The sequence below is a fragment of the Corapipo altera genome, unplaced genomic scaffold, assembly GCF_003945725.1.
Source record: "Corapipo altera isolate COAL_440 unplaced genomic scaffold, ASM394572v1 54, whole genome shotgun sequence".
Lineage (NCBI taxonomy): Eukaryota > Metazoa > Chordata > Aves > Passeriformes > Pipridae > Corapipo > Corapipo altera.
Window position 1 is genome coordinate 4,526,842 of NW_020884902.1, and position 72,089 is coordinate 4,598,930.

The following is a 72,089-nucleotide window of genomic DNA, read 5'->3' on the forward strand; positions in this document are numbered from 1 at the left end:
AAAACAGGGATCATTTTCCCAGGGAGTTTGGAATTGTTTCTTGAGCCCAGGGGTAAAGTGTACAATGCACTGTGTTTCTGGTACACAGCACAGGAAAACTTGTATATTCTGGCTTTTGGTGAAGGTAATTCTCTTGTACAGTCACAGCAGCAAACTGAGCACACAGACACGCTCAAATATTTGAGAGCAAAATGTAGTAGACTTATACAAATGAGAAGATTTTGACTGTAAATAATTCATTCGTTGCTATTCTTTCCTGAAAGATTAGCTCCCAATTTGGAGGAAATCTCCATCTCTCCAAGCCCCCTCCTCTCTCTGCTTTTGAGAAAATGGGAAAAACAATCATTTAAACTGTGCAGTGGTAATATCTTTGTCAGAAGAATTGCTATGTTCTGAGGATCAGAATGATCTGGGTGTGATTACCTCTGTGAAGATTTACATTTTCAGCATTAGGCAGAAGGTGTTAAATAAATGTTGACTCAGGCTTCTGCATTTTCTGTCTAATTTCCCACATCTTAATTCTTTACTTAGGGCAACTGCTTCTGAAACTTGGAACTAAATCTTCATTTTAATATTCTTTTTTTTTGTGCTTCTTTCACTGCTTCATTCACATCTTTCTGCTTTAATGCTACAACAGTGTGTGGGAGGATTAGTTACACTGATTAAAAAAATAAAAAATAAAGCAAGAATGAATTAATCTACAAGCCAGACACCTTCATTAAGCAAAGTAGGGAGAATAATATATATAATTAGCAAGACTTCTGCTTACTGTATGCTATAATGTAATATATTAGCCATCTCATTATTTTAAAATATTAATTGCCTTGAAATTGTTAGCTACTGTTGGTAATAGCCAATTAGGGCTACTCTTAAAAGGCAGCTATTTACTGCTAATAATTAAATTTTAGAAAATTGGAGTCCTTAGCCACATTTGCTTTTATACTTCTTTTTATTTATTCCTTTTCAGAATCCATAATTCATGTCCCTCTATAAAACAGAAGGACAAAGAGAAACAAACCCATGTTCCATAAAAGGTATTACATTGGTAAAAAATAAGAGCAAAAGATCTTTTTTTTCTCCTCCTTTTTGATAATATGAGTGCACAAATACTCAGTAAAACATGTGGTGGAGTGGAAGCCCATCTGTTTACTGCTCTCTGCAGTGCTCTTTGCATTGTACCTATGCTCCACAGAAACATGATTGATACCAGCACAACCTCTGGCTTATTCCTGGAAGTATTTTTTTAATTTATTGTTAATGTTCTCAGAACAGTGAATTGCAGAGATCACATTCCTGTTTGCTAAGCTCCCGTTCTGCAAGATCTGTCCTCCTGTTTCACTTTTATTTAAAATTTTGCATCCATTTTCTTCCATGTTATTATAAATGAACATATAGTTCATAGCATGGGGGGAGGGAGAAGGGTGGGGAAGGGATAGAAAAGGATAATTTTTTTCTTTGACATTTACTTTTCAATAGAAAAAGGGATATACAGAAATGCCCAACTGTGACTGAAAGCTCTTGCAGCTATGAAGACTGTAGATCATGTGTTCTTTTTCCCTGTCATAGCTGGATGTTTACAGAACTTACAGAGAGGACAGAGGCAAATATTCCTGGAATAACAGAAATATGAGTTGTTCTGTCATTTTGCCCTTGCTGGTGTGCTTGTCCTGAGCAGCAGGATGTGACATCTCCCTGAAACAAGGACATGATGGATATAGGAAATTCAGCACTTCCCTAGTTCTCCATGTCAGTGTGATCCTCATTTAGTATCTCCTATCTATAACTTCATTGGATTGAGATTCCCAGGGAAACTTGGGGAACTGGGGGCTGCTAATGAGCTTCCAACTCTCCTTAGGCCTTTTACAGCACCCTAGATGGCAGTCCCTCTCACACAGTCAGCTGTAGCTCTCAGGGTCCCCATGGCTATGCCTACAGATCTCCAGTGAGCAAATCAGATTCAGCAGAAGCCCATAAGCAGCTGGTACTTCAGCAACCCAGTCTTGTCTCAGCTGAAATGAGCACAATCTGTTAAATAAGCAGAGATGCTTCCACTTACATTTAGACTGTGATCCACTGACTGTTATCTGATTGTGTTGACTAAAATGAAAAGGAAATGAAAACTATTCATACCATGGTTGACTTTGATGGAATGTAACCTGTGCTTTACAAATCCGTCGGAGGTCTTTGAAGAGGTTGACAAGGAAGTGAATAAGGGTGAGATAGTTGCTATACTTGTATTTCTGAAAGACTTTTGATAAAGTCCAGTGCCAAAGACCTTTAAGGGAAACCAAGAAAATACACAATGGATCTCATTGCTGGGGTTCTGCAGAATCTGTGCTGAGGTCTGTCCTGGTAAACGTACCATAAACTCCTGGGACAAGTAGATGAACAGAGGTGAGAAAGTTTGAGGATAATAGGAAGTTGGTTATTCAGGGTAGTAAACGTGAAGATCACCCATGAGGAAGCACAGAAGTACCTCAGGAGACTGTGTAGGCAAATAAAATTTAATATGCGTAGATCTAAACTGATGTGTGTGGGAAAAACGAATCCTAAATTCACATAAAAAATTACAGACTCTGAGCTGACCATTATGACTCAGGATCACAATCCTGGGATTATAATAGTTTGTTCCATGAAAACATTGTCTCAGTGCTGAGAGGCAGCCAAAACGTTAACCAAATGTTAAATGAGAAAAAAAACTAGAGAGCAACTCTGTGAATCAGTGCTCACCCACGTGTTGAAGAGTGTACTTTCATCTCAAATAGAATATAGTACAACTGGGAGATGTTCACAGGAGTCCAAAAAGGGTGGAACTACTTCCACAGCAGGAGCAGTCTGCATACACTCAGACTGCTCAGTTTAAAAGGCAATTGATAGACTTATAAATTGATGAGCAGAATGGGCAAAGTTGGATTTTTGCTGTCTCTCCCAATGAAAAAGCTCAGGACCATTGAATGAAGTTCTTTGTGCAGAAGACACTAGATGTGTAGCTTTTTCCAAAGGGCATGGGGGCTGGTCTAAGTTTACATGAGTTCAAGGGGAGGCTGCACAACTCTATGGATGAGAAATTTAGTAACAATTATTAAATTGCAGAAACTGCAACCACTCAGAAAATAGGTGCAGTTAAAAATAGTTGTTCTGTGAGATGACCTGTGGGGACTGCCATGCATACATGTCTTCTTTCTGCTTTTCCCTGCTCTTAGAAACCCTGCTGGAGACAAATCCTGGGCTCGGTGGACATTTGGTGTGATCAGCTGTGGCTCTCAGTATTCTAACACTCATCATGTGCCTCACTGGTGTCGGGAGAGATTTGGGCTGTGTACTAATGGCTGTGGAGGTGAGACACTTTTCTTTCTTTCCCATTCTTTTATGCAGTGATATGTATCTGTTGATTAGCCACCAGATGATCACCTGGTTCTTAACTGACTAAACCTGCCTTGCCAGAAAAAGCACAATTTTAAACTATGCTCTAAAAAATGAGAAATCTCTGCTGTGTTGGGCAAAGCTGCAGAAAGCAACTGTAATGGTTGACAGATCTGTGAGACCCAGAGTCTTACATATCCCAGAACAAATCAAAAAATCGTTTGTATTGACCATGAGGAAAAGCTATCAGAAATTGTGATAGTATTTCCTTCATTGTGAATTTATTTCTTGTAGCTCCTAGATAGACAGAAGAAGAATAGAAGTCTAGCATCTGCAAAAATGAAGTTACAAATTAGGTTACACAAAGCTGTAGGAAGATCAGCTCTGATTGCTCACCAGTGACTTCCTAATTTATAGCAATATTCTGCTATAGCAGAATGAAAATTGACTTTTTAAAGTACAAATCTGAAGAAAGGACAGCGTGTAAACTGTACTACTGGTGCAGGGGCTGTGCTGGCAGTGATGGAAGCAGCGTTGCTATTGTGGTTCAGAGGAAGCAGCACAGACGTGGCTGTGCAGCTGAGCATTGGCAGCAAATTAAAACTCATTTTCACTAGTTCAGCTGCTTGTACACAAAAGCTCTCTTGCCCTATGAGTGACTGAGTCCTTCCTGGTTGCTCCAGAGAGGAAATACAAGAACAGATACCTTCTTGTGCTCCCAAGTTTCTGATGATCTGGATGGTGGAGGATAAGACTATGCTGCCAAAGCTTGGGTTCTCCTACACTCATAATGTTTTGGACTCATAATATCTCACAATATCATTGTCCCAGTAAAAGAGGATTATTTTATGAGATCTAATGTGGGATTGGTAAACATCAAGCAAACCAATTTTTAAATTTTCTAGCAGAAGGACTTCCAATTATATGCACAAATGTGATGACTACATCCATGTACATTAAATAATTTTATATCATCCTGGAAAGGTTTCACTATAATGTACTGATTTGACATATACAAAAAAAAGATCTAGAGGTTTTCACATCAGTAGATTCAAAATTTATTTTCTGATATTAATTATGATGTGTTAATTTCAAAACTAATTTCAGTATTACCTAATATAGATTTTCTTATATTTTCTATGCTGAAGGGTATTATGAAATTTGAGGTCAAATTATGATTTAGGACGAAAGGAAATTTCAAAACATTGCAATTTTTCCCTAGAAAAGAAATGCAGGAATTTCATCAGCTGTATTTGAGCTGTTGTAGAGCAGATGGATTTATACTTTTTCATGGTTTCTCTGTACAATCTCTTTTCTTATATGTGGCACTTATATACATACACAAATACATATACATGGTTGTCCTTTTTTTGTGTGTGTGTGGAAGAAAACTTCTTTTTATTCTGTATCTTTTACTTTTTTAGTACCATCAATATTATAGTCAAGGAAAACTGCTTCACTTCACCTGAAGAAAGAGAAAATGCATTTTGTATGTGTGTCATGGAGGAATTGCTTTTTAATTAATCCCTTTAGCTTCAAAATTATTCAGACTGAGTTAAACTGAGCAGAATTAAATCTCTTCATATCTTATTTTCCTGCATATGCAGATTTTTTTTCATTATATGTTTTAAGGGTATGAAAAATAAGGATTTGTGGGTTTTTTAATTGATATTTTAGAATCCAGAATGTTAATTGTTTGATGTGAAATAACATGAAAAATATAGCTATTATGTTCCATTTCATTGTTAAATAACTTTAGATATGGGTGTGACCAGGTATACAGAATTTGTATAGTTCTTGTTAATTAATGTTTGTTAATTTCTGCATTTTTAGTGGTTTAAAAGCTCAACTTCAGAAATTTTAGGTATGTTACAAATGTTAAGGGCTATGGATAGAGACATGGAAAGGTTTATGGTAAGAGGTGCTCGTTTCCATGTGGTGAGTTGAGAAATGTTCTGAAAAAAAATTGACACTGGAATCATAAAAACCCACAATCACCAGATAGAATGAATTGATTGTAATTTCTAAGTGTGATTCTTTACATCTTGAACACAGAAATGAAAATGTCTCAAAAACTTACCTAGCTGAAAGAAAAAAACAACCAAAAATAATTAAATTATACAAAATAAATCAAAGTGATTTGACTTATGGCATTCCAGTTGGAAACTGCCTGTCCTAAGGGAAGACCTATCTGCCATGATACAAAATACATTATTAGAGGGGATGTGCTTTAAAAAAAGACAGAGGGAACTTCCATTCGGTTCTGATTGTCATTGATGCGTTAGGAAAATTACAGATTACTGAGATATTTCATTAAAAAGAATTCTACCACTTGAAACATTATGATTTCTTGGCTAGCATAGGATTGCTTGCCTAGCTTTTAAGATCAGAAGAGATGACTATAATCATCAGCTCTGACTCTATGAATAAAATGGGTCCCAGTGATTCAGAAAATTATCCAAGCCACAAGTGGAATGTAGCTTTTGGAAAAGCGCCCAGTCTTGAAAAGTAAAGAGTGTATCAAAACACCAACAAAATAAAATGTCTGGACGATACTTGACACTTATATTCAAGGTGTCAAGGGGAGGCTAAAACATTTTTAAAAGGCCCAATCTATTGTTTTGGGGGTTTGTTGGGTTTTTTATTTGTTTGTTTGTTTTATTTTAATGGTGGTGTCAGTTGGCTGTACTTGATGCCAATAAAGTGTTATCATAAAAGAAAAGTGCAGGGAATATTCCAACCACCTTCCCAAAGATTCCTTAGCCCACCATAAAGTATTACCTGGAGTAGTTGCCTTGGCCCTGACTTTTACCCCTTCTCTGAAATGTGCTCAGGTCCTTTTCTTAAGTGCCAGGACCCACTGGAGAATTAACCTCAGACACCGCATCCCAAGCTTGAAATCAGTTGTAGGGGAAAGCTGGGACTCCTGAAGAGTTCACTTCTGTGTTTAATTCAGAAGTCAAGAATGGATTTGAGTAACTTAATAAACATGTTGTTAAGGAAACCAAAATAGCACAGAGCTCTTATGAAACACTTAAACAAAGGTTTACAAACTTTCTCCATAGAGATAGGACTGAGGCAGGCACTAAAATCTTGTAGGAGTTTTTTTATGCAATGGCTCAAGGAATAAAACTGAAAAAAAAAATTACAAATTCCTTCCACCCATGCCCAAATTTCCATGTGAAATAATTACAGTTCCTTCTTCCTTATAGTGGTATTTATCTTGTCTGTTTTATGATTTCTTCCTTTCCAAAGTTGAATTTGGATATTAGTCTCCGTTACAAAAATAAATCCTGTAGCTGTTGTTATACTACCTCACAGGACAAATATTCATGCAAATAAAGGACAACCATCTTAAATTTCTTTGCTGTACACTGTAGTTTGTACTTTTGAGCAACAGGTAAAGATTTTTCTAGAGTTTGATCCTGTAACGGTCTGTCTCCTGCCTTCCAGGCTTCTAAATTTTAGTATGACATTTAGGCTTTCTTTCTGTATTTCTTTCCCTGCCCTGCTGGGAAACAGGGATATCAGTATTCTAACAAAGTACTTTAAGAAAGGCAGATTTCAAACTAAAAACACCCACATTACCCAAACTACCTGTGTCCAATGAAACCATTCATGTGTTTCAGAATCAGGACAGTGGAAGCCACAAAACATTTCAGTTCCCATTCAGCTTCAGCCCACAAACATGCAGCTTAATTCAAGTCCTTGAGTGAATACAAATTGCTCTCTTTGACTTTTACACATTGGAAAACCTATTCTTAAATACTGAAATGAATAACATTTCCAACTAGATTCACTGATAAGAATCACTGATACTATTTGTATATCCTCCTAGTAGATAGAAATACCTTTTCAGGAATCTACCTGCCTATAATTAGAAAATTACTGGTGCCTAGCTGGAGATAACAAGTAGAATAAAGCAATGTTACATTTTGCTGAACTGAGCCTATGTGACATTGTCATAAGGCACACAAAACCTAAACCATGATGGAGTCACAGAGCTGCCTTCTATGACCTTTGTGTAGAGCAAAGCACTACAACTGGAGAAAGATCACTGTTTGATGGGGTTCCCTCAGATCTGATCTCCTAACTTAAAGTGTTTCCAGGGTGTGTGGTTTCCCCACAGGAACTCACTGACGAGCATGTTTGTATGGTGGTAGATGTACATGTCATTGCTTTGCTTTCCACGTTTGGCAGAGACATGGTACAGCTGGCTGGAATGGGAGTCTCTAACACACACCACCCCCTCAAACTACCCCCGAAAGCCTCACAGCACTAAACCTCCAGATATGTGCTTTTCTGCTGTATTTGTAATATGCAGAGGTGAACAGTACAGTGATTGAGGATCATTATGCATCTTCTTCAGTTTTACCTTAGCAGTGCAAGTCCTCTGAATCTGTGAATCACATGAGAATGGATCTTTTTAGGATACTATAGATATCAGGTAAGTTAACTTGATTTATGCTGAAACAAGTGATTTCTCCTCTTCACAGTATGATGAGTTTGATTTTAATTTGCACTGAGGCAAAAGTCCCTTCAGTAAGTCAGTCTTGCCTAGATGAGAATGTCTTTGCTTTTGAGCTTTTGTCACAAAACTGAATTTGCGGAACCATCATAGGAAAGTAAGGGCTGTTTGTAGGAATTCAGCACTTACAGTCTTTCAGTTAAGAACTGACAGATTTCTCACCCATGTGTGTTTCTGAGTGACTCCAAAGTCTTGTTTTGCTTTGTATTTCCAAGGAAGTCAAAAGAGGGAAATAAAATGAAATTTTTACATGTTATACATCAATAAACATAAACACAGAGAAACATAAGCACTTCAGCCCACCTAAAAGTAAGGAGAACACATGTGGTCCTAGACATGACCTTGTTACACTAACCTTTGTCATTTTTAGGAATAGTTACAGTCAAGTTGTGAGAGCTGTATGTAGGGAGTGGTCATACTTGTGAGTTAGACTTGGGGAATCAAGTGCTGCATTTTTGCAGCAGGCTTCTAGATTTGGTTGGGAAGGAATGGTACAACTTACTGTTTATATTGTCCACCCAAATGTCACTGTGTAGCTAAAGCTGAATATTTATGTGGGTTATATGTATTGTCACTTCACCCTGTGGCAACTGTTGCTACAGTGAGAGGCTGGAAGGCCTTTAATGGGAACTGAGAGATGAACCTCTGCACAGACTGCATCCAAAGAGAGGATGTATTACCTATTTCCAGAGGCATAACCTCTTCTCCTGACACTTAAGATTGGTTAAGTTTATGTCCAAAGTCCACTGTTTATTACCTAAAATGATATTCTACATGGCTTTGAAGCCTGTTACAAGGATCAAAATGACAAATTATCTTCTTGGCATCTAGTGGATTATTACACTGTTTTTATCTGTGAACAAAGCAAACAGGTTTCAAGTTAGCAGCAAAGATGCATGATTTTGAGATACCAAACAGTTTGCTCATGGTCCTGCTGATGCAATGGATCACATTTACCCTGTGGAAAGATTAATATAGATATCATGTGACATCTTCTCTGTGACTCTTTGACCGCTACTAAAGCACAGTACTTTGTTGTGTCATCCCACACCCATTTGTCAACCATACGTAATTAATTAGGCTACTGTAACATTTTTATTCTGCATGTGAAGTTCTCTCCTCAGCAATCTCTCCCTTCCAAAATCTACATTCATCATTAATTACAAAATCAATGGGAGAGATGGTCTGGACATATACAATTGATAGCTTCCCTCTTCAGATTAGCGTAACCTCCCAATTCATTACGTGGAGTGAATAATACAGTTGCTGCCATCATGGAAAGGGGCAGGTCACCTGCTGTAAATTTCTTAACAAAATGTGCTGTCATGTGCCTTTTCACTTGCTGAGTGTTTACTGTGTGTTTGGAGGAGTCCATCTTCTTTCTGAGCCCAGATTTGTCTCCTCTCTTTTGGCAAAGCAACAATCATGATTTTAAACAACTAAATGCTTAAATGTTGAAAGACTGAGAGGTTCCTCTTAAAAGCTGCAGTAATTAAACTGAATACTGCATAGCACTGAGACTGTAACTATGAATAAGATATTAAAAAAAGATGAAAGGATTGAAAAATTTGGTCCCTCTAAACCCAGTGATGTTTCTTGCATGAGAAAGGTGATGGGAATTTAGGCCACAGCATGCATACTTTCCTGCGTTTTAGCATATTAAAACATTGATATCCCCCAGATTTTTTTTCCACTCTGTACTATTTTAGGATTAGAGTCTTCCATTCCTCTTTTCTCAAAGAAAATATGCTTTCAGTCACATTTTCCAAAATAGCCTCTGTGGCCTTTCAGTAGCTACCCACTTATACATTTACAAGTCATGTCAGTTATGAAATAGATGTAACATTTCCTGTAAGAGTCAGAAATGCAGCTGACATTAAATAAGTATTCCTTTAATAGATGGCTAGAAGAATAACATCTTTTTGGTTTTTTTTAAGATGACAATCAAGGATCAGATTCTGATATCACTGTCCATGTTGTACCTTATTCCAGGAGCTTCACTAAAATTAATGGAGATTCACTAAAGTTAATGGGACACCTTAGGGAGTAAGGAAGTGGACAATCAGAGTAATCTTTACACTCTACCTGTCAGTGCAAAGACACTGAAATCTTTATGTTGAATAAAACTTATCACAAATTATATATGAGGAATCTATATCTTAAATTATAAGATAAGAAGGATGATTTAGGCATTTAAATAAAGGGAATATATGCTTGGAATTTCCATAAACATTAATGGAAATTTTATTGGAGTTTTAGGAGGAGTAAAACATCATTCCAAATTAATTAACTGCAAGAAAGCCCTTTACCTCAGCAGGATTTGGACCAGGTTTCAAGTGATTTAGTGACTTTAATGGACTTTATTCTAGGGATTATAAAATCATGCCTTGTAATGTTTAAATTGGAGTTATAAAACTAAAGGTATGAACTGAAGTGAAACATTATTAGAAAATTGTCATCTGTAATAAATAAATTAGGGACAATACCTGAAGCAAGGCTAATACTAGAATTTACAGCAAAATTCAAGCCAGACTGTGAAAAAGAGTATTGATAGTTGTCTTCCTTGTTATTAAATTGTAGTATAATTATCTATGTGTTAGGGGTGAATAGAATATACAGATAGTTACAAACATGCCTTAGACCAAAGATGTCTTCATCTAGTTTGGTATGAAGAGAAATTTATGATCTGATTTTATTAGCACTTCTGGATTGCCCCTTGAGCTAATTCTGCAATATCCCAATGTGATTACCATTCATGGGTTTTATTTAGATCTCAGTGAAGAAAATTACTGCAATCTCTTGCTCTTCATATGTACATTCTGAGTCAGATATTCCCCTCCAGAAAACTTTCCAATAGGATTCACTGGTGAAAATCCAATTGCAAAATCAAAGTCTTTTGTCTATGGAAATGTTGATGTCTTTCAGCACAGAAAATAAGTGCAAAGTGCATTTAATGATTAAAGCTGTACTTTTCGTGGTACTTCTCTGTAAAATATATATTTTATTATTTGCTTCAGTATTGTTTCTCATATTCCAAATCATGGGGTTTTCCCATGTTTGTCAGCTCCTCAGTCATCTGGCAGGATTTCCTAGTTGTTATTTTCCAGTAGTCATAATTCCATGATAATACCACAATCCTTGCCAGAACCCCTTTGTCTCACTTTAAATAACTCTTTCACAGCCTTTTAGTGTGCTCTGCAAACCTCAACCACCATCTATCTCATCTTTCCTGCCTTTCCCAAACTAGATACACAACTCTCATTACAACAGCACAGGAAGAAAGGAAGGTGGATGAACCTGATCTGAGATTTCTGCGTGAATAAGGTTTTCTTAGCTAAATAGAGGCTCTTTTCATGTGAAAAAAACCCAAACTTGCAGACTATTGACCTGTGTAACTAAATTTATGAAGTTTTCTAAAAGCACATTATTGACTTTTTTATCTGTGATTCAGTGTTGCTACATTTTATGATGTAAATGTGTACTTAGGAGCCTTTATAAAATGCAGATTATTGACCCAGTGTTATAAATATTTACTCACAGTTTTAAAACTCCAATGATATGACATATTTGTATGGCTATTCATTTAAAAAAAAAAAATGCCACGGTAGTATATCTGTATTTGAAATTAAGAATAAAATGCTTAGAATTACCTCAAAAAGCTGTTAATAGTACTTTCAGAGCAATTTTAAACTTTACACATTATGTGTTTCTCTTATAGCCTAATGGGTTGCAAAATTTTGTCTTTAAAATGTGATTTGTTTTTTTAATAGTAGGACAAAAAAAAATTAAATATGTTTCACTTCTAGAACTTGTTTTCTAAGTTTCAGCCCAGAGTAAAATTTTTATGGTTGAGTTACAAACCTCTGAAAATAGGGGTTTCTACTGGAAACACTGACACCACTTTAACTATAGCAGCACTGGCAGAGCAGTGTAATATACACTAGAAATAGAAAACAAGATTAGAGATGACATTTAGGACATGAGGCCTTCTCCAGGCTGTGGGAAAAATAACTGTGTTCTATTTTTTTCCACAGGCTGAAAAAGGCCTCCTGGTCTAAGTGTCATCCCTGATCTTATTTCTCATTCATACCATGCATTTAATTAACTCATTTTTTAATTATTATTGACAGCAATTTGTTGCAGTTTTAAGCATCCCTAGCCTAGTGTATGTCAAGGTGGTGGGGAAAGTGCCAAGGAGACCCAGGACTTTGTTAATATTTCTGTGTCAAAGAAACACAGTCCCAGAGCTGGCTGGATCCTGTGGTAACCAGCCGTGCCAGAGGATGGATCAGGCAGGGGAGAACCCCTCACACCCATGCCAGACCAGGAACTGCAGCACTGTACACACATGCAAGCTGCTTTTTCCAAGGGCAGAGTAAAACTTGACAATCAAATACACTTATCCTGGGCTGTCTGGGAGCAGTAACCAGGGTAGTCAGATACTCAGGTGCAATGACTTCCACCACCACTTCTGGAGCACATTTTCCACCACAGTTTAGCCTTGATCCAGGGTCCTGAGAACTGTAAATTGAGAACATTGCTGAACACTAAGAAATAATTTGGTAAGATGTGACTCTGGACTGGACTGCCTTCACCACAAAGCCACGTCAGGAAGATCTCTCCATCAGTGGGGCATTCCACCAAAGGAGAGACTTGGTATCATCTCAGAAAGTTAGCTAAGCTCAAGGGTTAAATTTTACATTTCTCCATGTTGAATTCTTTTTCCTTCCTTAGGCACCTTTCAACTTATAGCTGCTTCAGTTTTGTATTCACTGCACTACATGACAATTCCCTGTATACTTATATGGCCTTTTAATGCCTACTGTGGAGCTACAGCACTGCTTTGCTGTGATCTTGCAAGCTCTGTTCTCAGCGTGGGGTAAAAAGGAGTAATAAGCAAACTACCATTGTAGAACAAGTGCAATTGTAATTACTTCTTGCTCCCACCAGAATGCCACTAGGAGATCCCTATCCTAAGGATGATCAGACAGACAGAATGCATCTGTCCTGTCTATATTGCTGGAACTGTCAAGGTAGAAACTTGTGCTACATTTAAACTGTATTTTCAGTACTCATCTGATCAATTCTTTTTATTGCTGTACTCACAATAGACAGAGATACTGGAAGCTACTGCTCATCCTCCAAAAAACATATTCTGCAAAGTCAGTAATAGAGGCAAATTTATTGCTAAAGCAATTTCCTAGTGAAGATGCTTCACTGTGAATACTGGTATTAATGTAGGGATAAACATGACCTGTTCTGTGTGCACATGTAAGTAGGTGTATAATGCTGTCTATTTTGTTTGTATGCACAGTGTCTTCTTGGCAGGTAGTCTGCAGCCAGAAATTGCCAGCTGCTAAATGTTCAAGGAAGCATTATCTGAATTGCTTTCTACACTGTGGGAGAGTGGCCAGGATATTGCATTTAATATAATCAATGGATTCAGTTCCATAGCAAAGATGTAGGAAAACTTACCTGTAAACATCTTTTGGATTTTAATTTTCAGAAAAAGAGGGAAATAATAATTGTTCACTTTTGCACAAATGATACATCTTAAGCCAGAAAATTTGAAATATGAATTATTTGATAAAGTTGAGCTTTCATGTGCATTTTCCTACAGGATTTTGACATTGTTATTGGCACAATACTTTATCCTACTTCCTGTTCTTTATAGATCCAGGAAAATGTCATATACTTTCTTTAATTTTTACAAAACATAAACATTCTTTTAAAAATGTTCTTTCCTGTGGTTACATCTCTCACTGAACAGTACTTTTTGCATGTGCCAAATGCATGATGTAGTCATTTGACAAAAAGTACCATGAAGATTTGAAATGCCATTAGTTACTGGCACTGCTGTAACAGGCTGGTAACCACAGTACTTGTGCATAGGCAACTGCTGGGAGACAGAATGTTCTTCCAAAAGCACCTTCTTGGTCATACAGGGCTGTGAGTGTGGGACATGAAGAATAGGTGGATCAAAAGTCTATGTTGGGAAAGCAGAAGTCTGCACTTCAGGCTATAGCTGTGCTAATCACTGAACATGGAATGGTGTTGTTCCAGGAGACGTGGTGAACCTACCTAATTAACAGTCATGTCAGAACACTGTGTTACACCAGCCACTGTGTCTCACTTGTGACAGTCTCCAGTCATATTTTTGGCTTAGAGAGCCAGACTAGGAGTTTCTGAGAAAAGATTCTCTAAACATAGAAGCCACAAGGAGTTAATCTGAAAGAACTCTGTTAAAGCAGTGCAATGGAGTGAGTTGGCATTGACGGTAATTTCACCTGATCCAGCCTAATGTGAGCCAGCATAACTCTGGTTTAAATGATTACATGAATTTCCATGCAAAAATTTAACTAAGCACACAATATTGCACCTTCTGTTACCCTGGCACAGCTCTGTGTACAGGCAATTCTATCCCACCCAAACTGAAAAAAATAACCATGGCCTGCTGTTTGGTAGATTGGAGCAATGTATTTACAAAGCAAAGCTCGTGGCTGGTGGGCATGGATCTGCAGTTTGCAAGATCCCACCAGCCATATAGGTCCTTCATCAGGAAAAAATCATGTATTCTCTCTCTAGGCACAGGTAAGTGACCTTGGAAGGACTGTGGCAATAGGTCATATTAAGTCAGCACTAGGTCTTTTTCCTTGTTTGCTTTTGAAACATTTTATGTGATGATTCTGAACGTACATGGTACTACTGTTCCCACTATCAGAGACAGCAGATTGACTGTGTGCTGATAATGTGCAAGGGAAAAGAGGACATGGCAAAATCTGCCTAGGTTCAGCACCAGCTCTGATTTTCCAGCACACAAAAATCTAAAATTCATTGGTGAGAAATCAAGCAAAGCAAACCAGCCTACTTTGGCAGAATTTGCTGAAGCATAGGGAGACTAAAGTTGTGAGCTTCACACAGCTCTAGATCCAGCTTATGCAATTCCAGCAAAACTTCGTGGCTTCATGCTGCATTTCTTCCTCTGAAAGTCAGCGTTACTATTTCCTGGTGGTTTATTTCCTTCTTGTGTACCACAGAGACATGACAGTGGAAGCTCAGTTTCAGTGTGCATGCACAGCAGGTGAGATATCTTCTCCCAACTGTAGGCCTGTTCTGTGTCACATTGTTCATAGGAGGCAATAGGAAGAACATTAAAATGCTAAATTGTGAAGATTTACAGCAACAGGTTTCTGTGATAACCTTACATTTATGCTAATTGGAAGCTATTTGAAATATCATGCTGATATTGTAGTACTACTACACATAATACATTTTCATCTTACAACTTGATGGGCGTGCTGGTGGGAGTTGACTGAACAGATTTTACCAGGTGATGAAGTCAGCTTCCTCTAGACTCACCTTAGTTGCTTCCCCTCCTTGATGAACCTTTTCCTTTAAGTCACCCCGGGAAGCAGCAAGACTCCTCCTGCAAGAGATGATCATTCATGTCATGACACTGCTGAGGATTCACAGTACATCTACACAGGTAATTCTGTCCTTTTTTTTTTCCCATATAGTCTCTTTGGATCAGGCTTTAAAGCTGACCATCAGCTACTCAACTTCTAGGTGCCCTCAGTGCACCAAGGTGCCCCCTCAAGTCTGAAGCTCCTGAGTGACTGGAGTTGGCTCCTCACTACTTTAATTCTCTCTCATTTTCTGTGTCCTAGACACAGGACAGTGTCCTAGCACTGAGGGGAGTGGCATGAGTTACAGCACCAAAACAAAGCCTTCATCCTATTGTGATCACAGGCCCTGAAAAACGTTTAGCTACGGTTTGTTCCTTTGTTTTGGACCTGCCAATCACATTGTGGGGCCGAGATGCTTTGGGACAATGGGGACTTGATCTTACTACAAATTTGTCCTAATGGCCACTGAACAGCAGCTGGTCCCTGCCCTAACCTGGACAGCAGATAAGCTGGTTTGAGTGGACCAGTGGCTGATTAGAAAGGACAAGCTGCAACATCTTCAAGCCCTCATTCAAGAACAACTTTTAGCAGGACATATTTGTGCTTCTACCAGTCCCTGGAATTCCCCAGTGTCTCTGATCCAAAAAAGAAGTGGCAAGTGGCCACTTGCCACTCTGGAACAGGGATTTGAATCACATTTTCCCAGATACCTTAGCCACTACCAAATAGGTTTGCAATGCTTCTTTGTCTGGTTCAGAGTCTGTTTTGCTATTCAGACCATGTCGAAATGCCCTGGCAGGAAGAGAGCCTGGCTCTCAGTCCAGGACTAGCAGTCACCGGGTGCTCAGGGTTCTCTGCTGGTAAGGAAGATCATTCTCTGACTGAGAAGAATCTGCCAATTATTCTGAAATCCTCTCCCGTTGCATCAGACATGTGACTCCATGGAGAAGTTCACATCTGAGAAGACCCTGGGGAAGAAATACGGAGGTGCCTAAAGCCCTGCTCCATCCACTAACATCTCATTTCTTACCTAATCTCTTTGGTACTCTTTTCTAGAAATCTAATTCTCTACACAGGTTCTTGGGGAAACCTTTCTTTAGCAAAGACAGCCAATGATCCAATGTCTGTGATGCTGACCCTAAATATGTTTTTTCAAATGTTGCTGATGAGCTTTCCTATCTTCTTCATGTGCTGCTCATTGCAAATAGGGAGATGTTTCTCTTTGCTTTTAGGAAAATGCCTCTTTGATTTGTGAGTTAAACTACTAAAAAATAAAACTAAAATAAAGCTTGATATGTGTTGTCTGACAAAAGTCCCCAACGACATCAGGATTTTGTAATACTTTGATCAGAAAGAGGTTATAAATTCTTATAGTAAAACTGCTGTTTTACAGACAGAATATTGCCTAAAAAAGACACTTAACTGGTGGCTACTGGGAAATGCCAATTCCTGCAGTCTGGTCTCAGTCTTCCTTTAAACATTTGTTAGGGGAAATATGTAAAACTGATTAATTTCTGAAGTATAATAATAGCAGCAATATTATACTGTGGTGAAGGTTATTTTGCATAACTTTAAAACATTTGCAGAAGGCTCAACATTTGGTGTCTTAATAAGGATATATCTTCCCAGTAACAATTAGCAGTTTGTGGTGCCTGCTGCAGTAACTGCTACAGCAGTGAAGATCCCAGTGCCATGTTTTCCATGCAGAAGGTGCCATGTAGTGCCACCACCCTGGTTGGGGTCAGTCTCAGGGTGCCGACTGAGCAGCTGAGAGCTCATCTGCGACAAGTGGACAAGCAGCGTGACAGTCTCCATGCTAATGTGTCTGCAGGACTTTGCACAGGGGAAACAGGGCAATGGTGAGAGTAGCAGAATAAATCAAAGTGTGAAAGCAACTGTAGTCAAATGTCACACCCGAACAGTCAGGGACTTGGCAGGTTGCTTGGAAACAGGTTAGGTTACCTGTCTACATAGCATTTTCTTTCTGTTGCTAGAGAATAATGTTATCTGAGGATAACACCTAAGGAGCACAGAGGGTTGTTATAGAGACTTGACCCTCTAAACCCTTATTGTAGCAAATTATACCATTGACGCAAATGGGAACACTCCTGTGAAAAAGATCTCTGTTACATTATCTAATTCTTTAATTATTAAAGTTATCTATTAAGTACAGTTTTCTTGCATTTGTGTATGTACATATCTATACATCTTTAATAAAATGACATTATTTGGGGGATCACAGTAATTGTTTAGGACTGTAGGATATAAATTCTCACTTGGAAACATTAATTCTGCACTTTCTAAACAAAGAGATATAAACCCTGATTTGACTTTGGTATTTTCTTTGCTTGGGAACCACCAGCCCAGAGTCCAACAACTGTCTAAAGTCTAATGCTTCCCCTTGTGAAAACATAGATATGGGAGAAATGTAGTTGTGGAGCAAGAAGAGTTTAAACTGTAAACAAGAATAAAAAAGGGAAAACAGATTAAAATTTAGAATCAAGCCTTATTTGTTTTTACCTATTCCAAATTACTTTATGTATTATGATGCAAATCTCAACATTTCTTAAATATTGATTATTTGAATATAAATAATTTTGCAGCTGCTATTTCTGTCGTCAGACAAGCCTCTATACTCTGAAGCTTTCGTGAGCAGGGGGCTGTGCAGTTCATGTTGTCTCCCTTACCCTATGTATTTTCGTAGGAAACAGTCCTGATGGCTTCAGAAACACAGAAACTAAAACAAGGTAAGTTGCCTTCAGATTGGAATCTTGCAGCCAAGAAGTTGACTCAATCACTTAACTTTACAATGTACCTCACTGTGTCACTGCACAGTTTTCCAAAGGCAGCTTTATGTAGCTTTGTTAGAAAACACTTCCCTTCTCACTTCTTTTTGTCTGCTTCACTGCTAGTTTAGAACTGAAGCCAAACTCTTAGAAGTCACTTTTATCTCAAAAAAGATTAACAGAAAATATTGAATCCCTGCCCTCCTTCAGTTTTGAGGAAAAAAAATTAAAGTTCTTTGCACATAAGCCATGCATTTCAGCTCTTAGCCTGACAACTTTCAGTGGTTGTAGTGTTTTGGACCATTATTTAGACCTTCTCATTTAGAGTGTACTCAACTATTTTTATTTTGAGGGTACCTTTTCCCCAGGAAAACCCGCAGTGTTGGAGTTGAAGCTATCCCTGGCTTGGGAGTTTGAGACCCTGGGACACAGGCCCACCTCTAATGTTTAAATCATGCTGGCAATAGTGGACCAGGCAGTGGCAGACTGATTATGCAGAAACATGCTGTGATTTTTAAAAATTGGATTCCCTCTAATTAAAAACACATTATGAATTCTCTGAGAGGAAAAAAAAATCATAGCATGGCTGATTTTTATTATATCTGTCACTGTCTCACCATGGATTCAGCTAGCTGAACCATTTTTTTATGAATAACATTTAATTTTAATTCTGGCATTTTTAATTGAATGAGTATTTTTTCATTACTTTACCAGGGATGGGTTGCAATGAATCTGACCACAATGTTTCTGGCCTATATTTTTTTTAAAACACGGAACCAGTGTGATGACCTGCAAATGTTTTCTTATTTTTGTGCTATTTATTCCAGTATTCTCCTCTGGTAGGAAAATATGTCTTCATTAAAGGCTGAAAGGCTGAAAAGCTTATTAGTACTAGTCCTAGGTTCTCACATGCAAAAGCCATGAAGAAAAAGCATGGAACCATTTTCACAAACAACAGACGAACCGAGAGCTCTTCTTAAAAAACAGTGTAAGGAGACTTCATACATCCGTCCACACTGAAAACAGACTATGCATTTAGTTTTATATTTTTTTCACAAAAACATGTTCGTCTGTGATAGAACAGAGCATTCACCACTGCCCTTTATCTAAATAAGCCAATCCGTAGAAATTTGTCAGTGTGGCTCAATGACTTGTCTGGTGAAGGAGAGGTCCGTGTGTCTAAATGAACAGGCCTAACACCATAAATTTTGAAACAACAGTGCCAATGAAGCACAGTGCAATCTAATTCTGACGTTCATTTCTGAAGCTGTAATTTAATTCAGCCATAAATGAGCTTGGTACAAGAATTAATTTTAAGTTGCTTTTATTTCTCATCTGCTGGCTAAAGCTTGCAAACAATAGGAGAAAGGTCTTGCTATCCTGCTACAAATAAGTAAACAATCTTTTCTGCCAAGAAGACTGCAGTGTAAATGCAGAGTCAGGGAATAATTTTTTGACTAATTTATCCTGCATATGGGTACTTGGAAACTACAGATGCTACACAGCGATCTCTATTTACAAGTATTTCCCAAAGGAAAAGAGAACTTCAGTTGCACCTATTTTATAATAAATCATTGCCATGGACTGCTGCTAGCCCACATTGGAGAAGCACAGTGGACAGGGTGAGGTGTGGGTGAGCAGTCTGTCTCAACCTTAGAAGCACAATCCCCATGTGACAGCAAAGACAAGTTGAGAAGTTGGGAAGAGGACATGAAGAGGATACAGAAGAGATTGAAAGCCTCAGTCTATCAGAAAACAGCTGCAAGAGCTCGTCTATAACTAATTCCCTTCCTTTCCTTCTCTTTTTCTAGCCCATGCTTCTTCCTCCCTCTCATGCTTTGACCTGTTCCTGGGGTTGTTTTCTCTCTCTTCCATTATTCTGTACATGTCACCAGCCCCTAGCCTGGAGACAGGAGTGCAGGAAAAACAGGGCTGTGAAATGAATCTCTCTCTCTCTCTATTTACATTGGTTTCCACCCATGCTATGAACAGGCATATGGTGTTAATCTAAACTGTCCAACACATTAGTGGGAGGGAAGTAGCACCCAGAGGATTATTACATTTTACCTGGCAGATTCCACCATATTCATTGATATGAAAACTCCTCCATCCATATCAGCCACTGCAACCTCCCTCTGTGAAGTTTTCTTGAATTTAGGCATAGTTCTATTAAAATATTTTGTGGAACTTCTGAAGTTTTACTGTGACTAGAGCTGACATTCGTTATTCAGGAAAAGCTATCACTAAAGTCAATAGAATTTTAAAGTAATGAATGATGTGTTTATTGTATTTGGCTGGTTGAACACATATCACATTTTTATGATTAATTTCTGTGGGCTACATATACATATGTATACATATATATGCATAAGTATATGTATGTATACATATTTGTACATTTGTATATATGTACATACGTATTTTTGATCTTCAAGCCTGTGATTTTATATCAAATATCTCTAAAGAGAACACTAAAATCAATTGAGAATGATACCTCAAAATGCTAAAAAGCAGGGCCAAAGAAAAGTATCACTTGAGTTAACTTTCAGATAATCCTGAAATGTGTAATAATGTCAAGCCAAATCTGGAGAGCATTTATAAAATAAGAGAGGATATATTTGAAAAAAAATAATCAAAATTTCCTTATTTGTCTTTTAAAAATAATATTTTCAAAATAGCTTTCCTACAGTTTTAATCAAATAACTAGAGCCAGTATAAATATGAAGAAAAAGGGTGAAAGACAATTTTAAAACCATCCTTTTAAAAGGGCTAATGCTTTCAGTTTGGTTTTACTTTTATGGAGAAAAACTACATTCAATTCCATCAAGCCCTGCATTTTCAAATATTTTGTGGTTCTGGCTTAATTCCACAAGAGAGAAAAAATTCAAAGTTAAGGATCAAGCCTCCAATATGACATAGTTGGGTAAAATTAAGGATGGTAACCTGTTGTGACAGACAGTAGGGAGGGAGTGATCTCTGACCCTGAATTTCCTTCCTTTTGCTTGAATTATAGCAAATCTCAAATACGGATGAATTTCTTTTGGTATTATGATAATATGTCTTTGCTTTTTATTTTGTAAGCAAAGAAATTATAGAATATCTACATACTAGTAGGTAATAAAATATTTCATACCTCTAAGACAGCTACAAAATCTGACTCTCCTTTCCTGGGGACCTGTTCTGTGTTCTTTGTGTCTACAGGCCCTTGCAAACACCCTTTTTCCCCCTTTGGCCAACATGGGAACATGAGCATGATATCCAGTGACATACAGTACAGTAGAATGTTGTTCTGCCTCTCATGGGATTGGTATATGAGAAAAATCAAGGTCCACACATGGAAACATCACTGATAGCGCTTGAGACACTGGGCAACATTTTGGGCTCAGAGCCAACCACCTTCAGTGCAATTTTCTATAGCAAGGCAAGTCAATGAATATGCAGAAAGGACTGGGGGGGGTGGGGCGGGGAAAAAACCACACATCTTATAGGTTAAAATTTTTCCATCTCCATCTGTTCCTTAAAGGGAAAATTGGATTTTGTGAGAATATTTTTTTTTCCACAAAAAATAGTATCTTTCTGTAGAAAATTAGAGCTATTCATCAGAAAGCCAAACACCTGCAAGCCAAATATTTCTGGCTGACAGTACCGGTCCTCTCAGGAGGATGGCAGTTTGGGGCTTCATTTCCATGCTCTTTGTGAGGGGGCTCACAGCAGCCACGCTTTCAATGTCTTGTGTGGCTGAGCTCCAATGGGGACAGGAGGGCCCGTGACAGCAGTGCTGCCTGTGGAACAGAATTTGGATGTGACCTGATTTTTACCCCCACTCCTCCTGCAAGACTAGGATCTGAGTGCAAGCAGACCAGGGCAGTAGGGATGCTCAAGGAGCTGGGGCTGAAAACAAGCTCCAGGATTGGTCTAACCAGACACAGATTCTGATGCAGCACCACAGAGAACAGTCGTATTTTCAAGCACCTAAGCCCACCATTTGCATGGCTAGAGAATTGTTTCTTACTGTGAGTTTTCAGATGGAACCGTTGTTATTTCAGCGTTATAAAAAGAAATCTCTTCAGCTTTTCCAATTAAAAATAGATCAATAAGCTCGAACAGTTTCTGGAAAGTAATGGACCTGGCTCTGCTCCATTAAACTCAGAGACATTAACTGGTCAGTAGATTACCTAGAACAGAAGCTTGGTAATGTGTGAATTTAAATTAGATACAAGGAAGAAGATTTTACAACAAAGGTGGTAAACCACTGGCATGGGTTACCCAGAGAGATGGTATTTGTCCCATCCCTGGTAACATTCAAGGTCAGGTTGGACAGGGCTCTGTCTGAAGAGCCTGGTCTAGTTGAAGAGGTTCCTGCTTGTTGCAGAGGGTTGGACTAGATGGCCTTTAAAAGTCCCTTCTAATCCAAACCATTCTCTGACTCTATAGATTTTTAATCAATGGTTCTATTCAACAACTATTTTTTTTCAGAATTGTATTTTGGTTTTGGTCAAATTGAATTTTGAAAAACTTTTGGCAAAATAAAAAATAATCAAAAAAGTATAATTTTTGTTCAAGCCAAAATATCTAGTTCAGCTTCAAAAGACTGGCTTAATTTTTGGTTTGGGGCTGTTTCATATGTTTAAAACTTAGGACTTCTTTCCTTTTAAAATTTAAAGCAATTTTAAAATGGACAGATTAAAAGCTTGTTTTGAAAGTTTTTGAGGGTGTTTCGGCAGTTCCAGAATGAACCACTCCATTTTGAAAATACTAAAATGAAGTGTTTTGACATTTTTTTTTCTCTGCTTTGTTTCATCTGGGACTATTTGCTAAATTCCATTCAAATTCACGAAGAGTCTCACTCCCTCTGAAATTCATTTGTGTGGTGTATTTATGATTTGTCAGATAGCTGTGGTTCATTAAACTCTGCATCAGTTCAACCTTAAATGATGGAAGAGAATGCTTAATAGGGACTTGTTGGTATACAGCTACGTTTCTTGCTCACCTTATAATTACTGCCCTAATGGAGAGCACCCAGCTGTGCAGAGCCACCTTTACCTTTCTGGGAGAAGAGGTGGCAAGACAGACGTCACCCTGAGCTGCTTCCTTCTCTCCATCAAACAGTCTTCCTCCTCCTTGGGTGCCCATTTCAATCTCACAGCTGGCACCAGCGTTTCTGTAGCCTTTTGCTAAGCTCTGCCTTTCTGGGCCTGCCTCTATTGCTGCTCCTGCCATTGAAAGAAAAATCTTTGCTGGTCATTCAGTATATGTGGCCACTGCACTTCTTATGTTTTATTGCCTTCTTCTCTCCTCTTTACCATTAATGAAGATTGGCTGGTTTACACTCCAACTGGTTTAAATATTTCTAAAGCCATTCACCTGCATTAGAAGTCAACAGCTGGCATGCCAATATTTTTGTGTTTTCTGGCTGCTCCCTAGCTTCAGCAGGGCTATTCACAGCTTGCACTTTGCTAAGGTCGTTGGTATCACCATTACACATTTCCTGTATTACATGAGGATCGGGTTCCAGCAGTTAACAAGTCAAAAAATATTCCTGGGGTGTAGAGGAACTAGGTAGATAAGTGTGTTCCACATGTCCACTTTATTTCTGGAATTGCTGCCTTCATGCATCTGAGAAATAATTGTGATCAAACATAGGTCTGAAACGTGGTACTCCAGATAAGACAGAAATGCTTTTGCAGTCTGTTCTCTGAATGTTCCAGTCCACCTAGGCCAGAGTATGACGGGAGCTCAACTGCGGGCCACTGCTCCGTGCCTGGACTCTATAAATAGTCTCTGGGCCAAAATTTGCACTACTGTAATTGGGAATAGCTCCAATAAAATCAGTATCTCCACATTCATTCTCTTGAAATTCAAAGCCAGGTTTAGCCCACTATGTGGAGAGAGTCCAGCTGGAAACTAGGGGCCAGACTCTGACTTATGGGAGAGGAGATGAGAACTAACTCTACTGCAGTTAGTTGGGCTCAGTGCTCACGTGTCTCACAGATATAACTGTTCTGACCTCAGTGGAATTGATCCTAATTTATGCCACTGTAACTGAGATTGCAGCGTGCATTGTTTAAATTCTGTTGGGTGCGCCTTCTTCCAGATGGAAACTATTTGCAAACTATAACGGCCTCTTTCCTAACATTGAGACTTGCCATATCTGAAATTTTTGGTGGGGCAGGGGTGTGGAGAAAAGGATATAATGCCAACTTTGTGCTTTGACTTTAAGTCCTGCAGTGTTCTGTTAAATTATCAGTGCCTAATTAGAGGACTAGAAGACTCCTAGCCTGTCATCCTAATTACAGAATGTATTCCAAGATCATCCAAAAGAAGGGAGGAGGTAGCTTTAGGAAATTCAAAATGGCAATGTGGTGATTCTGTGCAGGCCTTTTCTCTTATATGGGAGTTCCTGCTAATTGATTTTTCTTGCCTCTGCAGCTTCTGTTTTTTTCAGCTTTACATATTACATTGCTGAAGGTTATGCTGAATGGGATGCTGTGCAGCTCAAAGATCACACATCTCAAATGGCTCACTTGATGTTCTCAGACTGAACTGACTGGCCAAGTTGCAGCTCTCTGAGAAGGGGAATAGTAGCTTTTCTCTCAGAACACTGTCAGTCTTAAATGTAACATAAAGAAGCCTTAATTTAGCAAGATAATATACACACACATGTACAGGAGTGTGTCTGTATATATACACATATATGTGTGTGTATATATATGTATTTTTGGAGTGAAAAGCGACTTTGTCTTCCTTTACTTGCACTGGAAATGTTCAGTTTGTTAGCCTGACTTTTTTCCCCTGTTAGCAATGAAATTTGGCCAAGAGTCCCAGCATGCCATAAGAAATCAAGCCGTGACCACATTAAGCATGAATAGCAGGGCAAGGTTATAGCATGTAACACTATGCTGGGGGACCTGTTGCAGAGTTAGAGGCCAGGAGGTGTGAGGCTGGGTCAGATAACTATTTGCAAGTGAAGCACAAAGTGAAGCTCAAAGCTGTTTTGTCTGTTTACTCTTTCACGAGACATTTAGTGAGTATTTTTTATTTTGAAAGCATATTTAGAAAAACTTCAGCTGCAGGGCTTGTAGCCAACCTTCAGAAATCAAACCACAATATTTCTTAATTTTACCTACAAGTACACTCATGGCATATTCCTACTTATTCTACAGTGATTTGAAAAGCTTTGCTAAAAGCTCATGTACAAAGTGACTGCTGAAAACAGGCTGGCAAAGACAGAGATGTTCAGCTGCAGTGAAATAAAGCACTGTATCACCCAACTAGTAACAGGAGTAGGTTGGTGGATTTCTCCTGTGATCAGCTCTCCAGTGGTTCTACTCAGCAGGAAGTTAGACATTCTCCTAAAGAAGGAAAAAGAGAGATGCCAGGAAATTGTTTGCACCACCTATAAACTTTGTGCCCTAAATTTGTCTCCTGAAATACTGAATTAAATACAGACAGAGAAAAAAAAAAAGACATTTTTGATTTGGGGCCTTTCTTATTAATTTGTCTTTGCCTTTTTTTTTTTTTTTGACTTAGTTTGCTTACTAGACCCTTTAGCCCAAGAGTTACATTTTAATGTAGCTTTGAAGGGAATTTGGCTCAGTGTTGTAGGGCAGGCTAGGGAAGAGCCTGGTCTTAAAATAGACACAAGGCACAGGGCATGAATTGGCTTCTAGGATCCCACTGAAGTGCAGCGTGAACTTCACTTTGTGGACTGGCATACTTGAAGAGTACAAGGAAAATCTTTTGCCAGAATCAGAGCTGCAAAAGATCTGCAGCATCCTCCCTTTTTACAGCAGCAAATAGGTTCTGGTGAAGGTCATTCACCTACACCAGCTTTGCCTCTGTCTAAGGCTGCACATTTTTGTGTGGAATCACTTGTGAGTTATCTTTCTGTGAGGAGAGGGCAATCCAGCTTTCTCACACCTCAGTCAGTTGGGAAATGCTTCAAATTTTGTTGAAGATATCACTGAAGCTGGTAGAAAAATAACATTATTTATTTGTAAGTTGTGGCTCACACATCCTGATGCGGTCTAGGTATAATTAGGATTCAGATGATTGAAAGGTTAGTACTCCAGCCTTGCTTAGTAATATAATCCAGAGCTGTGTGCTGGGCACAGGTATGGGATAGATGGCAGCAGCACACTGACCAGGGAAATGCTGCAATTGAGCAGACTCATTAGGGACCTGTGTATTGTCCCACCAGAAACACACCTCTTCCTAGGGTGCAGCACAGCAGAGGATTACTAAATGTCAGTTCTTGCAAGAACTTCTAGGTTAGCAGCACTTTGGAGCACTTTCTACATTCTAGAAAGCTTAATATGCTGAGGACGCAAGAGGTCATTAAGCACTGCCCCAGCATAGGCCCAGCCATATCTGCTTCATTTCTCACTGACATTAGTCCAGTCTGTTCTTAAAATCTCAGTGATGGAGCACCTCCATGCCTTCCCAAAGAGCAAGCTGTGCCTGAGCTGGTTCTTAGCATTAGAAAGCTTTCCCTAATAATGTCCAGTATGAGTCTTTTTTGCTGCCAATTAAGTTGTTTTTGCTTTTCTTCTTATCTGCTGAGATTATTTCTTCATTTTTATACCAAACTTTTCTGTTGTCCCAGCCTTCTGCACACTAATGATCTCCAGTTATTCAACCTTACCTTTTAAGTTGTGTTTTCTAGATTTTTGGTTCTTTTCAGAGCTCTATCTAATACTATGCTCCTGTGACTTAACAACTTTCTGGTGGTCATCTGCTCATCACTGGACCCTGATACTTTAGCTGAAGCCTTACCAGTGCCCAGGACCTTGTCATACTGATGGTTCTTTTAGTCCTCCTCATAGGGCTGCTTTCACCAGACATGTTGATGTATACTTTCAACATTTAAGAGCAGAGGATGAACTGATGCTAAGAGAAGCCAGACATTCAGCTGGTATAAAATCGATGCTGTCTCAATGTTTATAAACAATCCTGGCTTGCATTATCTGAGCACAGTGAACCAACCAGGTTTACAAATGCCCTGACATGACAACACCCAAGCCTCCTGAGCTGTTTCACTACAACTGCTACTTCTGCCAACTGCATCCGTGTCTAAATCTAAAGCTGCTTCCCTGTTGTGATGGACATAAAACCCCAGTGCATGAATGATGCATGCTTGCATAATTAATACCAATTGTTTCACCAGAAGCAATTGCTGTGTGAAGTGTTAAAACACTGCCCTGTTTTTCTAGTTGATGGATACTGGTGTTCAAAACACAGTAATCAAAATATAAAACACAGTAATCAAAATATTATAATTACTGATTTAAATTCTACTAAAATATACAAGCAGTGTGTCATACTGGAAGTACCACCATCTCTGATCAACTCTAAAACTGAAAAACATGTTTCACTGATTTAAGGCATCACAAAATGATCATAAAGTTATCACAATTAACAATGTAATTAAGATTTACAGGTTGCCTAATTTATTTCACATGTGTAATAACTGAAATTTAATTAATAAAACTTGAGCTTAATGTGCTAATTAGCAGTATTTTCAGAACCAAATGTGTTTCAACAATCAAATTTGGATAGCATATTTTCCCTTTCTTACCATTCTTTGCTGGAGTGTTATTCTGCTTCCATATTTTCAGATTTCCCAATCTTTTTAGTTGTACTTTACTGTTGGGGAAGAGAATGAGGGTTTTTTATAACTTAAAATCTTTAGCTGATAAATAATAGTGTTCTTATTTTATGTGCAGTGACCCTTGGACTTGCTGCTGCATGTTCTTATCTACACCTAGGTCATATATTCATTTAAGTCATTGTACAACAGAAATAGCGTATTATATTCATGGATTTGAAAGATTTAACAGTTTTTGAGACTGATTGCTATAGTCTCATTTATGACAGTGTAACTTCATTGCAGACTCAGCTGAAGCCTTTCAGACTGGAATGGATCAAGGAATAATTTTTATTACAGTATGTTTTACTAAAATTAGGCAACACCCTTTTCTGTTACTTTTGTTGAACATATAGCAATAGTATCAAGCAGTAGAGCTCCATTGTCTTAATGATTTTGCAGTCTTATTTAAGTGTGTTGGTAAATCTCTACCTTAATGTGGTGATGAAAAAAAATAGATTTTATAGATACTTATTCACAATGGAGATTAAAGGGCTTAAAATTTGGTCCTTGTCTGAAAGTTGACAGTGTAGATCATTGCATCTAATCAAAACAAAGGATATGAAATGGCATTCATTTACTATAACTCCATAGTCTCTCCTACTCCTCTACCGAAAGTCCTTCCATAGAATGATTCTGCTCTACAGTCACTACTTTGCACTGGCTTTGTTGATAATTCCAATGCAGGCAAACAATACTCCACGTGTCTTTCAGTATTAACATTTACTCACTGTGGCGTAACTTCTGAAGGTCACACCTCAACTGTGTGAGTAGTCTGAGGAACAACTGGCAAAATAGATTTTTTGATTTTTGTTGTTGAAGGAGAACTTAATGCTTAAATGGAGACAGCTTACAGGACTGGGCTATCAGAGCAGCAGCTCAGGACTTGCTTTATGCTATATTGACAATGTCTTGACAAATAAGACACTGACAAATTGTCTTGCAATGAAAGCATAAACTATAGAGAATATTGTGCAATGCAGACAATATGAGGAGACACCCTCCAGTATCCAAGGATTTGCGTTTTCTTATTGTTTACCATATTTTTTCTAATATCTTTGCTGATGCAGTGTCTCATTTAGGAAGTGGGGTTTTTTCCCTTCTGCCTCATACAAAGCACCCAGCAAGACTCTGAGACCAGCACCACCTGTGCTTGTCAAGTGGTGTGAAGAGAACGCAGACTGCCATGTTACAGAGGCTGGAAGCTTTGTTAGGGGCTAACTTCAAAGACTGAAAGATTCCAGGTATCCAAAGAGGTAATGCCAAGGAAGAACTTTAGGTCTCCAGAAATGAAGGTGGATACATTTTGTCAGGAAGTTATGGAATACCCATCATGGTCTTAACAAAAACATAAAATTAAAAATAATAAAATAAAATCTCCTACAAAACACCATAATCATTAAATTAAAAGCAAAGGCAACATACATTTGACTATTTGCTGAGGTGCACCAGAGGACCTTTCACAGCCTCTTCCACTTCTACTTTTGGGGTCAGATCTTGAGCTGGTGCTGAATTCCTTGCATTTCAGTGGACTCTACATGGTCCATTGGTACTGATTTGTGTTTACCTCCCTTTGGTAGGAATGGGGCTTTAACTACTTGACAGTCCTGATACTCAACAATACCCTTTGGCAATCAAAATTCAAATTATCAAAATTATTTATCAAAATTTCAGACAAAGTAATTTTTTTAAAATACACTTAGAGATAGATTACTAAAGAAAAAAATGATTAGATGTTGCCTATATTCAGACTTCATCCATTTTGCAATGATGTGGTTAAAAAGATTCTGTGTGTGGCACCAGTTTGCTCTGCAGAGAAAGATGAATTTTTTCAATTTCTGACTTTTTAAAAACAAACATATAACGGGAAAAATATTTTTTCTTTAGCTTGTTACGATCAGTAATTATGTAAGCTTTCTACAAAGATAACATACGGAAAACTGATTCCATATGTTTTGGAATGGCCTGAATTAGTGAAAAGAGAAATAAAGACAAAAGTAGCCTTATGAATAAATGTTATAAATCACAGTAACATGACACAACTCTTTCTGTCATGTTTTTATGCACTAGTGAAGCCTTATTACATATTTCTGTGGCCCACTCTTTCATGGGTTCTTCAATATTCCCTGCTGCAATAAGCAGTAATCTTTAATACCTGTGGGACTGGCCTCTCCCAAGACACCCAGTGTGGATTGTTCCCTAACTACAGATTTCTACTCTTTCAATGGCACAAGGAATTCTGTGTTTTGACATGGAAATTTTATAACTATATAAATGAATTATGTATTCATCCAATCATAAAATGACATCATGAAAGCAGCTCTTTCGCTGATGTGGTGACTGTAGAATTGCCTGACATTATTCTGCTAGTACAATTTGACTGGATATAAGTTTTGACATCCAGACAACAGGGACACTGATGGAAACTGATGGACCCAATGTCAAAAGAAGAAAAGCTGGCTGTAGGAGGACACCCAGAAAATTAATAGGTGGATTGTAAAAAACCCCTTTCCCAAAGGGCAAAGTCAATGAAGTGAGGACTGGGAGAAAAAAAAAAAAAAAAAAAAAAAAGACACAGACAAACCAATTCTTATAAAAATAGCAAAGAGACAAAGAGATACTGAGGGGAGTTTTGGAGCTCAGTAGATGCAGGCTGAGGAGTAGTTAATTTGGACCCGATTAGTTGACATTCAATAGTTATATCTCTGTTTCTGCCACAGCCTTCAAAAATAACTGTGTTGATAATGTAGAGTACCTCATTATTAAGCATCCTTTGTCTTGTTCACACTTTTAGTCTTTTTCTTAATCTCCACCATAAATATATTCCAAAATACTGTAAATAAAATGCCATCTGCAGGAGGACTAGCATTTGTAGACATGTTTTGTTGTGGACATCTCAATGCAGGAACCAAGATGTTTTCTTACTTCCCTCAAGAGCCTTTGCAAGCACTTGCACATTTATAAAGTGTTTTTATATATAGTCTTCAAAATCTCCAAAAAAATCTGGTTTTGTAATCAGCCAGAAACATATCCCTTCACATATTTTGCTCATTCTGAACTGAGCATTTTTTTGTATCATAGATTGGTCACTTTTCCCTGTCATTGAGTGACATATGTCATAGGTAAAGGACTTCTGACAGAGCTTAAGGCAGAACTGTGTTAAATAATGCAGTGCCAAGAATTCAGTATTTGCACAGTCAACAAACTCCTCTTCTCCAAGGAAATGATAACATTTACATATCTTGCCACCTGCTGACATCATGTTTCCCTTTCCGCTGACTCCAGTATCAGACTATCTCTAAAGCCAGTCAGAGACTTCATTATTCTGGGGTTTTTTGAGCAGTCTCTGAAGTCCCTGAGCAGCAATTTTGGAAACTGGGAGACTGGTATAGCTAATATAATTATATAGTTAGTGTTCTCCTGTATCCTTCTGTATGCATCTGCTGATGGCCACTGTTTGGTACAGGACACATACTGGCAAAATGGACCTTTGCTTGCTCCAGAATAGCCATTCCTATTGTTCACTGCAAAAAAAAAATCCCAAAAAACCCTCAATCAAACTGTCATCTAAAATACTAAATAAAAAGAAACAAATTTTGGTACTGAGAAATGATCTTCAAATCAAAATACTGAAAATCAACAAAAAGGAAAAAAGAAGTTTTTGTGAAAGTGACTTGGCTCCACTTTTTGTAGTTCTTGGCTAGAACATTTCCATTGATAGAGTTGCTAAGTGCATTCTATTTACAAATATAAACACTTGATTTTGATCAGCAAAAATGCATCAGCACACTTGAACAGTGCAATGATGACATAATTATACTCACAATTTCCTCTCTGTAATGATTTTTAAATGTCAGCAGTCATTTTTTGTCTAATTGTAGCCTGCATGTCAGCACTTCCTCTTAAAACAGCATGTTTCTCTCTGCTGGAATTTCACACCTCTCCACTCACTCACTCACTTCACCAGTGAAGATAATGAAGATGATAAAGGGCTCCAGGATATTTTCACTCCTGTGCTGCTTTACTACTTAACATCAAGCAGGCAGAACAAGGACTTTTTTTTTTTTTTTTTTATAAAGTAGAGAGTTTGATCAGTTAAACTCTAAATAATTGTTTGATAGTAATGAACAAATCAACAAGTAGTTGTCATTTTTCATACCCCCCTGCTGGTGCTTTGCTAATAACTTGTCTAAAACCTGGGGCTTGTGATAAAAATATTCTCACATACCTGCACTGTGAACTTACTCACTCAGGGAGAAGGCTGACCCTGCAGTGCCCGACTGTCTCTTGATCAGTTCAGTGTTTAACACAGTGCAGAGGCAGGTGATGCTTCCTCTGCAAAGGTAGCCTGGTTAGAGATGTTACTGTTACCATCTCATTCTCTGACCTAGAAAGTGACTTTTGAAATGCTATTTTGCATGGTACCAGGCCTCCAGAGCCCTCAGCATAACACCTCAGAGCGCTCTTCCTCTTTCCATAGATCACAGACCACATCATCAAGTGTGTGGAAGTGTAGCACTTGTGCAGTGAACTGGAAGCTCTGCACTGAGGTTAGCAGCAAACATTTTCCACTCATCTGAACGTACACTGAAATTGGAAACAGGGGCCAAAGAGGCCTCCTTCAATCCAATTTGCTTACAACTCATCTTCAGCTCTCTGCTGATGCTTAACTGTAGGATTTAGGAAATAAAGCTTATAATTTACTGACCCATTTAGTATCAATATGGTGAAAAACTATAAAGAATGCACACTGTGAAATTAAATCATAAAATAATGTTGAGGTGTTTGATAAAAAGTGAATACGATTGAGTAACTCTGATAACAAATACACACCATACACAGACAAATCAAGCCTAATTATCTGTCTGCATGGGTCCCCAAAAGATAGAAGACTGAATAAATTGAAAAAATATTGTGTAGGTGAGAGGGTGGGAGTGTGTTTTCTGAAGTGCATTCTAACATTCATTATGTGGCTCTGTGACATTACCAACACATGTGACTGATACAAACCCAGCTCTACGTGTGCACACAGGCATGTGGGTGACAAATTCATAAAGCACAAATGCCAGCCTGGTTCTCTTTGGGGTTCGTGCTGCATTTTGTGTCCTACACTTTGAATTTTCATTTTTTGGCTAAACTGGTGTCTCAGAAATCTTCCATAACTATATGAAAGGACAAGATTTTTTCAACAGTTGCTCTTGTGATATATATGGATGTGTAGAGACAATCTGAAAAGAGATGCTCCTGAGTCACCCCACTGCAGAGGGATTTCCCAAAGGAAATAAAGCAAACCAAAGACACTAACAGCCCAGCAACCAAAAGGAAAACACACCAGAGTTTTTGAGTCCTCCTGGGAGAATATGAGTGCTCAAGTCAGAGGAAGACCTACCCTGGTGAACACAGTGGGTGCACCTAACTTGCCTATGCCTACTCTTGAGAGAACAGAAGTCAAGAACTAGAAATACTAAAAGTTGAAAGACTATGAATGAGATGAAACTAGAACACAGAGTCACTGTTCTAGAACTTTCCTTCTCTCCTACTCGGTCCTTTCCCAATTTGGTGTCAAATTACCTTGGCCAGGAGTTTTTTTAGTTTATTGCTGAGTCTCACTTTTTTGATTTGAAACTCCAGCTTTTTAATGACCTACCGAAGGCAAAATGCCTTTACACCCACCCACTCCCAACATTTGAACTTGAGGAAATTTATAAACGGAAGGGGGAAGTGGACAAAAAGTACTGGATTATTGATGTTACACATAGGAACTAAGTTTATGTTTTACATTACAGTTAAACATTTCTGTTACCTCAGACAAATAAATAAAGGCTGCTTAGAGAATTACTCATTCATTTAGTGTCTAAGGGTGGTAGATGCAGCCTGCAGGAGTACAGTAACATTCCCTTTACTAACTGAAACAGGTTTATAGCCTTCTAAAATGAGACTACTACAGACTGTGCAGTTTGGGTGATTATTCATGGCTCAGTCACCGCATACAGGGCATTGGCTTCTGCTGCCTCTGAAGGTGCTTGACATCTCCTAAAGTCATGCCAAAAGTACTTCAAGTTGGCCTCTCAGAAAACGATGCACATTAAATTAGAGACCACATCTGAAAACTTCAGTTGATTTGCTTCATATGAACTTGAATTGAACCTCAACCTTAAAAAACAAGGCATATTAAAACATAAAGACAGCTGAATAGTAACCATGACAACAATACTTCCAAAAAACCATAAGTATAGCCAACATTTATATATACTGTGAGTGATAATACATTCTTTTTTATACTTATTAATACCACTTTATGCTGTGTGCATGACTTTTCATCAGCAAAACTGTACATTATGCAGGACTTTCCAGCTATTAATTTACCTTTGATGTTTTTAATTACTCTGATAAGGTCCATACAAAATGAAATTAGTCAGAATGTTCCAGGTTTTAGGTTTGGGTTCAATATGGTCTCAAAATATTGTTCCAATTTTAAAACTCTGTCTTTTGCTAAAATCTGGGCTGCAACTATGTGTTGTGTTCCACTGAGCCATAATATTGGTTATAATGTTTTCACTTTTTTTTCCCCCAATTGTGACAAAAAGAGTGACATTTTTTTTATGGCTTTGTTTCAGGAAGAAGGATACTAATTTTCAAATAGATTGTTATGTTAAATGTACCTTTTTTCTATCTACATGTCTGTTATTTTTCAGTCCTTAGACTAAAGGACAATTCTTTAGTTTGGACCCTTGTTGACACTGAAGTAATGCTTTATGTCTCATTTTTAGAATTCATTTCATCCCAACCAGGGTGCATTTTTAATCCCCTTTTCTCTAACTAAATTGAGGAATACAGCCCTTTGCATCAGTTTGGAAAGAAATATGTTAGTTTATTTTGAAATATCCTGCCAAGGGACATTTTCCTAAATGAGTATTTTCTAATCTTTAATTAGTATCACAAACACTTTTGTTGCCTGTACAGTCTTCCAGTGAAAGGTTGTATAGAGCGAGTCACTGCATTCTGCATGTCCTGTGGGACTGTGTGAAGAGCTACACACTCCCCTTTCACACAGTAAACGAAAGCTAAATTCTTGCTTTTCTTTTTTTTTTTTTCCCTCTTTTCCCTTAGGTCTGAAATGCTAAAGCTATAGGTGCAGTCCTGAGGGCTGAATGCTGATGCTCAGGCCTTCTTGGGTGGTACCAGGGTAAGGGTTGATGTAGCTCTATAATTCATCTGCCATCTCTTCTTTTGCTATTATGTTGCTTTTCTGACCTCTTATATATTTACTTCATAGCATGGATACAGTGTTTACTATTTCTTTGGGGACATAATGAATTGCAAAAACAATGTCCTTTCCCCTAGCAAGACTAGAGCATAAATAGTTCAGTTGCTATCAAACAGGAGCACTACACATATATATAATTCCTTATGTGTTTTTATACGTGTATATGTAAATTTATATGTACATAAAATTTAGAACACTGACAGTGTGCTAACAGTCCATTAATTACTCAGATATGTGTCTTTGGCATCAAACACTTCAATTATACAGCACATGGAAGCAACAGCTAAGGCAGCCTTAGAGTGCAAAAATCTCTACTTTGGTCTAGTAATGCATATAATTCTTAGCTCACCTGTGACAAACTATGTTAAACTGCAATCATACCTTTTAATGCCCTCTATGCTTTGGGAACTAGACTTGGCTTGCATCTGGACTGTCCTCAATAGCTGTCTCAGAATAGTGATTTCAGTGAGGCTTATCCATCCTGCAGGGATAAACCTTAAATATGAGCTGGTGTTTAATTTGTCTTGACTTCTCCTGTCTAGAGAACCTGGTTGGCTTCTCACAGGCTAAAACCAGAGTGTAAACTAACACATAAGCAGTATGGAAAAGAAGGGTGCTAAGATTTGACTGTAAACTGCTTCCCAAATTAGCACGATTGTAGAGATGCTATTAAAACAAATTGCTCAAGGTTGTAAAGAGACCTCCAAAACTTGAATTTGTGAAGTTCTCGTGGTCTTAAGCACAGGGCTCCATTTCTTGCCTTTTTGAAATAAAGAGCTTGAAAATGGAAACTTTCCTTGTCCTTTCCACTTGCCTGTTCCAGGGTTCATGTAGTTTAGATTTAATTAATTCTCAGATAAAAGGACTGGTATATAAGCAGCAGATTTTATGAGTGACAGCTGAAGTGATGGGGGCATCTACTTTCTATTGATTTTTTTCAGTCTAAATTGTCCTTTTCTCAGTGTGTGGAACCTTGTTCTACTTTGGGGACAGCAGGAATATATAACCAAATAAATCCCATCTCCATCTGGATGCTCCCTCCTTTCTTCATCTGGCACTTATTGCATGAACATTACTATAAAGTTACCACAAGACAGTGTTGAGGGCACAAATGCACCTCATAAATTGTTCTAGGAATGAGAAATTAAAGAGTAGTGATATCCTGCAGGCTTTAAGGGACAGAAGAATCATTGCACGAGCAATAAAAATCTGCCAGTCTGTCCTCTTGGTGTGACCCTCCCTCTGGTTTTTCATTCAGCCCAGGCACCGCCTTGGGCACTCTCTGGACATGAGCTCCTGCACTGGCAGCAGTTCATGCCTGCTGCTGGCACCATGTACCCTGCAGTCAGCTCCTGTAACCAATGCCTATTCAAGCCATTGGGCAGAAGTCCAGCCTGGAATCAACCACAGCACTGCTACATCTTTGGGTGTCACCAACACTAATTGAAATGGCAAGCAAGGCCCTTTCATAGCTATCTGGTGCCAGCATACTCCTTCCATCTTAAATGCAGTTGGCCCAAGAAAACTTGACATTAAAAGCACTGTTAGCTGGGATTTATGTTGCTGTGATGCTGCAAAATCTTTAGCAAAATGGGAGATGTAGAAGCAGCAGCAGCTGCTAAGACACTCTCTCTCCTCCCAAGCAAGACAATATGGCCACGTTGTACAACCCCCCAGATGTGCAGGGCATCCCCATGCATGGCTCTGTGCCTGTGCTGATCTGCACACAGTGCCATGCTGATGTGTCTGGGATCCACACTAGCTGGGTTAGCGCAAAATCCAAGCTCTCTGCAGTAAGATTTAAATTCTGGTTTGCAGAGAATACAGAGAAAAGAGGCTCCCTCACAGTCCTCTGTGAAAAACTACTGCTTCCCGAAACACTTAGGGTCTTTAGGAGACAACCAACAAACTGACTTATTTTTCCTGTAAGTTGGGAAAACACATCCTTTACTGCTGCAGAGGTTCCTAAATGAAGCACAGCTGGATGGCTGCCAGTCAAGCCTTAGCGTAGTAGTCGGCTGGGGAACAAGGATGCCCTGGCAACCACGTGTTAGTGAGGATGCTGCATAATTTTTAACAAATGGTTGTGAGCTAAGGCTGAGGGTGGAGATGTGGTGGGGAGGGAGGTCTGCTTCCCAGGGATTTACATAGGAGATGCTGCAGAGAGGGTGAGCAATCTCTATGATGGAAAGCAATGCTGGAGCAATGGAACCTTAGATGTTTAAGGCTCAAGAGCCTTCAACAATTTTGCAGGTGTACTTGCTCTTTCTTCTATCTGCTTGAAGCTGTAAATGTGACCAGGTGCCTCACCATCAGAGGATAGATCTAAGAGGAGGTTATGCAGGCTCATTTTGAAAGGTGAAAAAGCTGTGCTGTGAGCTGTGGTTTCTTTACACCACACCAACATATGTTTGATCCCTGATTTAGTTTTGTAGCTTCAGTCTCTTCCTTTGTTTAAGTGTGCATCAGTGCCCTGGTGGTTAAGGAATAGTCGTAATTTCAACATAGATTTTCCTGCTCTCCTAGAAAGCTGGATCAAGCCACTTCTTGTACGCTGAGAAGGCAAGGTAAATTCTCTTCAGATAATTGCTACACATAATTTGATGACCCCACTCTGGGGCAAAGGTCTCCAGGGTAAAGGTTTTCATGCTTTCATAAACCTAAACTTCTGAGGAGGACAATGGAGACAGACCGGTGTTTTAAATAAATCACCAGAGTACCACTGGAGTTGCAGCTATTAACTGAGCATGTTCATCAACTCTGCCTACTAATGACAGCCCAAAACCTATAGCAGCTCTTTGTGAGGTGCAGGTGAGGTCTGGTGACTTTGCATATGCTGGAGAGTCCTCTTCCAAACTTTGGCACAACAGGAATGGTCACCACTAAAGAACAGATGGTTTAATGCCACAAAAAGCTCCAGTTCATTGGGCAGTGGAATAAACTTGAAGCATATCTCATGTATTTCACAAAGCTGATGTAAACCTATTATTTAATAGTTAATTAGTTAATACTAGTTATATTAGTTAATATTTATGAAGCATTTTAATTTTAAAATTTATTTTAAGTCCCCAGAGAAATCATTACGAAGTTGCTGTAGATGTTATTATTGCTATAACTGAGAGGAACAATACTGGTTCTATAATCTACACAAATGCTAATATTGTTTTGTTTCTTAACAGTACTTATGTGCTTTATAAAACATTGTGTATTGTTCTCTGTGTCCTCTGATCCATGGTAACTTTATAATGATATAAAACATTGACATTTGGGGATTGGTTTTTACTGTCTTTTTTCATACAGACTTCCATAGAGGATTTGCTAATGGTATATGTGTGTGTTTGAATTAAACCCTTTAATGCTAGGGGAGGAGATCAGTTTGACATGGAATTCAACTGCTGTTGTTTCTGTAAGGAGAAAAGGCCTGCTGGTTTTAAGTGTGTTTGAGTATATCTGGTTGACTGAACGGTTTCCTCAAGGAAGTATTCATTCAGCCAATGTCCTGAAGGGTTAAGAAAACAGAAACCCATAGTCTTAGTGAGTTGTTGTTATGTATGTTGCCAAGGGAACTGTAGCTGGAATGTTTAAATGTGTTGTTTCTCCCCAAACCCACAGGAGTGGAGCTTGAGTGTCTTGGTGTGCCCTAATCCTCTCAATTAGTTTCTGTGTGGTGGGGGGCTTATGAGGCTGAATCAGACTAAATACTTGTTAGTGACACTAGGTAACATTCCCACCATGCTGGATGGAGTGAGTTTATCATCATGCTCATCACTCATGAGAATCACAACCAAAAGCAGAAAAGGGAGTATATTGCTCTTGTTGCTTCTGCCTGGACCCCACGGACTTCTTTTAGTAATGTATATTATAGAAATTAATGATACCAAGGAGCTCTCCATAATAGTTAGGTAAGAGAAATAATAAAGTTCATAGATCTTGACTCACATCTTTAGTATCTGTTTTGTTTTACCTTACATACCATTTAACTTGCTTCACTGGTGTAAAGCTGGAGGAACTGCTGTTGAAAATGACTGTATCAAGAGGAGGTAAATTTTAGCCTTGTTTACACATAAAGGGTCTTGCATTCTGACAGGTTAGTCTGCAGAAAGTAATCAAGCACTCCTTATTGCCAGATCAATTGCTGTAAGAAAAGCACCCAAATGTATGTGTCTGTAGAGGTTGATCTTTCCAGATCTTTCCAGAAGCTGGGAACAACCCTCCTCTAATTGTGGCATCACTCTCAAGTGTTGGGCCTGTTCTTCCACCACGTTTTTTTCATGAGTTGTTGTCAGCACCCAGTTGGGTCAAAACTACTTGAGCAGCACTCAATCCCTTGTTGAGTCAAACATTTTTCCAAGCACAAGCTGACCCACACTTTGACTGATTTATGTATTTCTTCTGGTATGTGGGAGGATTTGCATACAGGGGAGTGTTTTCACTTTTGTACTTGTACCTCCTTCTATCATTCAACACACAGTTTTTAATACAGTCCAAGATAATTCTGTCTTAATATACTTTGAGCCAAGTCTTGTTCCAATGGACGTGGAAAACACAGATTACCTTCTCCTTGCAGCTGCCTGTCAGGCACTGGAAAGCTCAGTGCTTTCCCGAGGCATGGTTTCTAAACACCTGATAGTTCTTGTTGCCTTTTATGGCTCCTAAGCAGGACCCACATCTTGAGCTATGGCTCCTGAAGCAGATGAAAGTCTCCATCTTGTCAGTGTTGGGCAGATTACACACATTTTACCCATGAAAGTCCTGTGCATACGTCCTGCTGTGAAATTTCCTTTTTTGTTTCTGTCAAACAAGGCCTTTCTTTTTGCACCCAGATAAAACAGTGAGCTTACTCTTCATCAGGTCCTGGGGTCCTCATCCTCCAGTTGTCCAGAATGAAAGTCATCTGAACTACAAAACAGTGAGGGAGACTGATTCACACTTGAGTGTTCTACAGGCAGTGATTCCAAAATTTTTTTCAAGCTCTTAGATTTATAGAAGTTAGGAAACCAGATGATAGTAATATAGTGATAGTAAAATCCTGGAGAGTCAAAGCTTCCATCAGTGGTCACAGGTCAAATGTCCTATTTTCCACTATGATCAGAATGAGCTCTGGGATGCTGACAGTACACATTTCCCAACTGTGATGAATCTGATGATTTAAAATAAAAGAACTAAGAAATAAAAGCCAAATATTGATCAAAGATTCTATGTCTCTTTTACTCCATATCTTTTGGGATCATGATGCAAAGAAGGGCAACTCACGTTTTTTGTTTTTTTCTACAACCTATTTTTGTAATTTCTGAAACTCCTGCACAAGTGAGTTTGACTAGGCATTTCTGCACAATCCTGAAAGCTTAATGTAGGATTGGACTGAAGTGCATTGGCAGGAGCTGAACATGGCTTGACTGCAATCTGCTTGGCTCAGGTTTGTACTTCATCACCCAGATTTATTTACGTTTTTATTTAAAATAGTCTCTTAGAAGTCTTTTTAGGTATCTCAGGTCTTGTAAACTGAATGCAAAACAGAAGCTATGATATGAGCCGAGTCCATGATGTAAAAGACAAAGAACCTATAAAAAACCCTATAAAAGCAGTATAACCAAAGCCCTGCACTCCTCAGAGGAGTTAATCCTGCAATAGGTGCTAAAATCCAGAGCCTTAACAATGGGGTGCCCCTTACATTTTTCTCTTGCCATTTGCAACCAGAAGGTGAGGATGAGCAAAAATCTGCTTTTTCTTTTTATTAGGTGCAGGAAACTTTTGTTTTGGCAGCGCTTCTTTTTGTCATTCACAAAGTTTGTTTTTCTCTTGATTTTTTTGGGGAGCTTTCCTATTTCCTGTCAGAGTGTGGAGGAGAAGGCTGTTCTCCTCTGTAAGTTATGCGCCCCTTACAGTGCCCCTCAGTTACACAGCACAAGGAAAAGAGAAACAGAATCCATGGCATCGTGCAGAAATGCTACACTATATAGTTTGCCCTGGTTAAACATTCCCAGAAAGGGAATAACACAACGCTGTGGAGCTCCTGAATGCCTTTTGGCCCTTGTGCTGCAGAGACACTGGCATTTAGGATTAAACAGGAACAGCGCTGGATTCTGGGCAAATTGGTTTTCAGATTTGAACTACACAGATCAGAATTATTTCCTGTTGGTATTACTACAACCCTATCTCCTCCATACCTGAAATAAGTGGCATCTGGAGACTTGAAAAACAATACTCAACAGCTGTGGGAGAATTTAATTTGATTTAGACACATGCTCCAATCTTCAGCCACCTTTTTTGATCTCTCTCCAAACTGCTCAAAGTATGTATACAAAATAATGCTGAAAGTCCTGTATGTGAAGATTTTTTGTTTGTAATTCTGTCCTTGTTTTGCCTTGTTTTCTTGGCATTGAGGGAGATGTCAAACTGGAAAAGAAAAAATACTTATTTAATTGTATTTTTCAAACCCTAGAAGAGGCAAGAGTTGCGTTTTTGGATCAAGTTTGGGGTGGTCTCACTTTCTCCTCAGCACTTATCTTGTAATTCATGTTATCTTGCTCTAAAATGTTTTGGTGAAGGAACCTGTGCATTGAATCTAGTCAGCTCCTTATAGCTACTGGGTTTTTCTGAATTCTGCCTCGGTGCATTCATGGCTAGTGGTGCCTAACGACAGAACGGATCAAACCACTAAATCTAAATAGCAGCTTACATGAAATTTGAATGTGCATCTGTAGTTTGTGAATCTTGTGTCAGCTGCTTTTTCTTTGCTGCTAGTGTTTGAACCTTGCACATTCCTATGCTTTAAAGATGCACCTTCAAGATCAAACACTTTATCTGTTTGTAGTTATGCTTGTTCTTAAAGCATCGTGTAGTCTTTAAAGCTGCAAGGACTATTCAAAACTAACACGCCTATGAGAGGCAAAGTCCATGCAAAATGCTGGATGGCAGAGCAGGTTCTGGTTGTGCTCAAAGTCAACTGCAAGTGGGAGACAACAGGATTTTAATAATGTAAACAAGAAAAAAAAAGCCCTATACATTAAAAGTGCACATTGGAATTGCATGGTAGCTGAGAACAGGTTTCCACAGCAAATGTACTATTAAGTAACAGAAAAGCCCTTTCTGATTTATAAGCAATATTATTGTAAACTATAAATTTTGGTTTATCTGCTGTCCTGCCTATTAATAACTTTCCGTTATGTTCAATTAATTAGTTATTGGAAAAACACCGAAAACAGCATCCGTACAACAAATCAAACCTTTCAGCACAGTCCAGTACTGAGGATGCTGTCATACATCTGCCTTTTCTGCCAGGCTGTACTGTGTGGAACAACAACAACAACAACAACCCCAGAAGAACCCATGGCCTTTGATTAGCCCTTGCATTTTTACACTAGGATTTGTTCAGTTGATATAAAATGGTAACTCAGGCAGTCCAAGTCAACACTACAGGGGGCCTCTATAGGGGGAAACACAGCCCCTAAACATGCTTCCCAGAGTCCCCCCGTCAGGTTCCAAGAATGCGGTTTTAACCATCCCTAAGATGAACCCCCCAGCAACTTTTACAGAGGCCACCCTCTGCTCACAAAACCTAGTCCCTTCCCTGCAGGCATTCAGGACCCTTTGAAATGGAAAATTTATGCTGTACTGAAATAGTTCATACTATAATAAACAACTAGTGCCATCATTCTGCTGGTATTCAGAGCACAATTAAACCTGAACCTCATGTGGGGACTCCATTTGGGGTGGAAGATGATGCTGTAGGGTAGACAGGCAGCTCACTCTCAGAGAGTCTTGCCTAGTGCAGCAGGTTTTACTGCTTGTCCTCCCCACCCCTGCAACCCCCTGAACAGCCCCATTCTCCCTCCTCACATTTACTTGAGGCATAGAGGCTTATGGGGGATTATATAACTTATAGGTCAATTTGTTGTTTGGGCAGAAGAATGTGGTATGTTGGCTGAGGCTGTTTGTTTGCTTAAGTTCTCAGAGTTCAGTGAGGTCATTTTCTCATCTTCCCTGTGTTTTCTGCATTTTCCACAGACCTGCCAGCCTCAAACAACACCCTCTTTCTTCACATTAGAAATGGAAACACGTCCTCTGCAGGAATTTTCCACTTAATAGCTCCTGCTTTCCTACCGGGGGCCTCAGTGCACCACCACTGCAATGCTGTATTTCTTTCCACTGCAGTTTGACATTTTGCAGCCAGAACAACGAACGGCATTCACTCCATCCTGATTTTTGAAAAACATATCTCTATAGGCCCACAGAACGCACCCAGTGCAGCAATCACCAGGGGGAAATGGCAAAGGTATTTAAACATCATTACATGTCACTGAGGATATGACATTGTCTGGTAATAATGCTCTTTTATGCAGTTGTTTTTTCTTAGTCCCCCATTCCTCCCCCCTCCAACCCTTTATACACACAGGCAGACACCAAAGCCTCTGCCCTGCTCTCCTGTTACCAGCCACTCTCATGTTCTGCAATTGTTTGCAGTTGTGAATTATTTCCTTTGCATGGTATTTGCAAACTGTGTATCAGGTCCTGACACCGTGAGGAGCAGAAATGCAGATTGCAGATAATCTGAGCAGTAAACAAGAAGCCTGCTTTAAAATGCGCTGAGTGACCTGTCTGAAAGCAGCAATATTTGCAGACTGTTTACTGCTGAGATGCAGGGATGTCGCTGAAATGCAGCAGCCTGAAGACTGGAGCAAAATGGGATCTCAGACACTCGGTCAAGCACAACATGTAATTTTTTTATTTGTTGCTTACACTGTGCTTTTTTTAAAGTTGGAGCAGTATTATAAATTATTAAAAGCTAATTTCCAAAAATCCCTTTGCTATGTTTATGAAATATTTTTTAATCCCTTTACAGGAAGCTAAATGGATGGAAGTAAACATGTTTATTGCTAGAAGGAAGGTTTCCCCTGTCTGCGCAGTGGTAGAGTCTCAGACAGCAAGGTCCCAGTAGGTCAGACTGGCACATTGAATTGCGTATCAAATGAAACTGGTATTCTGGAAAAAGGGTGGAAAGAGGAAGAGGGGTGTTAGTGAGGAGGTTGCTCAGGCCAGGAGGGTGGGCCACTGAAAAACAACAAGGAAAAAAATAGGATTGATGATTTGCAGGACACCTAGGGTATTTCTTTCAGGGGGTATTACTTCCACTTTTAACCAGGAACAAGAGCTGGAAGAAAAAAAAGCGGCAGGAGCTGACAGCTTTGTGCTGATCAAAGGGACATAGCATTGAATGCCTTCTTTTGCTAGCTATTTATTAGAGAGAGAGAAGGGCTCCTTTGCCATTCTACTTGGGAGAGAAGGGATTAAAGATCAAAAAAAAAAGGAGGGGGACCGGCATGACTTCTTTGTTCAGAAAATATTTCTCTCTATCTCTTTTTTTTTTTAATGGTATGCTGTGCTGTCCACTACAAGACAAAAAACACCCTTTCTTTTTATATCATTGCTCCTTTTCTTTTCTCAATGAGGAAAATTTCTGGTGATAAACAATTCCAGTATTGTTTTTTTTTTCTTAATGTAAAGAAGGCCCCCTTTGGGAAACTTAGTTAACTGTCTTTTAGCCTGATTAACCTAGGAAATAAAGCTTAAATGCACTGCTGGGATTCTATTAGGATCATCAGTTCATACAGATAACAGCAAAAGGTGTTAAAATGCACTTCGCTGGTGCAAGTGATCTCATGTTGTAAAAATTATTATCCCCAGCAGAACAGGGAAGGATTAAGGGGCCATGTCTACATCTGGGAAACTCCATAAGTGTTTTACTAGCATTAATACATGTATTAATCACACACATACACAAAAAAGGCCCGTCAGGATGGTGGCAAATGGCACAGTGCATTAAACCTGCTCTCTTAAGTCGGTGAAATGTGAGCATCTTTATTCCTAGAATTGCAATAAAGCTGTTAAGCAGTATGAATGCAGCTGGGGAAAGCCTGCTTGTGTGATTGTGGATCACTGTGGATTACCTGTCTTGTAAAAAGAGAGACTGCTACCAAAACAAGACACTCCCATTGCAGAGACTTTGAAGAAATCTGGGGTAAATTCAGTATTCTGGCCCCAAATCAGCTGAACTACACTGCGTATGGATTTGATTGCGGTGACCTTACTGCTCATTTATGTTCTGATTTCTGTTAAGTGGATCAGAAGGAGAAAATCTAACTGCACCCCATGCTTCTGCTCCCTCCTCTGCTCCTTGTTTCAGGTTGCTGCTCCCCAGCACAAGTGAGAGTCAGGTTAAATGGCTGTGCAAGCAGGGCTGAGGTAGACACTGATAAAAACAAATGCTGTTGATCAGACATGTGAATAATTCAGCAGATGAATAGAGTGGAGTTTGACACGAGCAGCATTTTCCACCTTCATTCCATTTCCATTTGCAGCCCCTAAATTTTGTTTCAGCTTGAGAGCAACCACAAATAAAAAATGAAAAATGGCCAAATACGTGACCAGCTTTTTATAAGGTCTATTACCAGCATTAGGCCAGCAAAACAAGTAAATGGTGACAATCTTTAGGGTCCTTTTTGATCTCCAGCCTTCACCACCACTGAAACAAATCTAAATCCTTTAGATCAGGAAAGGATCTAACTTTTGGAAAAAACAGAAGTGCTCATATTTGTTCTGTAGTCTCCTTTCATCTATACTGTGTTTGTTGACAATCACCACACTACAGCAGCATCTAGGAATGTCTTGATAAAAACTACTTTAGCACCGTGATAGATGTGATAGTGAGACATATTATTGACTTCATTGCTAAAAATATTATAGTTATACATGTTCAAATCCTGTCAAGCAGTTGCCTCTTTCATTCCAGTATTAAACACTTCTCTTTCAGTGGATATTTGGAATATTGTATATGTCTGTCACCACAGCAGTGACATTTGTTATTTTGTTCATCAAAATGTCACCTGCCTATCAAGATATCTAGGATAAGTAGGACTGAGAAACTTGGTTGAATCATCATGCACAGGCTTTTTTCTGCCAGCAGATGTATTTCAAGAGACACTTACATTGATGTGAAATAGCAACAGAAGTCATCTTTCCTGCCTGTAAAGCTAAAGAAATTAACATTTGCCTTACAAGGATATTTTAGTGGTTCCTTCACACCATTAAGGGGCTGGATGGACTATTAAACCAGTCAGTTCCTGATAATGCAGGATTGTTCTTAGAGTAACTAGTACTGCAACTTTAAGAAGGAAGAGGACTCTGTAAATGCTAAGCACTGTAAGTGCCATAGTATTTTGAGCAAGTTAACTGGATACTTGGCTGCCCTCAAAGCCTGAAGAAAAGCTTAACCAAGGGCCTAGTAAGTCACCAGGTGACAAAAGAGACAGGAAATAGGGATGCTAGAAAAGCTGAAAGCAACTTCTAGGCAAAGAAGAAATGAAGCACTAAGCCCACAAAAATACAATGAGTTTTTTTAGAAGTGACACCATTATGACCAATGATCAACACTGTTTCAAATATACTGAATTTCTCCACCCGTCCCTGAGTAGATCTTAAGTACCCTTCACCACCTTGGAGTCAGATTTCAAGCCAAAATGTCTGTGTTAACTAGTTTTGCAAGTGCTACCACTAATTGAAACCACATAATGTTGCAGATATGAAATAAGACAGGCAGGGCATCCCTGCTGAAAAGCTACCCAGCAGGACAACCCCTTTGTTCTCTCGTAAAATAAACTGATTCAAGGGAAATGTTGTCTGAATCATTGCTTCTAAATGTATACAGAATTTCCTCCGTGCTCCTCCCATTTTTCTGAGTAGCTATCAAAGGACTTTATTATTCTTGTAAATTACAAAAATGGTTTTAATATGCATACTTGTCATTTCTAGGTGTATAAATTTTGCTTTTGCAGGGATTTTACATTGCAAATATTATGATCACCTGTGGGTAGGGTAGTTAATTAGCAGTCCAGGTCCTATTTCATTTAATTTATACCGGAGTAATCTAAACTAGGAGATTGATCACAGCCACACTCAGTAACTTAACTACCTCCTTTCAAAGCTGTTTTATTAATTGTATTTTAGTTGTATGTTTTCAGGAAGCTTTTACAGTGCTTGCTTTCCTGATCCATGTGATCTCCCTCCGTTCTCAACTCCCCTCAATCCGGGTTATTTGTCCTTCTGGGCAGCATTGGCTGCATTCCACTGAGAAATTAGAAAGGATGCAGCTGTCATTATTTTGTCAATCGTAAAATCTGAGACATGGAAAAAGTCTTAGGAAACCAGGGGAGTCATGTAACTTCTATTGAGAAAACAGATTATTCCCCAATACTTCCAATAGTGCTTTCACTTGACCTAAAAGGAAAGGGTGAACTTTTATGATCAAGGCTTGGATTTCCCAGTGGATCACTGCGATGTGTGAACATAAACATCACTTTATATGTGGTTTGAAAATTCACAAAAGCCACCCTTATTCTTGGGGAATAACTTATTATATAATTTCATTTTGAGCCTCATCATCACTAAAAATGTTGGTGCTACAACAATCATTTAGCTACATATGCCAGTGGAATTAGACAATATTCCTGTAGCCCAGACCAAAAGCATCCAAACTAAAGTGTATTTCTTGTCACTGTGAATGGAAAAATAATAGCATAAAACCAGTAACGTGCATATAAGTTGTTCACTTGCATTTTGGAAATGAAGGCCTAGTTCCCTGTGTGCCCCTTTTAAATTGATCCTAAAGTGACTTTGAGATTTAGGAAGACTGACAGGGATGTAAGGGCTTGAAAAAATCCTATTTTTGTTTTTCTCTCTGAATAGATAGAAGAAAAATAATTTCATTGTAATGAAAAGATTCCACAAAAAGATTGTGCAGTTTTGCTGCCGAAATTTTGATTGCAAAGTAGCAAACGAATAGGTTAAGGCTTCCTTTTAACTACTGTAAAAGAGCTGGCCTTTGGTGATCCATTAGTATTCCCAGTTAACCATATTCTCATCGTACATGCATTATGATTTAAAACGAAATAACTTCATAAATTCCTACCAGTTTCTGTATGTCTGCTACAGATTATACACCAAAGATCAAAGTTTTAACATCTGTTCATGCTGGAAAATATCTTTTGCATGTGTATTTTCTTAACTAAAAATTCTTATTTAACTATGTCAAATAATTTGGTACTTAAAAAAAATTCCTTCCTGACCAGTGCTTATCTTGTTTGTGTGTATGGAAGCACAAATCTCTATAGATACATCATTTTTAACTTAAACAGCTGGTGGCAGTCTAATTTTCTTGAGTCCATGGCCTTTGGAGACACAAATTTCCAGTCACTGGTTAGTCTCCAAGTAATGGGAAACCTTTTGTAAAATATGGCACTTCCAGAGGAGGAGGGAGAGCTTTCCTTTAGAATAAGAAAAGCGTCTGTGGATTGTGTTTGAAGATACAATGTATGATTAATGATTGTCTGTTCACTAGAAAACAGCAACTCTTACTAAGTGAAATGAAAGTGCATCAGAGTAAAATGCGGTCTGACTGAAAAAAGAACTGAGCCCAGGAAATCCAAGCACCAACTTTTTTTTCTCGGCAGTGAAAAACAAAGGGTAGATGTATTAGGTTTAAATTTTCAGTGAAGAAGCCAGACATTTTGTTGCTTTCTATCTACTGTATAGATTGGTCCTGAACTCTGCCAAGGGTTGCATATTGCTTGTCTGGGCTAATGAGTAAGTTATCAAAATACAAGATATATGACAGCAGTCAAGGCATTAATGAGCAGAATTCTGAGGGCTGAGGGAGCCTTTGCAAATCACCAAAATAGAGAGAAATCTCTGCTTGAATCATCTTCTGTTGTGAGTTGGTATGGCATCTGCTGCTCCAAGTCTAAAAGCGGAATGAATAGACAAAGAGTTTCAGATGTACAAGCTATGCTTAATCACCAAATAATAACAAATAGGAACTCCACAACAACCCTCTGTGAGATCACGCTCAAATTAGCTACACATTCAAGTTTTAGAGCAACAATTTCCTCACTTCTATTTATGGGAAAACTGTAGTATATATACCAGCCACAGAACTTCCAGCATCACATGACACGGATGATTTTCTAATTGACTCACCCTCTATATTGCCTCACACATGGTCTTTTAGGAGCTTTTTTTCACTGCGGAGCTCAATGAAGCTCACTGTAAAGCTCTTCTCAGGAGCACCTCCTGGCCAACTTCTGGGTGTGAAGAACAAAAATATTGTCAGAACATTTCATGGTGCCTAAGAGAAATGTTTTGTCTGTCAACTTTGTATATTAATCCCAGCTATATCTGTCTGCTTTCTGTGTTGTCATGTCAAACCCTGTCAGATGAGCCGGAGAAGAGTTTGATTTCTATGTAGTGTTTTTCATGCTGAAATTATTCCGCTAGACATAGGCAAGTTATGAGTATTATCAAGGGCTGTTAAATGTGCTCAGTGGGTAAGCTTCAAAGAGCAGTCAAGTTGTGGTTAATGATATTTCACATAATGAGATCTCTTGTTTGAGTGGGAGGGTAGGAAAATCTTGGCCATAGACTCTGAGTATAACAGTATGTCCCTAACTTTTTTCCTTTCAAAACTCCCTCTTGCAGCAACCCAAACTTTACTTTTCATCTGCTCCTTAATGCGCCTTTTCCTCATTCAGCCAGACATAAAATACTGCACTTTGCTGCATAAAGGATGAAGTGTTTTAGAAGTAGATTCAAAGGTATTAGACACCTAAGCAATGCAGTTAGGATCACAGCAGGATTTTTCAAAGGTGAAAGCAGGAAGCCCTAAATGGGAATTATGTGGCCTTTTGCTTTTTTAGCTACCCAAAAATTTAAAAGAAACAAAACAACAATAGCAAAATCCTACTGTATTTCCTCTTGAGGGTCACTGGTCCAAGAATCATTTCCAGAGGAGCAGGGCTGAATCATTTAGATTAAGAGGAAACTAGAATAGTAATTGGAAATAGTGGAACTTCTTTTAGTATTTCAGAAGAACTACTGGGTCCATTGGAGTTTATATGGCTTACTGCAGAACAAAATGTATGTCCTATTACTTGTGGCAGAAACCCTCCAGCACAGCTCGACAAGATTGTGACTGAGGCCCTCAGATTACATAGTACTTGTGACCCACACTTACGTTCCGGGTATTAATGAAAATAAAGTAGCACTCAGACCTGCAGCAATTAGTTTATTATTTCAAATAATGTTCTTTGAGTTGCTGCCTGAGCTATCTGCCAAATAGTTTGAGATTAATTAACACTGTGCTATGGGTCTCTCTTGGTGAAGCAAATCTATTTTGGATGGAGCTCTACCACAGTCAGTGAGATAAAGAGCATTTACAAATTTACCCAACGTGTGGAGCAACTGGGTGCCTGACTGATAATCAGCTTCAACATCAATACATAGTTGCGTATTTAATACAGAGTCCTGACCATGTACCCTGACACTTAGAATCACCTCTGGGGTTAAAAGTTTCTCAAAAAGCAAAGGCTCAAATAGAGTTTTCTTACAATATGGGACACTGGTGTGGACATTTCGATATTTCTCATTGCTAAGAAAGAAGATTTTTTTTTTAACAATTTCTTGCATGTAAAAATCATGCCTCTATGCATCTCCACTACTTGGCTTTAAACAAATACAAACATCATACAAATTGATGCCTGAAAGGGAAAGAATATGCTTTCTAGAAGACTGAGTGAAAACAAATGTCAGTTTTGGGTTGACTGAAACATTTCATTCCACCCAAAACCAATTGTTCACACAACTCTAAATAAAAGGTGCTAGAACCAAGCCATAAAAGCTGTTGCCAGAAGCAGGGCTGGATGTGAGTTACTCGGTGCTCTGAGGCTGCCTCACTGCTGTTCAGTTACTAGAGAAGAAATAGGTATATTTTCAATTGACAGATAAGAAAAACATAATGCCCTTTTTCTCTTCCTTCCGCACCTCCACTGCAGGTGGCTTCTCCATCATATACTGTCCCACCCTCCCTCCCTGCTTTGAGCCACAATTAGCACATATTTTCATAATAAAAATAAGCCTCTCCCTCTGTCCTCCCAGCTGTGTTTCCCACCCAGATTCCCATTATGAATCAAGACAAGTACATGTGTTTAAAATAACAAAAAATATGTCTTCCTTCCCTCCCCAGGCTTGCTGTCTTTTTCCACCCATCACCTCAGCCTCACTGAAATATTTCCTGGAGGGCTCCAGAGTTTCTGCTGAGATGAAGGTGCCTCAACCATCTGATTTCTCCTTCAGTGTTTTTAGAGCAAAATGTGACCAGGGCACTGGGCAATAACATCAGGAGTCCCTGTCACACTTGTTTAAGACAGTCAGATGAAATAGGAGCCAAAGGATAAGGCAAGCTGGATGGAGGCTCAAAGAAAGACCACAGGGGTGAAAACTCTACTTATGTATGTGATTCCACAGGGTTTACACTGCAGAGCTTAGCTTGCTGACAAACAGGCCCTGTAGAAGCACTCCCAGCTTGAACATTAAACTACTGTGCAGAGTACATAAGTATGGAAGAATATCCTAGCTAGGCAGATTTCTGTATGTTCTGGTAGATGGATTAAAAAATAGATGCCAAGAAAACTTATTCATGCAGGAGTCCCTCCCCTATTCTGGTAGAAAATGAGAGAGGCTTTCCATAGGTTGATGGGGCATGTACAGTAACTCTTCCCTGATATGGAGGTACATAGACTGGTTGGAAATATTACATTTTTTTCCATGATGAGCATAGTTGTGTTCAACATCTTTCTCCATGCCTCACAATGGTTCCCCTAGAACACAACTGAATAAGCATCTATTGAGTATCTTAAGACACTCCAGAACAAGCCTATTTGTGTTTAAAGGTTATCAGTAAAAATGCTGGAAATATTTGAACGTGTGCTTTCTGAGAGAAGTTTCTGTCCTGTTTTAGTTCAGTGTCGCATGATTTGGAAGCCGAACACTATGCTACCATCTCTTGGAATCTGACACAGGCTTTTTCAAATGAAATCCCACTTCATGCTTCTCAGCCTTCAACATCTGAGTTTCTATTCAGTCTTCAGCTCACTGCTCCATGTAACCAAATGAAACCAAGTTTTCATCCTTACTTGCCTTGGGCCTCTAATGGTAGCTGGGGTAGCTCCCCTACAGATGAAAGATGTCTTAGAAAATCTTGTTCCAAAGTCCAAAACTGGCCTTGCTTGGGCACTTCTATGCAATTTTTCCCACAATGAAAAACACTGAGGATGTTCTCATTTTAAGTGACTTTTTCAATGAGAACCGCCATGACTTGCAAGGAGCTGCAAGGGTACTGGTTACTTGAAATGAGCTTGGCAGAAAAAGTTATTTTTTGCTTGCCTAACCCAGAGAATTGCATTCATAAGCGTGGGGTCATGGACATTGGCTCAGTTTGCTACTGGCGGAAAGGGCATATTTTGTACAAAGTTGTTAGAGTTTCGTATTCTACAGTTGCCTTATCCCAGTATCTTACATCCATACACAGAATATCAGGCCTGGCTGATGAACTTTCCAATGTGCCAAGTGTGAGCCCTGTTGGCAGAGCAGCACAGGTCCTGAAACCTGCCAAGCTCTCTGAGCCCTCAGGGTGGATGGCCAAAGCAAGAGTCAGCTCACAGCTACTGGGGACATGCCAAAATTGAACTCCTAGCCTGTGAGATGGGCACCCACCTGGCTTGCTTTGCATATGACATGTGCCCAAGTCAAGCAAATGTTCGGGCAGGTGCATCAGTCTTTCCTTTTTTAAAAAACAGGGCCTAGCTCAACATGATTTTCTGTTACTAGGAAGTATTCAGCCCAGCTCTTAGCATTAATTACAAGTATTCATAAGGGCATTATCCAGCAAGCCAGAGGGGACATTTAAAGGACATCTTCTAGTACATATGACACTATTCCATTGCCTGTTTTCATTGCTCTGTGGGTGCTCTGAGCAACTTATATTTATTTGTTCAGGTTTCTAAAGGCTGAAGAGGCAAGAAGCTTGCCATAGGTAAGCACCGTCTCCATATGCTGAACAATTCAGGACCTATTTCCCAGTTTTCCCTTATGGGATCTCACAGCCAGTCCACCAGCTTTGATGCTTCCACATCTACCAAAGAGTTCATTAGGAAAAGGACAGTTTTAATCCTCAAAAAAAGTGCAGTGGATGACATCTCTGCTAGGGATCAACATTTCTTGCCTATGCTGGATTCATGCTCCAGAGGGGTGAATCTTGAGAATATAGTTGTTTCCTCTCAAGGAAACAGCTCATTCTCCAGCTGCCTTTGATGCAGAACAACACACAGGTGTCTCCCCTGGCAGAGCTCTATCTGGCACAGGCCACGGCCAGTTTCAGAGCCAACCACTATGGATTTAGGTTTCCATCTGAAAATGCTGCATCTTATCTAGTCATTAACAGAGGCCAGAACAAGTCTTCAACCCACAGCATGGTTGTTTCTTAGCTTCATTCCCAGTACAAGTTAAAACATGTTTTTATTCTTCCCAAAACAGACTGGTTTCCCATGACTCTCCATCTCTGGAAGAAGAGCTTCTCTGTGAGGATTGCCTGCCTTTCAGCTTGGGTGGGTCCCAGCCCTGGCTCTGCACATCAGGCAGCTTGGAGGCAGCACTCGTCAGCCAAATGGCAGCTGCAGCAAAAGGGCAGTTTGGCAAGTGGCATGTGGCCAGTGCATGGAAAGCAACATGGGTTTTAATGAAGAGGGGGAAGGGGTTTTTGGCTCTCTATGGCAGTACAGGTACCATATGCTCAGGGTTGACCCTGAACGGTGTGGGTGGTTTGAAGCAAGACAGTTAATAGATCCTTTATTGCAGCCAATATTCTGTACTATTTGTACAAACAGAACTTGATCTCCCACAGCTCCTTCGGAAGGAAACCCTATCCAGACCTCTTAGGTCACGTACAAGATGATGCCCTTAATGTAAAATGAGCATCTGCACAAACCATCTTCACCCTAATCTTGATGCTGTGAAGAATCTTTGGTGGTGGGAGTGACCCACGCCCATCCCCCAGAGAGCATGATAAAGGATAGTAAGATTCAAATGACTGGGTTGGGGTCTTGTGGGAGTAGGAAACCGAAACAACTACTGCCTTTCCATGGGCTGCCAGGCAGGTCAGAGTGCAAAGACTTGGGTAAAATGTTTTGATTTTGGTGCGTGAACTGCACCAAAGGACCACAAGGAAAACCACACCTGTTTATGCCATGTTTACACCTAGTGAAGACACTTGTCAGAAAAGACACATTTTTGATTTTCCTTTTTGCTTAGGAGTACAGTTTGCCTGCATAAAATTAATTCTAGAGAGAGTGTACCTTGGGAAGATAGAGTTCAAGGTAATGGATTTTTTTAATGTTTTGTTGTTAATTTATTTTGTGGGCAATGCTCAAAACATGTTAAATGCTGTGCCAGCATGCCCAGGGCAAAACCCAACCAAACAAAAAAAAGGTAAATTGAATCATTTACAGAGAACAGGCTGGTGCAGACTTTCTGCTGGGGTAATCAGGCAGGGGAGAAAGCATTAATGTTTCTGTATTATTAAGCTCTGGTGTGCTTGTCATAACCTTCCACCAGCTTCTCCATTTACTCACTAAAACCTGGCTACCAGATGGCATTATTTGGCTTTGCCTGTGCTTCTGAGACACCCTAGTATCATCCTGTATTCTATCCAGAACCCCTTGGTGTGCTGTTATACAGTAAGAAGAGTGAGTCTGGCACCCTTCATTAGCAAACCATGCAATAAATAGCATGAGATCCCCAGGAACAAGCTGGTGCTGTTTTAATGCTCATTTAAGTCTAGCATTTTTCTGGCCAATCTTCTCTGGATTTTAATCTATATCATAATTTCATATTTCTATTTTTGTTTCAGAAAACTCGTTTTCTTTTTACCTTCCTGCATCAGGAAAAGCAAGCATAAAAGCTTCAATCACTTCATTTCTTCCTCAGTAGTTTTCTGTCCTTATAATTCTAATGTCAGTATTGATTGGATGCCAGTTAACCCCTAAATTTACTGCTATAAATAAAAAGCAAATTGGCCCAAATATATTTCTCATAATCTTCCAATTATTTATTTTCTGCAGTGTTTTCTGTTACTCTGCCTCACTCCAGTGATGCCTGTCAATATTTTTGGCCTTTAATACACATTTTAGAAAAATATTAATTTCTGAAACAGATTTTTCCCCCTATTAAATCTCTTTGAAGAAACTCACGAAGAAGTTGTGGCATTTCATAATCAGTTGAGTAATCATCCTCACATATTAGTGATAGCTAAATTTTAGTTCTATTTATATTCTGCTTACAATTTCTGTTCTGTGAAGTTTGGGGCAACCCTTTCTAGAACTGAGTGCTGCTGTGAGTTATACTTTTCATCTCTCAGCTACCTGAAGTGCCTGTGGTGGCTGCCTCCAGCCTTAGGCAATGCAGAATTGTGTTTCATAGTCTATGCAGGTGGTTTTGTTTTTTTTTTGTTTAATCAGTTCTGAAGAACAATCACATCAATTGAAAGTTACAGAAGCTCTTTTAAAACAAGCAGCTAGCAAGCCCTTAACTATGGGACTTCATCAGTCAAGACTGGGATAAAAATCCCTAGATGAAAAAAAATGTTTGGCCCTTCAGCCTCAGTTCTCTTAAGGAAACGAGTACAGACCCTGCAAGATATGTGGCTTAGGATAAGAATAACTGAAGGATGCCTTTAGACCTGATGTTCTCTGAGTGCTCAGACTAGGCAGTGAGCCCTGAGCTACTTCTGGCTGTGGCCACCTAGACAGACCTTGGACCCCCATGGCCTCTTCAGCTCTTCCCCACAAAACTTATTCTTTTGGAGTCAGACTGTGACTTTTACAAACATTGGCTGCACTGACAAAGTGTGTGCATGGGGCATCGACTCTGAATTAGGAAAATCTCTCAGTAGGATCTATTTTAGATTATATCACAACTGTTTGTTATTACCTAATTTTAAAAGTATAAAAGGAAAATTCATGGTCATTTGCCTTCATAAATAGTGAGGGAGAACCTTGACATCTTACTGCCATGAGTTGTGTTGTCTCATGCAGTAAACCTCTTCAGACAGGGCCTGGTGTAAACTACAAAGTCTGTGTAGTTGCACATGCATTTGTCTCTGAGCTGAATTCCATTTCTAAAGCTCGAGGACCTCAAAGTATGGTTACAAATTTTTAGGACACCACAGTTCCCTTTGGCAGTGCCTCCAAGTAATGGCTTTTGTTCTGTCAGGCTTGAAAGGTCTTGCAATTAAATTGCACATAGAAATCTGAAGACAAAGCAGTGAATATAGTGAGTGTTCATAGCCATTCATTCACAGTATTTCCATAATGCAATCACTTACCCATGTGATTAAATAATATATCTAAGCAAAATACATCTCTGTAGGAATAAAATTCTACATATTAAAATTCTATTTGTCACCTACTTTTGGATTCTTCTAGTGATATTACAGTGAAGTGACATGAAGAGTAGGAATAAACATTTTTAATTTGGTGACATGTTCTCAGAATTTCTATAGGACTGGATTCTGCCACAAAGACTTCATCTGTGCTTGGACATTTGATTCCTTTTCTCTATTTGTAACCCAAAGTGGAACACAGGACAAAGGTAAATTCCCTCCTGAAACAGAGCACAGTACAAAGCCATTTCTTGTAAGGAGGAATCACAGATGTTTACCTTTTTTTCTTTCAACAGATAGTTTAATGCCATCTTTTTTTAGAATCATAGAATCATCAAGGTTACAAGAGACCTCTAAGATCATCCTGTCCAATCATCAACCCAGCACCCACCACTGTAAGCCCTAAACCACATCACCCAGCACCAGACCTGGATGCCTCTTAAACACCTTCAGGGATTGTGACTCCACCACCACCCCGGGTAAACCTATTCCAGTGTCTGACCAATGTGACCCTAACAGTTACATTTCTTTTCCTGAAATCTAATCTAAATCTCTCCTGTCTCAACCTAAGGCCATAAATTTCCCAGTAAATGCATAATAAATTCTTCATCTGTTGCAATTTAGACCAATTCTTTAGATTAGATATAAGGAAGAAATTCTTTACTGTGAGGGTGGTGAGGTGCTGGAAGAGATTGCCCTCAGAAGTTGTGGATGCCCCATCCCTGGAAGTGTTCAAGGTCATGTTGGATAGGGCCCTGAGAAACTATATATAGTGGAAGGTGTCTCTACCCATGGAGGGGGGTAGAATGAGATGATCATTAAGGTCTTTTCCAACCCAAACCATTCTATGACTCTGTGATTTCCTATGTCTGAAGACACTGCACTAGAGAAGTGGCTTCTGGTTGCATTATTCTCTGTGCAGCAGAAGAGAGGGTTGTATTTGTTTATAGCACTTGTGAATTAATATCAATCAATAAATATGCCATCCCTAAGGAAATCCTCAGTTGCATTAACTGCATTCTCCAAAACCAGTGACCTCAGTAAAGACCTGATGGGACACTCCTCATCATGTTGGTGAATGTCAATAACACAAGCAGAGAGAAAGTTGTATGGTCAGCCCCTGGGCTGAACCCCATATGCGCTAAAAACTTCAGCACAACAGCCCTCACACTTTGCTTCTCTTTAAAAGTCACTATGCTCTCACCTTTTAGTCCCCTTATTTAATTTACAGTGGTAGTGTCTCTCGTGCTGTCTCTGCGAAACAGCTCTCTTTAGAGTTGCAAAAGCCTGCTTTGCTGAAGACACACATACGAACCCCTTATTTAGAGCTACATAAAAGGGCTAAGAAAATCTTCTGTCGGTGAACTTAGTGGAGGTTTTACCACTGACATCAATGAGGCCAAGATCCATCTTTTTCGAGCAAGACTGAAACAGTAGGTGACTGGTGGAAATTATGCAAGAATTATAACCCCCAGGACAGAAAAACAGTAGGCTGTCATGTAAATCTTTGGTGTAACAGGATCAGTGAGCGTCAATGGAGTTTTATGAGTATACATTTATTTATACATGTCTCTCTTTTGAGGCAGAGCTTACATGTCCTTGGGAAGTGCTGCAAAGCTCCCACACCTCCTTATATAGATGTATGTAAATATGCCATGTGTAGTAAATACACTCATAAAGTTTTATTTTAGAAGTTGCCTTTCCAATCTCTTCTAATGTTAGCTCTAAGCAAACAGGCAAACAAAAGCCTCACAATCACATGTGGAGAAAAAAATTGTGAGTAGCATTTAAGCCACCCATCCAGATAACTGCGTTGGGCCCGTTAGATGTACCAGCAATGGAAAGGTCAGAATCAAGATGCTGGCAAACGAGAATGGAGGGCCTATCCTAGCACAAGGTATGACTGTTGAACATTTTGCTCCTCTGTCAGTCTGAATCCTGAGACTGTTGCTTGGGTTGGGGATGGCAGACACCAGCAGGGCAGGTCCCGTCTGCAAGCTGACTTGTGTATGAAGGCTTGGTTAGCCAAATGTGCTGAAGGGGGCTGACTGAGGCATCCGATGAAGTGGAAGGAGCAAGGTGTGCTCAGCTTTTGAAGCAGAAAATGTGGCAGAAAAAGCTGCAAGGGGACACTTGCTCCAACAGCCCTGGTGGTAACACAAAGCCAACAGCATCCAGATGCCCTCAGAAAGGACAGAGACCCCACAGAGACCCAGGAGTCTGCACAAGCAAGACAACTAAGTATGTGTCCAGGAAAGCCTCATATTCAGACAGCAAACAGCAGAGAAATCCAGGAACACTGAGTTCTGAGAAAAGTTCCAATCTCACTTCTCCATTCTAATCTGGTGAGGAGTGGCACAGCCCAGCATACACCAGGATGAATGAATAGGCTAACTTTCCCAGTTATTTTTAGGGATAGGCTCCTCCTGAAGAGACCTGGACTGCCTTAAGTGGCGGGATGATATGATCATTCAGTGCATGATCTTTGCAGTAAAAATTGATGAATAAATCATAGAGAGAGATCATACTTGGAAGACATATCAACAAATATCAGAAGTTGTCCCCTGTAACCAGACCTTCCCCAATGTTGAAGTAAAAGTAATGGCTAGAAACTTCTGAGTAAATGTATTTCCACAGATCAGTCTCCATTTATCAAAGCTTAAAAAATTCTGGAGAAGTACTGATTCAACAAGTTTATAATGTTAATATTCCTATGGTGCAGATAATTTCCAAACAGAGAGAGAAAACGGAAAACAGATTCAAAAATGTTATTTCCCCCCCCCCCCCCCCTCCCGCCCCTTAATTTAAAATAGACAAATACAGCAGTTCTGATTTGTGATATTTTCCAAAGACTGTATTTTGTGTGTTCCAGGGTGGAACAAAAAGAATTTGAGACCTTTAAAGTTATCATAGAATGGAACTGTTGTTCTCAGGGCAGTTATTTAAGTAGACTTGAAGTTATAAGAAATGGTCTCAGAAATGAGAGATGTAAAGAAAGAGAAGGTCACAAGAGCTGAGAAATATGACTGTATGTTTAATTCAGGAAAATAGCCCAGTCTACTGTCATCTCTCTGATTCCAAGGACTACTGTCTTAAGGACAACACATAAGACCTTTGGAATGGAATAACCTTAGGCAAGTGAGAATCCACCTATAAAGCACCTAATAATATCACAGCAGAGCGATAGGACATTTTTTTAAAAGTTGCCTTTATCTCTGCCCAAATAGTCATGCAGATGCATAGCCCAACCCAGCAACTTTGCAAGCAGTAACACCTGTGAATAGTTGATATATTCTGCAAAAGTCACTGTTTCTCCTAGCTCTGCAATAAATAGAGACTAGAATTTATCAGATTAATGGTTACAGTTTGGCTGTCCAATGCTGAAAGCCAAAACTTTTTTTAATGGAAAAAAAATGCAAGATGGTCCTTTTTAAACATTTTAATGTTTCTGAAAAGAACTTTCATGCTGCTTCTGCACCTCCTGAAATCATTATTTCTGGAGGAGTTATCACCTAGTTCGGCAGCTGACCAGCATTTCAGTATTGGCTTTCCTTTAAAAGAAGACATCAAAATAAGTGAAGAAAGTGGAAATGATTGTTACTAGAATTTCCCAATTTAAATACAAAGAATTAATCAGAATGCACAGTTCTACAGAACAGAGTGGTGATCAGGATAGAAGGCAGGCTGACTGCCTTTCTTTTAATGCTTATCCTGAAGCTGCTATATCAGCTAGTGAAGCTGCAAACCCTTTGGGACCCCTGGTGCCTCTTGCTAATGTCTGTAAAGTCCTTATCACATTTTCAGCTCTGTGTTACTATTAAAGCCAAGTTGTAGATTCTAATGCTGTACAGAGAATGAAATGTGTATTAAAAGGCACAGTAGTGTGCAGCTCAAACACAGTGCCTCTCTGCTTCAACCCATTCAGACAGTGTGTCCTTGTGCCTTGTTAGTATAGCATGGAGAATTCCTGATTTGCAGGTGAACAGTCCTTGCAATTGCCCACACTGCAAATGAAAGCACTTACTGCATACTCTTCAAAGGAAACAACGAGGAAGGGCCTACAAATGTGTTATACTGCACTGATAGATGAAGATATGCAGTATGAATTTATTTTTGTTAACAGTCAGAGAAATAATGCCAGTTATTTTAACTCACCCTTGGAGTTACAGCTCTGAAGGAATGTGCTAAATGCTATGCATTTCTCATGTGTCTATTTGAATATGAAGATTCAACAGCATGAGACTACATCTGTTCCAAAGAAAAAAAGATCAGTGCTTGGCATCTTGGTGTGCACTGTGCTACAATTCATCTGATTCCTTGCAATGCAGCTAAGATCTGCATTTTTAATATTGGCTGGCGGTGCCTCAGCTTTTGGGTCGTTAGCCTAAATTGCCTTACAGATGTTGGAGGTTCTGGGAGTGAGTACTCTGTACTGCTTTCAAAAGCCTTAAATGAAAAATCCAATATTATTTTGGGAGGCACTCCAGAATTATCAATTGCCTAAATACATGAATATTTCAAGTGCTCCTGAACATAATAGTGCTTGAAAACCTCATGCAATAATATTCTCCAATGCTATAGAGATTACTTCCCATTATATCTCTTTGAACATTGATTAAATATTATTTGCTACTCCTTCTAGAATTCATGAGAGGCTCTACGAGCCTTTAAAATATCTTGAACTTGGAGTTGCTTAGTCAAGTCAGAAGCCCCGTTGTTCAGTTTGAATATGTATCAAGTTCAGATTTTTTTTCAAAGGCAGAAAAGCAGCACACTATTTTTTCCAGGGGCTCAAATTTTGCAAGTCATTCCAATACTTTTAGATAAAGATGCTGGAATAGTCTCAACACGTGCAATAAGCAGTGTTTAGTATCACACAGAGCTAAATTAGAAAATGCAGAGAAATCACTCCATTTGAACTTGTAAACCTCACAAATAAATGAATAAACAAACAAACTCCCTAAGTGTCCCAGTTTAACACGAAAAAAACGGAGCAGCAAATGCTGTCAACTGTATCTATGTCAAGAAGTAATTTTCGTAACTGGCTTCATTTTTGGGTTGCAAGGGATGCAACAGCCAGCCAGATGCAACATCTGAGACTTGCACTATTCAGCTACATTCATTTCACCCAGCATTAGCTATCCCAAAATGGCATGTCTAAGCTGGTTGTCTGTGCTGCCTCACCACTCACTGCAATGAGATTGGTATATCCAGGGATGTCTAAGAGAGCATGCAATGAATAGCCCTTTGGAGGTGCTACAGCTGGAGATAAATCTCTCCCTAGCTAAAAAATTGAATATAATTCAACTTAAACTCAAGCAGCTACTTGGGAGGATATGCAGTTCTGTTACTGTCTTACTGTTTCATTGGGTCAGTCCTGCAATGTGGACATTTGCATCTGGTAGAATCCACGTTGCTGAACTGACCCCCGTATGCACAATTCCTGACACTTTTAGAAGTCATTTGTGTTCAACTGTTTATAAAATAACAGTTTCAAAGCTGTATCACAGAGAATATGTGGAAACAAGATTTTAAACCAGCACATGTGAGGATCTGCCTCATAAATGCTTGAATATGTAAAAAGTACTGTGTGACTTCTCTAATGAATAACAACTCAGTAGCACAGCTTGACTTTCAAATATTCATAACCAATTCATTAAATAAGAATGAATGGAAGAAAATTATGATCACAGATATTCCACAAACAGAAGAGAAAGCAAAATGACAGTTCTGATGTGTCCTCTGAATATTTTCATGAGGAAACTATATTAATATTTAATGCATGTATTACCTTTTTCAGTCAGCTCTAATTTAAGTGAATTTCATTCTCTGTGAAATGTCTGCTAATAGAATACTAATGCTACTAATAGTTGCTTGCCATACTTGGAGAGGCGGGAGTTAATATTACCAACGTCTGTGTCTAAAGATGTTTTTCTTAACACTGAATTAGAGAATGCTGTAACCATGTAAATTTATAAACTAGCACAATAGAAATGGAAACAGTGTGTCAGAGAGCTATTTAATCTATCTACATAAATACATAACCTCACAGATGGCAAACAACCCCAGATTTGAGCAACAGACTGTGAGCAATACTGATACTAGAGAAAAGCATGTCTCTCAAATGGCAAAAGCTGGGGTGTCTAACAGCAAAGTCATGTTTCTAATTAGCCTGAATTGCCAAAGACCTGCCTTGAACTGCCAGCTGATCTTCCCAGGTCTGTGACTCACCCCGTGGTGGAAGGTTCTCCTCGTGAACCCCAGACCCTGTTCTGTATGGGTTACCGAGCGACCCCTGACAGGAGTCTCCAGCCTAGTGAGCAGAGCACCCTGTTTTCAGGAATATCCCAGGTTGGGGATATTCCTAACTCTCCTCCTTTCAGGGATGGCCTTCCAGCCTTGCTGACTCACAGGCTTTCCAGGACTGATGGTAGAACTGGACTCCCGAAGCTTCATTGCCATCCACCAGATGTTTCAAGAGCAGATACTTGCCACCCTGAGTTGTTCGATTTCAACCCAGCTCAAATTCCTCATACTTAGGGAACACCTTTGTATCTACACCTTTGTAAAACTAAAAGCAAACTGCATGCAGGATTGAATGCAATCTCTTGATGCAAGGAGACAATTTATTCTATTTCCTATCACTTTTTGCTGCTTAGTCTTTTCCTTCAAAGAGGAACAATGAAGTAAAAAATAATCACATATTCACATGATAATGTAATATCATTAAAAGGAACTAAAGGCTTAATGAGTGCACTAAACAAAGGTTATTATAAATGCCTGATGCTTGTGGTTTCTCAGTCAACTTTCTGATATCTATGGAAATGAATGACTTTAAGAAACAATGGTTCTATTCAAGTTTAAAGACTTAAAAACAAACATCTATACAACGGTATGTGATGGTCCTAGGACAGCAAATCCTCAAAGATATATCTAACTGGAGGAAGAAACACCAAAGAAAATATAAAAATAAATGAGCTGCTGCCCACACCTGCCTGTCACCTTGGAAGACCTTGCTTCCCAGTGAGCATACCCAAACATTGGTGTTAAAAGTTTTAGGGACATGTATGACCCACCAAGAGCAGCTGAGCATAGAGTGAGATTGCTTGGGGTAACCACCACTTCTCAGTGCCTTCTGCCCCTTAGATGGATGCAAAGATGGAAATCTCATGGAGATTTAGATGGGAAAACACTGACAAGTGTTTTGGTACTTCCCAGAGACTCCCTCTGAGCAGCATCCTCTCGTCAGAGGTCCCAGGCTACACCAGGCATCAAGGTCCTTTCCGTCCTTCCCCAGCGCTCCAGGGAAGCAGAAGGCAGGAGGTTTACAAGCAGCTTACTGGTACCTAGAGGAAGATTCAACCCTTATAGTGCTTTTGGCAAAATCCCTTCTTGGCCCAGCATCTGGTAAAGCTCTGACCCTCACCTGTCATGCGAGTAATGAGCTGGGCTCTTGAGAGACTCATGTCATGGCTCACACCCTCTGTCTGGTTATCCTAAGACACGTGGTGCCTATGGCACTGGGATGTATTCCCGTGTTTTGTATTACATCCCCACCAATATTACAGGCACAGCTTAACCCAGACTGGTGCTGCAGCTGTACTGCAGGGTGATGTCAGCTCATCCCCCACGAGGGGCAACCTTCAGCCTATGCCCAGGCTGGGGAGGTATTAAGAGGCTGAATCTGTAATGAATCCTCACTGGATGATTGGTGTTCAAAGGCTTTGATCTGCTGCTTCTTGATTTTATCCCAACCCTTCGATGGAATTTCTCATGTGTAAGTGAGCCCCACTAATCCATCCTGGCCATATCCAATGGGTGCTGGTGCAGGGAAGGAACTCAAAGGTGGTTGAATATCGGTAACAGATGTGTGGACAGTGGTGTGGGCAGCTGGCTGCTTGTGAGGGATTAATGGTAATGGCTGCAGGGAGATCTGAGAGCTTGTCATATTCATAGCTGTAGAAAAGGAGAGGCTTTTTGCACAATGCTTTGGTGGATGACACAGAGCACTTTATTCATAGTGCTAGGACATTGCCCATAAGAGCTGAGCCTTTCTCTCCCCTCTTTCTGGAGCACGTGAAGTGCTCTGCTCAGAGTAGGAAAACGAATTAGGTCACTGACCTTTCCCATGACCTTGACACAGATTCCAGTTTGCATTGACCACCAGAGTGCCAACTTGAATGGGACCTGTCCTATCCTCTTTCTCACCATGCCTCACCCATTTCAAAGTGGCAGAAACAGAATAGATAACCAAAGTTCAGAGATAAAGAAGGATTTTTTTAATAGCAGAACCTTCTTGGGGCCTCCCTGTCTTCCTAATTTAAGGCAACTAAGTTATTTTGTTCTAATTCTGATATTTAGCAATGTTGACAGCTCTAATACATTGTAGATCCTTCAGATCATATTGTTAAGCCAGCTCACTTTTACAATTTAAACTGAAAAAAGACAGATGCCATAAATTGTGAGACTGATAGGTAATGACAATTGCGCCTGCATTTAAACACAATGTACATTTCATTCCTCCTTGTGCTGCTTTCTGTAGTCAGAGACCACTAAAACATTTTCACAGCAAGAATTGTATCTTAATAGTTTGGGTTATGGGCCACCTCTTGTGTCATGGGAGACCAACACAGATCACTTCTCCTCCCTGTTGGTTAAATATCAGAAGTACAACAACTACAGTTGTTTAAGTATGCCTTCTAAAGTATATGACTGTGCATGTAAACAAGTGTTCAGTTATGGCTAGAGCTTTATAATCATTTAGACTGAGGCCTGCCAGATCCAAGGCACAGGCAGATATGCAGGCAGCAGCTTTTTGCAAACTAAGTTTTCTGCAACTGGAAAATCTCCAGCATGTTCCCTGATCTAGTCCTAGACTGGGAGTAAATAAACATGCAGAGGGTTTTCCCAGGAGTAGGTATTACACCAGTGTTAATGAGGGGATAAAACCCATTTTGTTCTACTCCTCTTCTAATGAATCCATGCTTTTGTAGGTTTGCCCAGAATTCATGCCAGTGATTGCTGCTTCACCAGGAAGGGACCTGAAAGGAACTGAGAATGTGATGTAGGGCCATTAACTGATGAGAAGAAAAATTTTGCAGCTAATCATAATGCAGTTTAATCAACAGAAGTAAAGAGTAGGGTCCAGACCCATGTGCATGGCCACAGCTTTCAACACACTTTAGGCTACTGGTTGGTTTTGGATCACAATTTGAATGTGTGTGATGACCAAGAAAAAGTGTTTTCCAAAGTAGTCATCACAAGCCTAATTTGGTCTCCTGTAAGTCAATAACGAATTCTTGAATTTCTGTCAACTGAAGCAAAGTTAAGCCAATGTTAAATAGTTTTTAAAAGCTCACCCAAAAATCTTACCCAGCCATTCAATTCCCGTTAAGGATCTGCCTGTATAAATTCACAAGCAATGCAGATGCACAGTTCTAACATGCAATTGCTCTCTCTGCACAAACAGGATGGAGTGGTTTACATGCAGTTAGCAAAATTGACACATCCCTGATCCTTGTACAAATAGGCATTTGATTTCTCTACATGGGGAATTCAAATGTGTGCTCAGCACAGATATAAGCCATTGCCCACATATTTGTGCAGAGGTGAAGAGGGCTAGAATAAAACATTTTTTGTTGTGAGGTGACTTTTCTTGTCTAAGAAGACATATTTCTCCTTCAGCTATGCAACCTTAAAGATGAAAGAAGATTCTAGTTCACAGGAAAGCTATGTGCTTTGTTCAAGACTATCTTGAAAGTTACTCAGTATTTCATTGTTCTAAATAATTAAGCCAGCTGCAAATTATTAAGATTAAATATGTGACCCTAGCCTGAGCAGAAGGCTAGTCTCCCACAAAGGGAGTAGAGCCGAAATCTACATCAACTGAAGTAGGGATTTCAGTATTGCTCCTCAATTTTATAAGAAAGATGTTCGTATACAATCCTGGCAGAAAGGCAAACAGGTGAGGAAGGTTGATATATGCATGCTCTGCCATGGGAATTTTTCTTTTTTTTTTTTTTAAGTAACAGGAAAGAAAAACTTGATTAGGAGGATGTTGTAAATCAGACAAGCAACTTTTTACAGAAGGGTTGATGACTTTTTCAAATTACTTCAATAGAAATCATCACAGCTATTAATATTCAATAGCTAAGTGAGAGCTCTTTAGAAATAAATAGAGAATACAGAAGGAGGCACTTGTGTATTCAGAGTAGGAATTACTTATCTGTCTGTAAGGTGTCCCTGAGGACCTGTGCACTTCTCCTTGGTCACCAACATTTCAGTTTCTCACCTGTGAGTTCACCCTGACATTTTCGTACAAAAGAACTGTATTTCTCGCTCAGGGTTTGAGCCCCTCTTTCCTTGGCCCCAGGCTGGAGCTGCTTGTCAGGAGAGCTTTGTGAGCCGTCTGTGTATCACTGGCTGTCCAAATACACCAGAATGGGAGCTCTGGTTTTCAGCTCCCAAACCATGTCTCAATATGCAGCAGAAGTTTGCTGCCATTCAAATAGAGCACTTCCCTCAGCTTTCTCCCTCTGCCATCACTGTGCCATGCACGCTTGTAAACATTTTCAATCATCATAGCCATAAAAAAGTGAAGCTTTATAGTAACAAAATACTTATTTGTCTCCTAAAGTGCTTGTCTGTAATTCAGTTTAATGATGCTGCACTTTCCTGTGGTCTTTCATTGCCTAGAGGGTACTTCGTATTGATTAAGCCATTGTGTAGGTCTCAGTAAAAAACAATCACATAAAATGCAGACTGGAAGGGGAAAAACCTTCCTCAGGTGGAAGGACACATATATCAGAGTAATGAAACTTTTGATTTGGAGAATTATTTAGAAGATATACAAAAAGAAAGAAATTTAGTGCTTAAATAGAAACCTTAATGGAGAGGATAGGAAAACACTCAGTCATTTTTTTGTTTTCTGTCCTTTCTTAAACAAACTGACCATTCTCATCACAGATTATGAAATGTTCTATATTCACTGTGTCAAGTCCCAGTGAGTGTATACAATTGCATTAGGTTTGTGTGGCCAAGTTTTGGTAGTGGGGGGCTATAAGGGAGGCTTCTGTGAGATGCCAGAAGCTTCCCCCATGTCTGGTAGAGCCAATGTCAGGCAGCTCCAGGATGGACCCACCACTGGCCAAGGCTGAGCCAATCAGGAATGATAGTGACACCTCTGGGATAATATATTTAAGAAAGAAAAAAAATATTTGTGCAGATGGAATTACAGCCAGAGAAGAGCAGAGTGACAACATGCGAACAACTATGCAGACACCAGGTCAGTGGAGAAGGAGGAGGAGGAGGTACTCCAGGTGCTGGAGTAGAGATTCCCCTGCAGCCCATGGTGCAGACCACAGTGAGGCATCTGTGCCCCTGCCCATGGAGGACCATGGAGGTGCAGAGATCCACCTGCAGCCCACAGAGGAGCCCCACACCAGGTGGATGCCTGAGAGAGGGCTGTGAACCCATGGGAAACCCATGCTGGACAGGCTCCTGGCAGGGACCCGTGAAGAGAGGAGCCCACGCAGGAGCACGGTTTTCTGGTAGAACTTGTGGCCCTGTGGGGGGACCCATGTTGGGGCAGCCTGCACCTGAAGGAAGGACTGAAGGACTTGTGTCCCTGTGGAAGACTGACTGCCATTGCAGCAGTTGATGAAGAATTTGTTGCCTGTAGGATGGATTCACATGGGAGAAGTTAATGGAGAACTGTCTCCCATGGGAGGGACCCCACACTGGAGCAGGGGGACGACTCCTCTCCCTGAGCAGCGGCAGATAAAATCTGTGAGGAACCGACTGTAACCCCCACTTTACATCTCCCTGAGCCACTGGGCGGGAAAAAGCAGAGCTTGGGAAGGAGGGAGGGGTGGGGCAAAGGTGTTTTTAAGGTTTATTTTACTTCTCATTATCCTGCTCTGATTTTGTTAATAATAAATTCTATTAATATCTCCAATTTGAATCTGTTTTGCCCGCGACATTATTTGGTGAGTGACCTCTCCTGGACCCTATCTCAACTCAGAAACATTTGCAATATTTTTTCTCCCATATCGAGGAGGGGAGTGATAGAGTGGCTTTGGTGGGTATTCTGTCATCCACCTAGGGTCAACCCCCTCCAACAGTATATATACACTTATCTAAATTCCAAAATATTGGGGTTTGGCCAGTAGTAGTTCTTAAAAAAGAATGATTTTTTTTTTTTCCCAGAGGAAGTAAGTTATAAAGAATTAATAATCAAAATGTTATGTGATAAATGACAAAAAGTGATCCAATTAAACTATTATGCTTATATATTTAATCAATAATCTGAAAAATAGGACCTACTATTTGTATTTCTATGGCTCAGAGTAAAGTATTCAGAGACCTTTCAATACTTTAGATTGGTAAGAGTTAAGAAATTTCTTCTATTCTAGCTCCAGTATAATGAAAACTCTCTCACATCCTGTAGAATTTTTTTCCCAGAGAACATATTTTCTAATGTGTTTAGAGCAGCCATATAAGAAACAGGTAATGAAAAAAAAAGTAAGGAGCCTCAGTGAAATATGTGTAAACCATCACCCCACAAGGACCAGACCCCATACCTGACTGCCAGGCTCCCACAGTGAGCATGGAAGTGCAGGCATCTTTAGCAGCATGCAGGATGTCAGGCAGAGAACTGCCTTGCACAACCAGAAGGAAGCAACATAGACAAAGAGCCTGGGGAAAAGTCCTGTGTTACTGCCTTTCATGTAAGTTTACAGGCTGGTGTTCTACACTAAAAAGCGGTGGCAACTTCAGCTTTCCCTTCTTTGATGGTGATTTGGAGCAAGCTGTGACTGACAAATAAAAATACTCCTTAGACCACATTGATGACCTCTTCTAGTACCAGTATCAGCCTGTAACTTCCAACTTTTGCATCTTAGTGTAAAACATCAGCTTCTAGGTATCTTCATTTTTTCCCTTTCTAAAGCAGAAATTGTTTTGGAAGATGCTATGCACTATGTAGAAATTCAGGAACTGCTGAAATATTCTGTAAAGAATGTCATGTATGATAGCACCAGCTGGGTCTTAAACCTGAGCTTTGGGGTCTCTAGGTTGGAATACCAACATAGAGCAACTCCCAAACTGAGTGCTGGCTCTGAAGTGAGAAGTAAAGTCCCCCTTTTTAATTCCATCTCTTTAATTTACCTGCATTCACACTCACTAGTGAGTAGCCTCAAAGCTGTCATAACCAAGGGTCTTTCTAAGTATTTTTCACTGGAAAATAATACTTTGTGCTGCTTTACAGCTCTCACATTATAAACCACCCAGTTGGTACAAACTGAAAAATGATTTTTAGAATTGCTTTTAGACAATGCCTAACTTACTGATTTCTTAGGTGTTAAGGAGATGTATGTGCTTTTAGTGCAGCACACAGCTACACACAAGCAAAGCTAATTTTTATGGCCACAGCATTTTCTTACTGACATTCATGTGCAACACTCTTATCACATGGTAATAATATTCATGAAGGACCGGAAAACAAGCAAAATAAGACCTACAATTTGAATGATGTTGGAAATAACTCTACAGACGGTTTCCCCAGAATAGCAATCTAGCACTAATTGCTTCAGCCATACAAGAGGAAATACAGTCTTGACTGAAGGCCTGGAATTCTCTTTTTCAGAAGACGCATGGGCCTGGAAACATATTTGTGTTCCTAACTGTAAGCATGTGAATAATCCCATTAGAGAGACTTTGTGACTGGTTTTATGCTCAAAGTTAAAATCGCAGTAAGTGTTTAGAGGATCTGTGCCTAAGGCAGACATCAATATTGAAAGAAAAAAAGTGGTTAATACACATCAGCTTCTCCTTTTTTTTTTTTTTTTTTTTTTTTTTTAAGAATGATACCATTTGCTATCTTATTTTTTGCTGGAAATGGCAGGAACAGAAAATTCAATTTTATTTTTAATAAATAATTCATTGCATTTCTGATGTTTATACTTTTTCTTTTTTCTGTGAAATTACTTGAACTGGGAATTTCTCCCCATGAGTTTTGTGTCTTTTCTCACAGAGGCCTGATGAGGAGAAATAAATGCTGTAAAAAACTTGTTGCTGGCCACTGCATTAAAAAATTTGCTTCTTTGTTGTGCATTTACAGACATCTAAGTCATACTTAAATATATCTATAGCAAACAATTTAATCAATTAAATAGATTCCTGAAATAAAAGCTTTTGTAAATGTTCCAGAATTTTTGAGTGTATTGTATCTATTCAAGCTACTAGCAATAAATATAATATTTATATAAAAAAATCACACAGAACATTACTTCTACAGCCCTAGTAATAGAGCTTGAAATAATTTATGGCAAATAAACAGCACTTCAGGCATTTTCTTTGGCAACCATTAATAAACTATGAACTCCAGGATCACTACAAGTCATCACAGGTGATGTACAGTACTGCATTGTAGCTCATCCAGAAGAGAATAAGAAGTTTTCCCGATTCCATGTCTCTTGGGCTGAACATTTTATCACAGATGAGGGAGAAACAGTTTAGATAAACAGCTTTCAACTTATAGCTGTTCAGCAGTGTAATCCATTGTGAGAAGCCTGGGTATGAATCATTGACACTGACCCACAGGGGTGCTCTCTGGTGTAGGTTTAGTGAGGGATAACAATCATGTAGCCATACATTTGATGTATTTTCCAGATTTTAAGAATGTAACCTCTACAATTTGAGGCTAAGAGTCATAACCAAGATTAACACTTCACTCCAGAGGAGGTAGCATGGGTATATAAATTGAAGAAAGAATTCAAGGTAATCTCATGTAACCTATGTAGATAGCTGAGACAGTAGACACACAGCTTCTCTTGTGACATTTTCTGTTCAGTCTTAAAATTTGGATCCTGTGCAGTAAAAGAAATACCAGTGTCTTCACAGTGTCCGACTCCTGTGCAGGATCCACAGACTAGGTAACTGCATTTTGCTAGATGCACTGCCTGGTGGTGGTGGTGGCAGCTGATATATTGATATATAAAAATATATCAATCAGCCTTAGAGAGTAGCTGCAGGATGTTTCCCAAAGCCTACAAGTAAAGTTGTTTGGAAGATTTCCTTCATTTATGTCTTTTGAAAGAGATAACCACAGTGTGGCATCTGTAAACAAAGGGAGGCTAATAAATTAGGTAACTTTGGAGTTTCAACAACCCTAGGAAAAGAAGCAACAAATGCCAACAAATTGCACCTTTGTCATGCAAATCCATAACCTTCCTGGGTTCTAGTCCAAAATAATCAAGCTTTCCCTGCAAACAATAATTTCTCTCACCTCCATATAAAACAAATCCAGCCTCTAGAACAAAATGATAAAGGAACACTGAGAACAACACGACCAAATGTCCCAGAGCGACTATGTTAGAAGGTATGGTCTGTCTACATTACAAATCCTTACTTTCTGTAAATGCTACCAGGGATCTTTAAATACTCAGACCACTCCCAAATGTTCACAGGCACTGATGAAATCCAGAAATCAAGCTACTCACAGAAATTGGGCTCTTCAGTCCTTGAAAAGGTATTTTGAAACCTTACGTCAATTGCTGTATTGCCATCTGGGAATGCCAGGTCCTTGGCTCCTCAGCCTACATCCTACAGGCTCTACTCATTTTTAAAGCAAGTCCTCCTGAACTGCCTGTAACTTACACAGTTATTTGCACAGGGTTGGGACGGTAGTAGGTTACAGCAGCACTGTGCTCACACTGATATATAAGATGATATCTTACTTTTAATCAGTAGGATTAGTTGTGCTTTTTCCTG

The 72,089-nt window shown here is 39.3% G+C and overlaps 3 long non-coding RNA genes across 4 annotated transcripts; all 3 read left to right on the forward strand.

Annotated features, from left to right (window-relative positions):
* The first annotated feature begins 3,199 nt into the window (after positions 1-3,199).
* LOC113950601 lies at positions 3,200-11,399 on the forward strand. Of its 2 annotated transcripts, none has more exons than XR_003528795.1 (3): positions 3,200-3,337; positions 7,733-7,810; positions 11,139-11,399. It is a non-coding gene; the product is annotated as an uncharacterized LOC113950601 (long non-coding RNA). The 2 variants fall into 2 exon arrangements; XR_003528796.1 differs by lacking the exon at positions 3,200-3,337 and adding an exon at positions 7,418-7,473.
* Positions 11,400-15,179: 3,780 nt separating this feature from the next.
* LOC113950599 lies at positions 15,180-16,498 on the forward strand. The gene is made up of 2 exons (XR_003528792.1): positions 15,180-15,377; positions 15,458-16,498. It is a non-coding gene; the product is annotated as an uncharacterized LOC113950599 (long non-coding RNA).
* Positions 16,499-17,905: 1,407 nt separating this feature from the next.
* Positions 17,906-43,795, forward strand: LOC113950602. Its single transcript, XR_003528797.1, has 2 exons — positions 17,906-18,044; positions 43,004-43,795. It is a non-coding gene; the product is annotated as an uncharacterized LOC113950602 (long non-coding RNA).
* Positions 43,796-72,089: the final 28,294 nt, after the last annotated feature.